This window comes from Apteryx rowi, unplaced genomic scaffold, assembly GCF_003343035.1.
Source record: "Apteryx rowi isolate R43461 unplaced genomic scaffold, aptRow1 scaffold_150, whole genome shotgun sequence".
NCBI classification, from domain to species: Eukaryota; Metazoa; Chordata; class Aves; order Apterygiformes; family Apterygidae; genus Apteryx; species Apteryx rowi.
Genome location: NW_020447753.1, coordinates 751,181 through 814,251, shown reverse-complemented (window position 1 = coordinate 814,251; position 63,071 = coordinate 751,181). Strand labels below are relative to the sequence as shown.

The 63,071-nt window shown below is 40.8% G+C and overlaps 2 protein-coding genes across 9 annotated transcripts in view; one reads left to right on the top strand and one right to left on the bottom strand.

Moving 5' to 3' along the window:
• The window catches only part of SUGT1 (SGT1 homolog, MIS12 kinetochore complex assembly cochaperone), a 29,625-nt gene extending 519 nt beyond the window's left edge, over positions 1-29,106 (top strand). Inside the window, exons 3-14 of one of the 8 annotated variants that reach the window (XM_026058958.1) lie at positions 101-147; positions 3,189-3,279; positions 3,979-4,048; positions 4,418-4,488; positions 9,337-9,390; positions 11,196-11,212; positions 12,212-12,246; positions 12,861-12,957; positions 13,986-14,093; positions 26,025-26,115; positions 27,729-27,910; positions 28,560-29,106. In XM_026058958.1, the coding sequence (XP_025914743.1) occupies positions 101-147; positions 3,189-3,279; positions 3,979-4,048; positions 4,418-4,488; positions 9,337-9,390; positions 11,196-11,212; positions 12,212-12,246; positions 12,861-12,957; positions 13,986-14,093; positions 26,025-26,115; positions 27,729-27,910; positions 28,560-28,661 (965 nt within the window). In that variant the 3' untranslated portion in view covers positions 28,662-29,106. The other 7 variants (XM_026058957.1, XR_003252366.1, XM_026058960.1 and 4 more) reach the window with 7 other exon arrangements.
• A 3,258-nt stretch (positions 29,107-32,364) lies between these two features.
• On the bottom strand, positions 32,365-49,003 carry CNMD (chondromodulin). Its single transcript, XM_026058967.1, has 6 exons — positions 48,587-49,003; positions 45,899-46,039; positions 43,332-43,445; positions 39,380-39,533; positions 37,969-38,177; positions 32,365-35,618 (listed from the first exon to the last, which is right to left on the bottom strand). The coding sequence occupies exons 1-6, from the start codon at positions 49,001-49,003 to the stop codon at positions 35,403-35,405; spliced, it is 1,251 nt and encodes a 416-aa protein (XP_025914752.1). The 3' UTR covers positions 32,365-35,402.
• Positions 49,004-63,071: the final 14,068 nt, after the last annotated feature.

The following is a 63,071-nucleotide window of genomic DNA, read 5'->3' as shown; positions in this document are numbered from 1 at the left end:
GCTGCTTCGGGGACTGCGGGGCTGGCGTGAGCTTGCTGTCCGGTTCCGCTGTCAGTCTTGAAGTACCAAAATAAACTGAACTTTGTACTTCGCCTGCGAGGGAGGGGGATGTTTCATGAATGGGGAAGCCTGAGTCCTGTGGGTGAGGTGAGTGACTCTTGCAGCGGCATGTCATGCTCCTGGTAGGAGTGAGGGGAGAGCTGAAGTTTCTTACAGTTGTCCTTTTTGCCGGCTGCTAGTTTGCAGTGTTTTCCCCAGAGGGCTGTGCTGCTTCCTGTGAGGTCTGAYTGAGGGTGGGTTCAGCACATTTCTGTCACAACGCTTGTACCACTGGTGTTGCAAAAAAACAGTAAAAATGAACTTTTTGTTCGTGTAGGCAGACCGTATGTAAATAAGCTTGGGTTTTTAAATGCAAAAATCATAACTGATCTAGTTATTGGAGAAATTTGCTTAATCTTTATTAGTTTTTATTCTGCTCTCATCTTTTTTCCCCCCTTTTTATATATTCTACCCATTAAGTTGGATCAATATGTTCCCAAATGTTCTTTTTATTTAAAAGGAAAGGTTAAAAAGAGGACAGCTGAAGGATGGATAGGTATTTCTGTTTAACATATTCTGGAAGGGGAGAGGATATAACTAGTTAGCTCTGCTTGAATGGAGTAAGTAGATGGAGCATAAGATGAAAATTGTCTTTCCATAATGAAATCGTGCAGCTGAATTTTACAGCTACTTGAGGTTTGCGCTGTAGCTTGCAAAAATTTTGGAAGGTAAATGACATCCCAAATGGGATTGGACATAATTTTTTAAATCTTAAATTCGTTTTTACTATGTCAAATGTATCTGGTTTCCAGTTGTAAACAAAATATCTTTGAAAGTGTTAACACATACTATCAGAACATGCCTTTAGTCTTTTTTTTTATGTTAGCATAGTTTCTTTACTTGCCTTGTTCATTTTTCTTTTACATTCAATGACTCTGAATAAGAAGCTTTTYTGCTAGTTTCAAAATAATATATAGCACATTATATAGACATTATGTAATATCTATTTACAGTGATACTAGCTGTCACTCGTGGGTTTTTTATTATTATTATTATTTTAAATACTCATGTTAGTAGGCAGACTGTATTTGATAATATCTGACCTGGTAAGTCCCATAATGAAGTGCAGCATCATGATGACTTAGAAGCTTGGATCTAGAAGTAGTGTACCATGTTTGCATGATCTTAGGTGTGGTTTTTAGCTCATGTACTTAGTGTTTATAATCTGGGGCACAGCACAATATGATGCTGTGTAATGCTTCCACACCCAACAGGACTTGTGTCCAGTCAGCCTGGCATTTCTGCCCTGTCTCCCCAGGGCTTTTGATTCCTTTAAAACCTGAAGAGCATGCTTGGGTTTTCTGCACCTGCTGGCTATAGCTGTGTCCTCAAAGGCACTAGCCTGGATCTGATGCAACTAAAATTTTAGGTCATCATCCATGTCTAAATGCTCTTTTAAAAGTCTGAATGATAAAGCTGTGAACTTCTTAATGGCTTTTTTGTCATGCTAAGTTGAAAAAGTAGTCTACCATATGGGATAAGAATGTCTTCTATTTGCTTTTTCATTTATAAAATGCTCTGCAATGTAAGTGGTGATGATTTAGGACAGAATCAGAACTGTAAGTTAAAATTTTAACTCCTGGAAGAAAACATTCATTCACTCTTTTGGTGAAGTGTTTTGCCATATGAGAAACAAGGATGATGAGCCTCTTGAATTCAGACACAAGTGATTCAGCAGACTAAACCGCCTTTAATTCATACAAACTCACTTTTGTCAGGCCTCACTTGGTTTTGAGGGGCAAACATCTATTTACATAATGTGGCCCCGTTCTAATACATGAGTTACCTTGTGCCTTTCCTGTCTGGAGTACCTGTAACCATATATATTTCTCATCATATAGTGATGACTGCTCTTGAATGGCTTCAGTTCTTAAGAGAGTATTGGTATAAGTAGATCAAGTAATGCTTTTTGTTATGACTTTCTACTGCCTGCCACTTCTTCAGAGACACCCAAGATTTTAGATCTATACACTATGACTGTATAGAGATATGAGTGTCTTACACTGATGTGAACTCACGCTGCTGACGAAAGAAGCTGCTTTGGTCACTTAATTCCTTGTTGGTGTAAGCATTTGTGTGACAGCAAGTGAACCGGAACAGGACACTGATCTGAAATAAAACTAAGCTAGGCTCTTCTGCTCTTCCTCCTTTCTGTAGCTTGGTGGAACTGTTTTGGCAGCTGTACTGAATTAACATTTATGCATGTTTAAAGCCTATATCTTTGCCTCCTTTGTGCTTGCTTGCTTCTGAGTAGAAATCCAGGCAACTTGAAAAGTAGAGTGACTGTACTGCAGTGATGTACAGTAGTGGCTTTGGAAGATTTACCACCTTCTAGCAACCCTCCCCAGTAAAGGGAGAACTGGAGCTGAACGCTCTTTCCAAGGGTGTGTGTTGAGCCATTGTAATTTCATTCTGTTGTGCAGAATGTAAGAAACTTTTCTCATGCAAAGTATGTTATAATTATTTCAATCCGTCACCCTGTCATTGCACTAACAAAGGACTACTTGATGCTTATTTCCATTATTCAGCAATATTTCCTGCAAGAGCTGTGCTGCATAGGTCTTTCATTCTCCTACTTTTCTTCCTCAGCATGCTTCAAAAAATCTCCCATGCTCAGCAATATCATACAATGTGTTCATCATGTGTTACAGTGCTTTGAGTACGTTATCACTGCACGAATGTTTTAATATTCTTCATGTTGATTTCCAAATCCCTAGCATTGCAGTGCTTCCTCATACCCTGCAGACCTGTGTACAGATGTGCTGAAAATTGTAGGCAGCTCTTTGGAATATAGAGGTTCAGCTACACACTAGACTTCATGGTTAAGGCATTTGAAAAACCTGTTTCCTTCTCAGTAAGGAAYGGGTTCCCTGAATCAGATATAATAGGCAGATTCCTTGTACTTTGTGAGCCCTGACATTTAAGCTTTGTGGATCAAAACTGCGCAATAGACAAACGTTTCTGCCAGTTCAGGATATTTTGTTCTGAAATGTCTTTATTTGACAGAGTTTGATATTGAACTTTTACAGGGACTTCTAAGATGCTGTTTTATGTGTGTTGTTTTTTTTTTTTTAAATCTGCCTTTGCAGGAGCTGACAACAGCCTTGGAAAAGAATCCAGATGATGCTGAATATTACTGTCAACGAGCTTACGCTTATATTCTTCTACAGAAYTATGCTGGTAACAACTTTAAACTGATAATCCCCTTACAAGTGTATTATGACATATTCTTTACAGAAGATGTCTTAGATCTGCAATTAATACAGTAATAACAGAAATTTGTTACCTATAACTTAATTGGCAGTTGTTACAGTTAGGGTATACTTTTGTGGTTTTCTTCATCTTTGTTTGCTTTGTATCTGCAAAACTATCAATGAATTGGTTACTCTGCAGTCCTAGATTTCCCTTTGATTTTTAGCACAGGACTATCTGTGCAGCTATTTTTTGGTAGGCTTCTCAGGTAGGTTTTAGACTTGGTGTTGTAAACGTTTTCCGGCCTTGTGTGGTCTCTTGGCTGAGACTGAATTCTGTCATGGTAGGAATGTGATAATTTAATATTTTTCCTAGGCATTATTCAGTTAATACTAAAGCTTTGGTCTAATCATTCTTTCCATTGTAAAAGTGACTTACAAATCAGATCGAAGTAGAGGATTTGAATAAATGAAAGTCATGCTTCGTCTTGCACGGAGCTCCATAGGTGAGTGAAGGGATCATCCATATCAGTTGTGGCTAAATTTAATTCAAGCAGTGTAATTTGTGTGTGAGCTAAGAAAACTAAYGTATTTCACCTCAAAAATTTTTGACTACAAAAAGACTCGGACAGTTTACTCCTTTTTWTAACTCATTAATGTTCCTCATCTGTAAACTAACTTTCCACAGATGCTGTTGCAGATGCAAAGAAGTCTTTAGAACTCAACCCCAATAACGCTATAGCTTTTCTCAGGAAAGGGTATGTATCTTATATTGTGCTTTGGGAATATTGTAATAATTTCTAGGGCAATACTTATATTTGAATTACAGCTCTATACAAGGTTTTTGCAACACAATGAATGACCAAATTTGATGCTATACTACTTGTAACACATCTGTAATGAAGCTGTGGTTTAAAAAAAAAAAAAAACATTATTAGGATTTTTACCTTGAGTTTGAGCTTGTTATCTTAACATCCCAGCAATTTCAAAAGCAGAGTTCTGTGGCAATTTATATTCTTAAGTTTGTAACTTTAACCAATATAGTACATAAACTGAGGATGTTATCTTCAGAATGTGGATTAGATTGAAAAGTAGTTACTGATTCTGTGTGGTTTTCTTTGTATCAGGTTAGGTGAATATCATATGAAAAACTACACATCTGCTTTAGAGTCTTTCAGAGAGGGACAGAAATTGGACAGTAAGTATTAAAAGTACTTATGTGCACAATACTCATTTACTAATAAGAGAAAAATTCCTRTTGCTTTAGCTGAAAGGGAGGACCAAGYTTTTTTGTGTTTTTGTTTGTTTGTTGTTTTTTTAATGAGGAATGAATGAATAGATGTCCTACTTGAGATATTTGGAACAGGTGTGGCTTTTGGGAAGTTTGGTGCAATTACTTTATGACAGTATAAAACAGTTTAAAAATGTGTATCAAAATTCTTAGCAACTAGTAAAAAGGTTTTTTTGCTTGATAATGATTTTGAAATCATTTTTTGCTTAATAAAATGAGGATCTTAAAAAATAAATGGTGACAGTGGTGTAGCAGTGTCACAGAAAAGTTACCAAACAGAGCAGGTTTGTAGCTGGAATTTCTTAGTTGTTACACCCTTTGGTGGACTGGTTTTTATAAAGAGCATGCAACTTGATATGCGTTTGAACTGACAAAGCGATTTCTTTCTTTTACTATTTACAAAATGGCTTTTTACCTTTTTTGTTAGATTATGCTTAATTACAGAAGCTTTTTATTTATTTTAAGTATTGTCCTTGTGCATGTTCTGGTTTGGGGAGTGTTAGAGCTTTTTGACAACCTGACTGAGAACTAAGAAAGAAATTGTTCAATACAGAAAGCTTTGATAGAAGGTACAGGGAAGCACAGAACGAAGCAATTGCGAGATGGTTATAAGTCTCCCTCTCTTCCTTCCTATCCACCACTAAAATAAAATCCTCACTTCCTTCCATCCTCTCCCTTCCCAACAGCGGAAAGAAATGGTRAGAAAAATACCTTGAAAGTTACACAGAACAAAGTGCACTGATCTGATAAGCATTGTCACAGTTAAGATCTTTCTAGTACATTATCTTATCTTTAACAATGTCTGGGACCTGAAACTACAGCCAAAAGGTAATTATCTTGCCTCTGCCAAATAAGCGATTGCTCCTCTGATCTAAAACTGTGGTTCCATGGGAGCATCAGATAATTTAAGTGCTTGCTGCCAAGTGATCTTGCCCCCTCTCTTTTGCTTGTTAATCCTTTTTTTCAGTGCATTAAGTCTGCAGAAAACTACTATTTTTTATATTTTCCCCTGGATTACTGTGCTGAAATTAGCCCCCTGAAGGGTCTGACTGCTGAAGCCAGCAGAAGTGAAGTGGTGGGACAGTGGTGAGATGGAGGTTGGAATTGCACCAACTGGTATTTGTGAGCTTAGGCTGCTGTGGAAGAAGCACTAGAGCGTAAGAAACTGTTTGAAGTCCTTCCAGTTTTGGTAATTTTGATAACTAGATAGTCTTTATCTCCAGTTGTTTGTATACTAGAAATATCRAATGCATCTTCGGAATCTAGCCAAATTCACTATTTAGCATCTTCCTGTGAAAGGAAGTGATGCCTTCCAGTGATTTCTGTAGCTTTCTTTGCTTGGTAGGTAACTTTTCATACATCTCAAAACTTGTTGCCCCTGAACTTAATTGAATGACTAATCACTTTGGTCTTACGTTAGTGGCTGACAAGGCCAAAAATTCTGTTTTTTATATTCTTGCCACCCCAAGCAACCACTGCTGATTTTGATTTTTTTTTTCTTTTTTTTTTCTCATGAGTGTGGATTTTGTCACCTTTCTAGTTTGTTRGTTGGAGTTTTTCTCCCAAAATGCACAAACTCCAGCCAGAGTGTTGCTTTGTTTTAATTTTGTTGAACCTCACATTATGTTTTAGACTGCAACAGCACACTGAGCTGTAGATGTCTTGGTAGATGAGTCAGTGGATACCAGGTTTCTCTGAGTGATATTTAGCTAATTTAGAATCACTAAAACAGAACCTTTTTATTTTATTTGCCTTTGTTTTGCCATTTACCCAGTTAAAGCATTTCTGAAGTTTCCCAGTCCTTCCTGATTATTTTACTGTCCAAAGCTTGTTTCTGCTGTGCTTCTTGCATCTCATTACAAAATCTTATGACCTACTGTGAGATTAGGAGTCTCCTGAAGGTTGTCTTTAAAATACAAATTGTTAGTTGAGTCTCATCCATGTATAATCTAATCAACTCACAAATTTATGCCAATACAGAATTTCCTTTTGCAGTTCTGTGGAATGTTTACTGGATCCCAGGTGAAAAGAATTGTGAGCGTAAGGATTTTTGGCAAAACAGTTAACTTCCAGTTAAATGCGGCTAGTGCAAAATGAACAAAGCACAGTGGGAAAATTAGCCACATTTCACTAAGCAGGTGATAAAAGGAGATGATTTTCACTGTTGCTGCCTGGTAGCGAGTTCCTGTGGTGGGGAATTCTTTGCTGGCAAGGCTGGTTTCTTTGCTTCACAAGGGGGCAGAAGTACACTGTGACTTGTTTCTGTTCCTTGCTGATACAAGGTCTGTTTTAAGCCTTAATCAGGAACACTAACAGAGATGAGCTTCCTGCTTGTGCTTGTTACTGGTAGGACTGACATGCCCAGGGTACTACAGCAAGCTTCCCATTACCCACCTACAGTGATGTTTAAATAGGACTTGACATGATGGATTATTGAGAGGACAATGTTTCTGTATTTCATCAAATAAAATTAGGAGATGAGATCTCTCTCAATCAACCATAAGACTAGGTACACATGGATTTTTGGAGTTCAGTAATTTGCCTTAGATTGACAAAGCAGTGTGATCTGTTATTCTTCAGCACGTTATATGGATTTTGGATAATTATACTGGAGAAACTGTCTTGCCTTTGCTGTGACCACCTAGTGAATTTTGTGAAGGTGGAAAGTATCAACTTTTTAAAGAAGCATCTTATTAGGTGTTTTTTTGTATTCTAAAAGTTAGTAGTTTTAGTAAGTGAAGATAGGCCAGACAGTTTCCAAACTGGAAAGCTACTAATAAGTTTAGTTATTTGGAGGAACAATGCAATTATAGAGTCAATTTTCCTTTCTCTCAAATTATAAAATATGCTGGGAGGCAGTGGTTGGTGGGGGTGATCTTTTAGGAGAATAGGGCAGATACCTGTAATAGAAAGGTTTGGTGTCTTGTTGTGAAACAGTCTTATCGTAGGCTATACTTTAAAGATGAAAATTCTTGCTGCTGAAAGTCTGAGGCTGGATCAATGTAGACTTGACTCAGTTTGTCTTTGCTTAGGTTCATGATCCTATTCCATTTCATTTCCCTTTTTATTTGATAAATTTTGCTTTCAGGTTCAACACTTTGGGAAGTTTTTTGGGGGATATGGGGAATAAGTTTTAAAATTATAAGAGTAATTTAGGTTGCAAGGCAGCTCTAGAGCTCATCTGGTCTTATGCCCTGGCCAAAAACAGTGTTAACTTTGAACTTGTGTGAGTTTGCTCAGGGCCTTCTAGAGTTGATTTCTAAATATTTCTGAGGATGAAGATTTCACGGCTTCTCTGGGCAACCTGCTCCAGTGTTTGAGTACTCTTTTCATAAACARTCTTTTCATTATCTAATCAGAATTTCCTTTGTTGCATCTTGTGTCCTCTTCCTCACTTCCTTTCCCTGTACACTTCTGAGAAGGGTCTGGTCCCGCTTCTATAACTACTACTTAAGTAGTAGTTATGAAGGCAACCATTAGATTCCCTCCTCCCTTCCCCCAACAACATTCTGACAGTTAATTTTGGAGAATTCTTTGTGAAAATAGTTATTGTCTTTTCAGAATTTACTAAGATGATGGAAAAAATTGTTACCAGTGACTGTATTGTAATGTCAAGACAACCATATTCTTACTTGCATTTTTATCTTTTACTAACAGCATTTGAGATATTACATAAAATTTATGTAACTTACAATATAGGGAACTTCTAGAATGATCATTACGGATGGCAAAAGATGAGGGAAGAGAGAAATAGTACTGAGGGGTGGGGTAGCAATTTTAAGACCTAAGGCATGCCTTAAAATTTATGAACACTTTATGTTTGAGGAGGTCAATGTTAATAGGTTGCAGGACCCCAGTGGAGCTGCATTTGGCATAATGGGCATGTCTGCAGGGCACTGTTTTTTTTCAAGGAYCGTGTTCAAGCCCTCTGCAGGGAGATTGGCTGTAATTTCCCTGTATTGTATAAAGACAAAGATTTAGCTATGGGTAAAAAAAGCCACAGTGTTACTGACCAGTTACTTTCTTGAGTATCAAAGCTTTTTCTGGGATTTTTGCTGACAGGATTAGATGATCACTCTTACGCTACTACCTTTTTAGTTATTTCATTTCATTCATTTTTATCTAGGAAGTTAGCTTGTTGCTTCTTGTGTATCAAGGTTTTACTAAACTTCTTTGTGATTTTTCACTCACAGTGTGAAGTTGGCACCTATGTATTTCTAACACCCCTGAAGCCTTAGATGTGCACATAAACTGTGCATGAAACCAACAGGAGAAAAAACTTGGTGCTTGTGAAAACTTTCACAGTTTTGGACTGTCCTTGGGACAGGCTAGCTGTTCTGATACTTTCCTAGATAGGAAGTACGTGGCTGAATGTTTGGGAAAAAAATAATTTGAACAATAATGGAAATACAACTGTAAAATAGTACTACTTGCTTTTGGAACAGTTATAGCGGTTAAGCAAACTAGAAACCAATAGGTAGATTTGGGTCAGTTTGGACATAATTTAATGTTCTACAAATTAGTTTAGCTTAATTAAATACAAGGGAGTTAAATAGACTTGTGTTAAAATACTTACAGCTTAACTGGAGTGATCAAGGTTACCAGAAGATATTAGGAAATAATACCATGATTTAATAAATTGGTGCAAATTTGGGATGAACTTGTTCCAGTTGGTAGTTGTGATGAATTGTCCTTTGTGCAATACATGTAGTGCTTGAAGAGTTTTAATGTTACTTTGCGTTTGGTCTCTTCTAGAAGTAGATCATACCTTTACTATTTGGATTAAAAGATGTGAGGAAACACTAAATGGTAAGAAAAACAAGCAATTTACTTCATATGGGGTTTGATATGCCCTGTGCTTTGAAACTCTTTCATGTTTTGAAAGATTTATGGCTTACCTCTTATTTAGAACAAAGGCAGTTAAAAAAGTTCATTCTTCTGTTTAACTTTTGTTTCTCTCACAGTATGCATCCTGAGCTCTTCTACACTTTACTTTGAAGGAAATTCATATTTTGTTTTTAATATAATTAGCCATGACAGAAAAGTACATATTTGAAGTTCAGGCCATCAGAATTAATTTTAATTTGCTTTCATATATTAATGCTAGCTAATTTTTATATATATATATATATTTTTATATATATATATATAAAAAACACTGGAAGCATGTTTGTTTTCTAAAAGCTGGAGTTCTCAACATCAAAATGAGTTTTTCAGGTCTCATAAAATGTAAAGTTGGAAAGAGCAGTTGAAATTTGGGGATTTTACTTCAATTCTATTCAGAGATTGCCTTAGGTGCTAATTGCTGCTCTGGTGCAGTGTCTTGGTAGTCAGTATGTACCTATTATGGTTAATTGTCCTTTCATGAGTATTACTACCGGTTGACATCCCTGGCAGTGAACTCACCGTGCTTCAACTGTCTGTGAATTTTAATGAGGTGTAGCAGAATAGCAGGTTTATTTCTTCCCTCTGCCTCTTGTGACTGCCTCACACCCCTGCCCCCCCCCCCCATATTATGCACTGGAGAATATGACAGTAGAAATATTACATGTTCATGTCAACTTATTGACTAAAAACCAAGCAGAGAAGAGTCCTTCTGTTTGTGTTATGTAGGAATATATAAACTCATGATACTTTTCACCAGAGTTCTTTGTTTGGAAAAGTAAGATAAGTGATTGGCAGGTACAATCTTATTTTGCAACAAGTTATCTTGGTTGAGAACTTTCCCTGTCATCTCAAGGAAAGAGGATATAATGCATCTGTTTTGCTAATGCTGCAGTCACTTTTTGTAGTGTTTTGTCTGGTTCAACTAAACTGTCCTGTTCTGTCCTGAATATTCATTCCTCTATTTTCAAGAGATTTTCTTAATTCTCCTTTGGATATTCCAGCAAAAAAATCAAAACCTCTGGTTTCTTCATTACAACTTCAAATTCTTCTTTCATATAGTTTTTGTCACTTGTTAGCAGAAATATCTTAGAAAAAATGTTTAAAAGAAGAAATACTGAGCTATAGTTTGAATTTTAGTATTACAGTGTATTTAAGGTCATATGAATGACTTTAACTCTGCCTAAATTCCATCTCATTCCCCTACCGTGTTTGCCTAGCATGAGACACAAAATTGATGAGAACTCTGTCCTAGTAGTATGAATGGATGATAAACTTAATAGACTTGCAGGAAACCATTTTTTTAAAAACCTTTTCATGTTTAATGTGGCCTTACTTTCATTTAAACAAAACAAACAAACAAAGAAACCCACCCGGCCCCCCTCCCCTTCCTTCTATATAGGTTTCTGGTAAGCAAAAGAAAGTGTAATGGAAAGTTTTTTCCTTCTGTTAATCAGAACATGCTTTGTATTATAGTTGTTTATTTGCACAAGTTGCTGGTTGAAATGGATAGCATGAAGAAAGTCTGATTAAAGTTAGAGGGTCATAAAAGCAAAAGGCTGGAGGTACAACTGGCTAGCTGTTACAGAACAGGTTAAATGTTAACTCTTTTACTGTTGAGGCTGGGGTAAATGCAAAATATTTGGAGTAATAGAATAAAGCTAGAATAAATATGTCATGTAAGTTTAATATGTTTTTCTGAAAGTGTAACTCTTCTATTCTTGCAGCAGTATCGCAGACTGAAGTGGTAAGCTGTTTCCTTAATATGTTCTGCTTCAATTATTTTTTTTGTTGTTAAGCTAKAGCATGCTTTTAGACTTCAGTGGCTTTTTACAACTTCCAGGCTTTAAAATATTTTTTTTCTACTGCATAGATTTCTTAAGATTTAATTTTTCTCTAAATACCTGTTTTTTGAACCAAGAATTTGAACCCTGAAGACTCAGGAATAGCATAGAAATCTGGAAATTACTGTACAGGTATTTTATTAAAGCCAATTTTAACTTTTTCTTGCTGTCTGCAGCCTAACTCAAAAAACTAAACAGCTCATCTTGTCAATAAATGTCACAATTTTCTTGTGACTGCTAGGAAGTAACTTTTTTTTTTTCAGTGTATGCAAGTAGTATGTGCAGACTTGTTTTCTACTGTAACTGGTTCAGCTTTCAGTTTTCTTACTCTTTGAAGCCTTCAGGAGTGTCAGAATTGATTTGTTTTTTAGACAAAATGGGAAACTTATGTTGGGTGTTCTCCTCTTCTCAGAATTCCAATTTTAAATCTTAAAAATAGAAACGACGGAGGAAACTGTACAGAAAAGGTGATAGGTATAGGCAAAGACAAATAGTACAATTAAAAGGTTTTTAACATAAAAATTTTACAAAGGAAACCTGTGACAGATTTGAGACTTTTAGATGAGCAATATAGCTACTGTGTCTTTCAGGTATACTTCTTACCTAGGAAGAAAATGAGTTGAAACTGAACTCTACCAAAATGTCTGACCTGTATATTGTAAAATGTGTTAAATAAGTGCTTTGTCAGTCATTGACACTTTTTTTTTAAATCTCATCTGGAATAAATGGCTAGGAGAATAGTGAAGAACTTTATCTTTGTTTGTAAGTTAATACACATATGTAAATCAAGAAAAGGGCAACAGACAAAAAGAAAATGTTCTGTGTCTTTGAAATGTACTTCATGATATTTTTTCRCTTAACGCTGATGTAACTTTCTTTCCAATGTATTATGCTTCAACCAGAATATACAACAGCAGCCTCTACCATCAAAGATCAAGTAAGTTGACTTTARCTTTATTGTGAGAATTAAGATAATATATAACTCTTCTTTCCTGACTCAGGCATTGGAGAGGCAAAATAGGCAACTGCCACTTTCTGAAGTTACCAAAAAAAAAAAAGTGCTACAGTTACTAAGTGAAATGTTTCTTAAACAGTGTCATTGCTTTCATTCAGATTGATTTGTACTTTCAAGAGAATGCTCCACTGGGAGAATAGGGAATGGAGTAAGCATTCTGGCTTCTGTTTCTAATTCTCATGCTGAGCTTAATTCAAAGACTTGCCTGTATACTTAGTATATGTAATGTTTTGAGATGCTTTTAAGATCCTTAACTAAAAAGTGCTGTTTATTATTTACAGAAGGCAAACAATATTATGAATTGGATGAGAAAATAACCTAGTTCTGATATGCTTCTTGATTAAAAAATGATTCTTTGTTCTTTAACTACTTACCTTGTCAAGTCTGCAAGTGCTTTGTTAGAGGAAGGGGAAGAAATCTAATTTTATRTGTCATCTTTCCCCTCTAAATTACACAATGTAATATTCCAGCTTCTGGTTTTTTTGGTTTTTTTTTTTTACATCTTCTTGCAGTCAGTTTTTCTCTCTCTTTTTAAGGTATGACTGGTACCAAACAGAATCTCAAGTAATTGTGACTATCATGATCAAGAATGCACAGAAGGATGCTGTCAGTGTACAGTTCTCAGAGAGAGAGGTGATTTGTGTTGATTCATTGATATGCATCCCTGGATTCCATAGGATGTAGTTATTAAAACAATGAGCAGTCTGCTGGAATAGCATGAAAAAATAGTACAAGTGATCTTCCATCTGAGTATTTGTTTGTATGCATGTATGTTGCCACAGCAGAGTCCATAGGATACAGACAAGCTATAACTTGWATATAAATCCTGGTGTGCATGCTGCAAAAGGAGCATCTGTTTTCGAGCTGCCTGGGTGTTTGGAAGGGTTTGGGGAAGGACGTGATCTGAACTTAAAATGTTTGAGTATACATGCACCCAGAGTATGAATGGGCAGAGACAAGGTATTTTAAAGAACAGTTATGCATAATGTATCTTGCTTTAGGACAATTATAGAAGAAGAATTAATGTTGGTGGGTGGGTTTTTCTTCCTTTTGGTATCACTAAAATTAATAGTGGCAGCCAAGTATATATTTCAAAGAAACATTGTAATCTCTTTATTGTAATACCATATGCAATATCAGTGACGCTCATGTTTAATTTAGCTGCGAGTACTGAGGAGCTGAGCTCTTATTCTCAACTAAATTGGTACTTAGTAACAGCCAGATACTTCTATAATTCTGTCTGCTTTAAATTGTTAAAATTGTGTGAGCACTTGCCACATAGTTTGCATGTATTAAAAGGGAAGTTGCAAATTGTTTTCATATTCCATTATTAATGTGTTGACACTTTATTTGCCTTAGAATTCTTTCTCTAAAGAATGCAGATCAAGCTGACAAGATAATAGGTTTTTTGAGTACTTGCTGGCTAAGAATTGAAATCTATTCATTTTGTAGCGCACTTTAGAAACACCTTCTTGAATAATGCAGTAAAAAGTGGTTTCATTTTAAATTCTCTGATGCCTGATGCTTGATTTTTAAAAGTGTCCTAGTGAAGGATCATTAATTTCATCACTTAATCTTGGTGCCAAATTACAATCCTTTACCTCAAAATGGAAAACTCTGCTCTCTAAGATGACCAGAGACATGTTTTCGACTGTTAACAGATGAATGCATCAGTGAGACTTCCTTCAGGTGAAGACTACAACTTAAAGCTTGTTCTTCTTCATTCTGTAGTGCCAGAGCAAAGTACCTTTAAAGTGCTTTCAACAAAGGTAAGCTTTTAAAGTGTAAATTATTTCTTTGACTGTTTCTGATGTTGAAAACGTTTCTGCTCTATTGTCTTGTCTCATGGCGACAGTCATAATATCTTGCTTTTCATATAGAATTGCTTTTCCTTTCTTAGCTTTTTTCCTTTTCCTTAGCTTGTATTATACTTTTGATATGTCTTGAAATTACCATTGCTTCTGTGAAGCATCTTGCATGCTCCTGAGCACTGTTGAAATAAACTTGACTTTGTTGTTCTRCAGTGCCATCTTTAGTCTGGGTTAGTTGGTTTGGAGCTGAGTAATCTCTAACTGTCTGGAGCCTGGTTTAGACTGAGATTCTTAGTGGTGTGAAAGCTTTTTGTGTTTAAGCAGGATCTGAATTGTAAGTATTTTGCATCTGCTTCCAAATTTTATTGTATCCAGATAACTTTGAGGGAGAGTTTTTGAGACAAAACAGGATAAGAATTTCTTTCAGAAGTCAATGCTTTAAACCTCTTTTTTCTACAGAAAAGAATAGTGTAAGGGCATCTGCCTGAATTGGTGCAGGAATACAGTTTAAATCATCCCCATCTAATTCCAGTTCTGACCAGCAGATGGAGTATGGCTGAAGTACTGTAGTCTCTTCCAAAGCAGGTCTTATTAAGGACACTTAAACATGCAGAGACTTTTTTAAAGGTTTAAAATATTTTACTTTGCAAAGCATTAAGTACTTTAAAGGAATGGTGTGGCCTCAGTGTTTGTCTGATTACTTGAAAAGCAGGTTTTTGTTTAACACTCATGCATGTATTGTATTCGCATGAGTGCTATAGAAAATATGTAGTTACTACTTTGAGTAAGTCACCTTAATACTTAGAACTGTTATTGAGAGCCTGATGCCCACAGTGTGCATTCAGGGATGGAGTTGTGTAGCTGAGGGATTTCTTCAGACTTGCTCTACTCTGATTCTGTTGGCTGAGCTCTTGTTAGCAGTTGGAGCAGGTTAAGCGTGCTCCTGGAGCATGTCTTCTGCTTTACTTTTATCTGAGAGGAATCYTGTTCACACACTTCTAGATGATTTCTCAGTGCAAACCAAAACAGTAAATGAATATGATAGAGAGACTTCACTTCAAAAGTGTGCTCTTGATTGAAATGAAAGCCATCATCTCATTTTTGCAGTTCCTTTGGAATACCACTCCCATCTCCACTCTTCCCCCTTCCAAAAGAAAAAAAAAAAAAAAAAGCACCCGAAACACTAGTTAGTCACCAAACTGGGGAAAGGGGAGGGAAAAGTCCTAATAATATCTGTTTTAAAACAGTGGTATAGATTGATTAATAGTAAATCTTAACTCATTAAAATTTAAATTCTAACTGCTAGAGTGCGAGTATGACAGTACATGCATGTCACAGCTGGATGTGATCTGAAAGACTCTAGCAGAGGCATCTGTATGGAAGACTGTTTGCAAGGAAGAAACATGAACCTGGTCTCTTGTCTTTGACAGTAATCTGTCAAACAGTTAAACATCTTGCTGTCTATTTGAGGACTGTTTAACTGAAGGCTGGAGGGAGGAAGAGGCTGTTCTTTGAGCTGCTGGTAGGAGTGCCTGGGACACGGGTGCTCTAACCAAGAGGTGAAGTACAAATAGAGAGCAGGAGACTGTTGCTGCTGGAAATCATTGAGCCTCACATTCACAGCCTTTGGCATGAGCTTGCTGGCTTCCAGCAGCAGCAGCTTTGTATTCCTGTAACTGTTAGGAGCCATTCAGTCCAACCTGGGTCTCCCTGCTCAGATAGGTTGAGTGACTTCCAGTGGTCGCTAGCTTCACTTTTTCACTGAACTTAGCCCTGCCGAAGCTTTCTGCTTTATATCAGAAGGTATCCTGAGYACTTGGAATAGATCATGGCTCCTTCTCTGCCTAGCTGATCTCCCAGTCTGGGTTTCTGTAGGACAGGGACTGTGGGATGCGCCACAGTGGACTTGTGCTGTTATTTTTCTGTAACTGTAGCATATGAGATGCCAGGTAAGTCCCTTGACTGCGAAACCTCCTAAAGAAATTGTATTTTTGTCAGATAGGAAGAAATGTAATCATGTCAAGTAATAAGATACAAATAACTACATGTGTTTGCACTGCTTTATTTTGTATTACTGCTTTGAATATGTGAGCCATCTTGCCATTAGCATCTTGCAGCCTTCACTGGGGAATGAAGGATCTGGTCTTCTTCCCAGTTATGTGAGGAAAGGAAGCAGGTTACATGGGCAGGTTTTGCTGTGGATAGAGTTAAGATTTCACATGAAGCTTTTACTTACAACTAATAAATGATGTGGATAGAGAATGAAGCAATAGAATTTGCAAATACAACAATCTTGCATGTTTTTGTAACTAAGAAGTTGCAGAGAGATTTCTCAATACTGGTTGAAATTCAGCATCACTTGATAAATGCAAAGCGATAAAGGTAAAGATGCAAGTCCAGGAGCAGAAACTGGCCTTATATTACAGAATTATAGATTCTAAAATAACTGCAAATAACTAGACAGAACTTGCAGACTCTGGGATTGGTTCTTTTAGAAAATGTTAGCAGTGGTGAAAAATGCAACTGATAACTTAAGAATTTTCTAGCAATAAAGCAGGAATTATACCTTTCAGTAAACCCATGCTTTGTCTAGTCCTGAAATACAAAGTCCCCATTTTGTAAAGAACAGAGCAAAACTAGCAAATATACAGAGGTAGCAAAGACAGATTTCTGGAGGTGTTCAAATGGTTTCTGTATGAGCAGGGAGTAAGTATTGTTCATCTACAGACCTTTGACTTTGAACTGTGAACTAGAAGTGGTGAAACTCTTGCCATGCTTACCAAAGAATGGCATAATACCTAAGTGAACTCTGTTTTTTAGATGAAGATCTTAAGCTATGTGTTTGAACATCCTGACATGGTATATTCTCTGATTGGCAACAGTTTTACAGGTGACTTTCCTTTTTGCATTTTTAACAGTGGCTGTGTGTGTTATTGCCATGCTTGGAGCCGTCTGTAAACTCATTCAGAAGCTTACATGCCATTGAATAGAGATCACTACTTGCAAATTCAGCTTAGAGTTGACTGTGCATCAACCTGTCCTATTCACGTTTCCTCGTGAGTTATTTAGTACTGCCCAGTATTGTTCAGCATATAATTCTTATGATCTAAGGCCTACACTTAGTGTTTGTTTGAAAAAACGCTAATAAAACTGAATAGAGAGTCCCTCTCTTGAGGAAGTTACTGATTCATAATACCTACTTTTTTGGAACAGAATGGCATGCTTTTAATCTCTGTTACCAACCAGTCTTTATGTATGTGAACAGCAGAGCTGATATAACTAGTGTAACTAGATCAACTGAAATTATAAGTTGTACTCCTATTCTGCCAAAGGTGCCTGCCTGTTTTGAGGAACTTCACCACAGTAACCTGATCAAGCAAAAAATAACTGCAGCCTGGGAATGTTGAGAAGCAGCTCCAAAAATACTGTATAGATTTAAAAAGGTTGTCTTAAAAATGGCAGCTGATCTGACCTTTGTGTAGTATGACTTCATGCACAATATGTAGGTAGGCTTTTGTGTATTTTGGCAATCATTGCTGCATTTGGGGTGTCAAGTGGAGAAACTCTACATGTTGTGCTCTGCAATTACAGAAGGCAGTTAACTATTAGTGGTGTCACTTGTTTTTGTACTTATTTCCAGCAGGGGGAGCCAAAATGTAATGGCTGGAACAAGTTGGCTCTTGGGAAGTTGTAGCTGTGTAGTTTTGTGTGTATATCATTGTGCTTCCTTCATAAAAGGAAGAAGGCTTAAAAGCATAATATGAATGTGTTAGCTTGTAACTAAAGATGTTTAAGACAAAATTGTTGGTTTTTTGTTTTGTTTTTCAACTTTCCTGCTGGACAGAGACAAATCAACCAGTTTGAGATAAGATTCTGAAACTGTTCTCAGTGCAAAATTGGCCTCACCTTATTTTCCCTCTTCTGTTTGATCTATAAAGTAGCATATTTGGGACTCCAGTGGAATATTGTGCTGTAGTCTGTTGGAAACTTKTGTAACCTCAGCAGTTTCTCTAGGTATTCTGTTGTGTTCTAAATGATGCTCTGCTCAGGGATTTCCTATCCTTAGACCTAGGAGATGGAGGGGTTATTTCAGTGAGTGAGGATGAATGTGATTTAGCGTGTGTCCTTATGATCTTGAAGGAAACGTAAGCTAGTGTCTGTCTCTTTCTTTCCCTCTGCTCTTGCATCTGCAATTAGTCCAGGGATGATTACTGTGAGCTTTCACTATTTAGTGGTTTGAGCTTTTTGCAAACAATAATGACTTACAACAGTTTAGAGCCATTTGAAAAAGTTGTTAACAGTGGTTTCTTGACCAAAGATAGCTTTTCCTTTAATTAAAGATCAAAGATGTCCTGCAAACAGGAGAGGGTTTTAGAAATTCCCAGTCTTACAGCTGACATTTGTTACTTAATAGAGACCTCTGAGATAGAAGCACATTCTCACCAGCTTCATGCCAAGCATATGATAATGTGCATCAGTGGAATGTTTCTTTTCCCCAAACCAGCATTCTGCATTACAGGCCCTGAAATATCCTCTGCAGCTTACTGGAAAAGCCTGCTGCTACTGGTTGGTGAATGTAAAGGAAAAATCAAAGAATGAAACTGTTTCACACTCTCTTGGACTGTAGTCAGAGCCTCTATTGAGGGATACATGTACACAAATAGATAAACAGAGTTACAAGTTTATTTTAACTGAGTTTGCATAATTCTTACAGTTGCAGTCCAATCCTTAAATGAGACTTTCTCATTTTGGATTTCTTCATCAAATTTTTTGCTGTTACTAGAATGCAGACTTCCCTGGTCTCATGCAGTTGTTTTCTGTGGGAGGCTTTTATTCAGATTCATGTCTCCCCTATACATTCTTGACTATTTCCTGTAAATTATAAGCTGATACTTAAGATAAGAGTTGGATATTTTCCCAAAATGCTTCCATCTCTTAGGTAGGGCTAGATGGAACAGTTTCCAGACTAGACCATAAAGAAGCCTTCCCAGTGATTGGCATCATATTTACTTGGTTCTAAATAGTCTTGACCCCCCCCCCTTTTGTGAATGCAGATGGATGTGGGGCAGATATAAACTTGTTAATGCGCTGAGAACTGTATTTTAGACAAGCATATAAGTCAGTGCCAATGCTTTGTATAAATACATGAAGGAAAATGATGTATAAGGGTTCTTTCTGTCTTGAGAGAAAGTGGATGTGAGAATAACTAAACATTGAGGATGAAAAGACATCTATGGATACATCAGTATCAGTGTAGGAAGATCTTTTGGTAAAATTAAAAATTCTAACAGGTGGCTGCTATGTAATATCAGTGAGGGAGGACACTTTGACCATTGTATACTCAGTTGACCTCCATAGGACATAGCTGGCGAAGAAGTTGAAAGTTGCACATGAAGTCCCTTCTGTTGCAGTATCTTCTCTATAAAGTAAATTTCTTAATTTTTATTAATTTGAGATTACACTACAGAATTATTTTCATCTCAGTGTAGCTTGTTTAAAGGTAAGGACTAAAGATCTTTAAATTTAGAGTATAAACAGTTTATGAAAGGTCTTTGAATAATGGGGCTATCCAGACTGTATGTACATATGATCTTAGAGGTAAGTTTGAATAGCTCATATCTTTTTAGAAGATAGTGGTATTTTGTTCTCCTTCTAAATTTAAGTAGCAAAATACTTGTTATGATCACAAAGCGCAAACTCTCAACACTTACCTTGTCAGACAAAGCAGTCAGTCTTCTAGTTCAGTAAATTATAAAGGAGTTAATTGGAAAACCCTGAATTCTCGTATTTCATATGTTTAGTATAGCAAATCATCATTGAAAAAGATAGGTTTTTTGATACATCTTGAAATTAATGGCTGAACTACTGCTCTAACTTTGCCAGTTTTGGTTTCCCTCGTCCATCTGATCAGAGCTTGACACAGATTTRCCAATGGTAAGAAAACATACCATTAGCATGAATTGTAAAATGTAAAATACAACAGAAATTAGAAAAAATGCCTGATAACTTGTCACAGTGTTCACCAGAATCTTCTTTTAGAGAGGAGGGCAAAAATTCTTTTCCCTCTTAATGTTTCTTGGTTAAACTGGAAATGTCTGTCCCAGAACATAAGTTCAAGTGAAACCTAGTTTCGGGGGCTTATGTTTTTTTTAGCAATAAGCTCTGCCTAGGAACTTAATGCTGGCTAATTAGTGTTGTGTTTATCTGTATCTCAGGGGAGAAAGCCCTTCTTAAAACTAGATGAAATGATCTTTTGTTCCAGCCTCCTTTCTAAAGTCAGACTTTTTTTTTCTTTGTACTATTAATGAAATATTTTAGATGAGCTTCTGAGAATAACTCTGGCATCTCTTTTTGTAGCTAGGGTTTGGATTCAACTGCAAACATATTTGRCTTAATCTCTGCTACTTTTTAAAAAGGAACTTGTTATTTTTATGAGAAGAAACTCCTACACACTATTGATGTGATTTCTTCTAGATTATGAATCCCCAGTTTGACTCTCTTCTGCTCTTATTCAGAGGTAGATTTCTCTCACAATATTTCAAACTACTATTGTATGAATTTCTCCGTCAAAATTTCAGGCTTTTCCTTTTTGCTTTGCTCACTTTGGGCCCAAAGTATTGGAAATCTAAATTAAGAAAATACAACAGAAAGTGGATTACTTTTGCATTTGAACTTTTCACACATCTGGAGTGCAATGTCCAGTTTTGGGCTTCCCAGTACAAGAAAGATGCTGATACAGCAKAGCAGGTCTAGTGGAGGGCTGTGAAGATGGTCACGGGCTGGAGCCCGTGTGTTACGATGAGAGGCTGAGGAACTGGGTTTGTTCAGCCTTAAGAAGAAAAGGCTGAGGAGAAATCTTATTCCTGTGCACAGCTACCTAATGGGAGGATATAGAGAGGGTGGAGCCAGGTTTCTCTCAGATAAATGGGCACCAGTTGCAACATGTGAAATTCTGACTTGATATAAGGAAAAATTTTTGTAGTGGGAGTGGGACACTACAGCAGGGGCACAGAGAGGTGAGAAGCTTTTTCCTTGGAGATGTTCAAAAAAACTCAACTGAACACAGCCCTGAGTAGCCTGCTCTAACTGGACCTGTGTTAAGCAGGGTGTTGGACTCTATCTCCAGTGGTCTCTTCCAACCTACATGATTCTTTGAGGGAAACAGTTGTCTTTATTTTATGAAGTGACTGACTTCAGCTAGCAAGTCTTCCCTACAGATGTCTGTCTTAGCTCAATATTAATAATTAGTTGTTATGCAAGTATGCAATAAGTAGTATGTGGGGGGGCGGAAAATGAAGAATCTGGAAAGCAAATGGGCATGACACTGAGTGAGATGGGAAAAGTAGTGTGTTCACAACATCTGCATAAAGGGAAGGAGTAAGGAGGGGAGTACAGGTTTGTTTCCCTGAAGGAGTAGGGAGAAGCAATCAGAGAGCTCCTGAAATAGGAGGCTGGGAGAGGGTCCCATTTAGAGCTTGTAGGAATAAAAGAGAAATTGAGATACTCCTCTTTGCTGTATGCAGTAAGCTTGGAATATATGCTGCAAATCTTGCGTATAAGATAGCATTCTTGTAGTAATTACATTGTCCTTTACTTCATATTTCTGATGAATGCCAGTTTGAGCGCTTCTTCCTGCGTTGCACTTCTGCATTCTCTGGCTARCTTTTTCAGGAAGGAGTGAGGCATAGCTATGAGAGATTGGGTTGGATAGTTACACTGAGCACCTGTTGCATGTTTAATGTACAGCATTCTTGAAGTTCTAGAATAATCAGGATGTACATTTTATTTAAGCTTTATGTGCTTGAACACTTTGAACATTAAAAAAAGGCGGGGGGAAGGGGATACTTGGTTACAAATGAGAGTTCTTAAGGTAGCATTTGATTAAAACAGTTAAGAGCCTGAGACAGCTTCTTTAAGTGGCATGCAAAACATGTAATTTGCAATGAATTTTTTCCTATCCATTATTCCAAAGTTGGCATGAGGCACACAAGCAGGCATTTTATGAAATATAAATATTAAATCAAAGTAGTTGGCAAAAAGTTGTGAGATGTATTTCTTCTTGTCTGGGTACTGACATTTTTTTTCAAAGGAGGGAAGAAAGCTAACTAGTTGTGTGTTAGATGTAGCATAAATGTCCATACTGATGTGTTGCTTGTGTGTATGATAGCTATCAGTTTCTGCTTTAAAAAGTTCATTAAAATGCATTTATTGCTATTTGTGCACATAATTGGGACTTGCAAAATCATTTCCCTTTGGATCAAGTAAAGCTCTCAAGAAATATGCTTCTTCACAAACAGAATTTCATAGCTTTATATTTTTAGAAAGTGTGGTTGTATAATGGTATACAGCTAATGATTTCCCTAGTTTTGCTACTGCCTGCCACTTTGCCTAATGAGTAACTTCAATTAAAGTAGACGGAATAGAGGTTTAATCATGGCATAAATACATTCTGTCTCATTTTTCCAGCTGTCTAGAATTCTAGTTTGGTGGTGTTGAAATGATTTAGATTTAAGAAAACCACTGGGAATTAGTTTGTAATGTTGCCCTTTCCTTGGGGATGTTTATCATGTAGCAACTGGCTTAGGACCAGTTTTAGAGAGGAAAGTGTAAGAACTAGTAAATTRAAAGAAGGAGGATGAAGGATTATTGGAGCAGCAAAAGTGAAGTGGTGTGTGTGTGGGGGGGGCAGAGTACTGCCATGAATAGCCAAAGGCCTTTATAAGGGATCTTTGAGGAGGGTTGTATTCTGAGTAGAGAAAGTTCATGCTTAGTAGCTCACACTAAGCGTTATCTCTCTTTAAGGACCATTCTTTCCTTCTTGGTGTGGATGAAACTGGCTGTACCTAAGATCCTGAAGCATGGTGGTGGACAGCCTGTAGCAAAAGAGTAAGGGGAGATGGTGAAGGGATTTGGAGAAGTAGGAGTAAGACTGGAAGCTAAATAAGGGGACAAACAAACAAGAGTTGAAGTGGAATAGGCTTGAGCAATCTCAGTATCAAGACCTCACTCTGACTTCTTACAGATTGTGTAGGGGGATGCACTATAAAGCAGAGTATAAAATAATCTTGAAATTAAGGCCTCCTCAATTTAAATGTGCAACTGAGTTGGTAATTTAGTTTCCTTAGCATGTGAAATCTTCCCTTAATGAAGACATTCTGATCTTATGAAAGCTTAGAAAATAAGCAGCGCTGGAAATTGCTTTGAGTGTTTATTGCACTTCTAAGCCAATTCTTGGATGGTGCAACTTGACCCGTGTAGCAGCTGATCATTTCTGTAGGAAACAAAGTTAAAATAGTACTAAATGACTACTAGTTTAACATACCAATTGGATGATTTCAGAAAAATCTGACAGAAGGATGAAAGTTTTAGGTTGATAAAAGGCTTCTGAAAACAAATAGGACAGTCAGTAAATTGTTGTGAACCAGTTGYGAAAATGCTGGAGGAAGAGTTCTTATTTTGTTAGATAACAGAGGCTGACCCTTAGCTGGCAGAAAGTCTTTCAAATTTTGTACTTTATTACAGCAGGGATTTCATGCAGGAAGGAAAACTCGTTTGGGGAGAAGCATCTTTCAGGACTTTCATGTATCAGGACTTTCATCAGTAGTGACAGCTGTCATATCTTCCAGGTCCTCAGTCTTCCAGTTCCTTGTCCCACATCTTAAGTTATGCTATCAGCTGCTTGACTTCTGAACTCTGTTACATTCCTCATCTGTTCCTGACTTTAAGCATATCTTAACCATCATGTCCGGCTTGTACATTCACTTTAACTCTGGCTTGACTGGACTAGATTCACTGGGTTAGACCAGTCATATCCTTGTTGTTTCCCTGATAGCAGACTGTGTGTTACTGCTGAAATACTCTGCTTGAAGAGTTACATAGGGGAAGTGGAGGGAAGGCAGGTGGTTTTAAATTACTTCTGTTTCATTTGTAGCTAATTAGTGCCTTTGTAAGTGACAAATTAATTAACTTAAATGTTCGACTCATGAGATCCAAATCCATAGGAAAAAAACTGTTGGTTTTGACACTGATGGAACTACTTGTTTGTCTTATAGGTACATAAATACTTTAGCTTCCTTAAGCTAATTGCACAGCGTTAGACTTATAATTGTGGTGTTCAGAAATGAACTTTGGGATTGTAATTTCCAGAGTGTTTTTAGGAGAGTCCAGTGAAGGAAGTTTTGCTAATTACTTCAGACTCTCTGTAGACTAGTTACTGGCACAGTGTTTGAATGCTTCCTCTGTGTAGTTTCAACAGAAAGTTGTGTTTTTTCCTTACGGATTACAATACTAAACTTTGGAATGTAGGCTTTCTTTAGGGATGGTAGGTTGAACAACTAGAGTAATACAGTATTTGATTAGTATTTGATTATTTTTGGTTCTGAGACAGATCCTTTCACTTTTTTAAAAAGTGATATCCTGATGCTTAATTTGTGACTTGTAAAGTTGCTAAAAACACTGGATATCTAACGGACAGGGAGTAGGAAGTCAAATACCTGTAGGTGTAGGACTTGCAAACTTCCAAACTCTTCCCTGCTTTGAAGGGCTTTCCACACCTCATGTCTTAAACTTTCTACCACTCACTTGACTAACTGAGAACAAAAAATGTAAGTATGCAAACTTGTCTGGGGACGTGTAATGGTGTACTGCTATCCCTGAAAAAATGGAGAGATTGAATATTCTGATTCTTAAAATACAGCATGGTTGTTCATATAAAAGCCTTGAAACTTAAGTTAGCTCATTTCTTTATTTTTATAATGCATCTTAGACTGTTGCTTACCTGCAACCGATTTGAGGAATGGATTAAATAAAGTTCAAATTTCAGATCAACGTGATGCTGTGAAAGGAGCTTGTTGCTAGGATCTCTAGGGTTAGCTTTTACAGAGGTGGCTTTGTTCTTGGGTCTGCAGGGATCCCCAGGTTATAGTGGCTTTAGGTAGAACTAAGAACTCACTTCTGCCGAGCTATTAATGCAAATAAGCAACTTCTGAAGTTCAGCAAGCACTAGTTCAAGCTCACTATACCATCGTGCAAACTTTGTGGCAGTTTAAGTGAGTTTGTCACCTGGAGTGACATTGGACAGTCCTTGTTTTGCAGACTGCTCTGCAATTTTGTAATCTGGTAGCCAAAGGATAAGGTTAATCATGGAAAAAAACACTTCAATATGGTTATCCACAGGGGATTATGTGTAGCTGTGAATAGGAGTGTGACATTACACTTAACTTTTACTCCTACAATAATTGCAACTTTTATCCACTTCTAATTGCAGATATTGTCAATGTGTACTAGGCAGTTTTCCCTCTAGCAATCTTAAAGTATGTGTCCGTTGAACCAAATAAATACTGATTCTAAATTTCTGCAAGAGGAAGATCTTTATAGTCCTGGGCTGTTTTTCTGGTTTATATACTACGCATTGGATATGAAATTTTTTGGTAGATGAAATTTAAACCTGGATAAACTTATATTTTGCAGTCCTTCAAAATACCTATTGAATTATTAGAGTTGACTGGCAAGAAAGGGATGCTGAAAAGGTAATATTTAAGAATCCTGGTGCCTGGCATTGTAGGAGATGGGGACAAATAGTTAACCTTTGGGATAGCATAATTTACAAAAAGTGAATAATAAACAAAAGGAAGTGGTACTAAAAAAGAAAGGGTAAAAGTCTGATGCAAGAGCTATACAGCCACATACAAGTCTAGTTGATATGTGGCTTGAGGTCAGATAATGTTGTAAAGTAGGTATATTGTTTTACAATGCAGGCTTTGTATTAGTGACTGTTTCTCAAATAAACGTATTTATTTTTTCACTAGTGCAAAATCCAACTAATTTGAAACTATTTGTCTGAACTGTTTGGCGTCTGGATTAACTTGTCCTTTGTCTTGTGTTGTGTAGGTTGAGATAAAAATGAAGAAGCCAGAAGCCGTAAGATGGGAGAAGCTAGAGGGACAGGGAGATTCTCCTAAGTTAAAGCAATTTACACCAGGTTTGTTCTCTGAACTATTACGTATTTCAGATTTAACATTTTTAAGTTTCTTACAGTTATTTAGAACATTTGGTGTGTTAAATATTGGTAATATTACAGCTTCATATTTACAACTCAAAGCCTAATGGCATTTTTACTGCCAGCAATTGACGGGAGTAGTTTATAGGGCTTTGCTAAAATTCAGTTATTAAAGTTAGACATTGCTTCCATTAACCTGATGGATTGTTCAGGACATGTGCTTGTCACCAGTTTCATTGGGGCTTATTTCTTTGGCTATCTGTTTTGATCACTGTTCTGCAGTGCTTTGCACTGTTGTTCTTATTGTTGCTTAAATAATATTTATTACCTTCCACCGATTCTCATTCAGGTATTTCACCTCTCTTGCAAAGTAGCACTTCTGCATTTTTTTGAAGTCAGATTAACAATTTATTTTTGAGACAGTCTGAATCTCATAATTTACTGATTTCATATATTTTTGAAATTTAGCTCAAATTTTCCTGTAAGCCTAGAATGTTGTGKTTTTTTTGTGTGCACTGTGGGTGTTTTGTGGGGATTGGGAGGAGGGGAGGGTTTGGCCAAAATCTCCTCTGCCTCACTTTGGCCTTATTTGTGTTATTGCTCTCCGCCATTTCATTGTTGAATGGCTAAGTTATGTTAACACTCTGTTTACTTAAAAGTAAACTTCTGCAGCTGATGAATCTGTTCTCTGGCGTCTTCTTGACTGCCTTTATTGTTGTTACTGCAATGCTTATCTGTAAGGAGGAACTGATTTGCATTTTCAGATTCATATGTCATTGGTTATAAGCTCCGTAATTCATAGGATATGTTGGTGTGTGTATACTTATGTATGTATGAAAGTTGTGTTTTTGCTGTCATATTTACTGACACTTTACAACTCAATTGTTCAGAATTTTTTTCCACATTAGTACCTTCCAAACTTCCTCCTACTGTGTGGTGTGTGGTTCTTGTTATTTATTTATTTTTTTTATAATATTCAGAAGGTGCTTTCCCCTTCTCCCCATTTTTCTCGCTATGCCTTCCATTTCTAAGGGCTGCTTTTTGTATTAGCTTCATTCTGTGCCATATCTCCTTAGAATATATGAGCAGATTACTGTATCAGAGGTTAAGCTAGATATTAAGGCTATGATGTAGGGTTGGTGGAATGGAAAGACTTTCATTGACTGCAGTTGCCTTTGGATTGAGTCGTAATGCTTAAGAACAACTTTATCAAACATTTATCATTGCTGAAGAGACAATCTTTTTTTCTCTTCAGCCACTTCCTGATTTGTAGTTATGGCCTGTTTTAAAGCCATAGCCAAGCTTTTTAAAAACTGATACAGTGGATACTTCATTGTCTGTTTTGCATTCCCCTGATAATTTTGAAAGCTTCTTAGCATTTAGACAATTTCATCTTGCACGGATCTTCTTAAAATATAAAAACTCTTGAAATYTTTTTGTTCATTGCTGGTTTACATGTGTGTGCTCATTTTGTGTTTTAGGTTAACATTTCCCAAGGAATTTCCAGTTGCAGCCTTCCTTCCAGTTGTATGCCCTGCTCCATTTCTGTTCATAATCCAAATACTAGAATTAGTTAACTAAGCTTCTGTTTTCAGATACCCAGCACTTATATCCATCATCCTCTCACTATACAAGGAACTGGGATAAACTGGTGGTTGAGATCAAGGAAGAAGAGAAGAATGAAAAGTTAGAAGGAGATGCTGCTTTAAATAAACTCTTTCAGCAAATCTATTCAGATGGCACAGATGAAGTGAAACGTGCTATGAACAAATCATTTGTAAGTCCTTAATCTTTGTTTCTATAAATAAATTTGTAGCTTTTGCACATTGACGCATTTTACTAAGCTTCGCATGAATTGACAAGCCTCTAATCATCAAAATCTTGGGCCTACAATAAGTAGCAGCAGTTCAGTTGGAGATGTTGGTATAACAAGTCATGCTACAACATATGCGCTAGTGAATGTGTTTCAAATCCAAATGTGTGCCTCAGTGGAGCTTGTGCTTTATCATTGGTCTCTTTGTTTCAGTCAATGTTACCAAAGGGAGTATAATTTTTGGCTCATCTAGAGCTTGAAGAGTTGCCCAGGATGAAAGGAAGAAATTTCTCTTAATTGCTGATACCAGCTTCCTTTCATTTGTAGTCCTCCTATGCAAGAACATGACTGGGCCTCTAAAAGCTACTTGTTAATGAACTAACTTCTCAGTACATCCAGTAGAGTTAAATAGCACGCTTGGGCTGAAGTTTAGCGAATGATGGCTTTGTCAAATGTTATTCAATATATATACACAAATGCTGTGTAACTTGCTTCTAAATGAAGTTTGACAAATTCTGATGAAACTAAAGAATTCAATCTGCTGTAAGAAGCACGACTTGTAAATCACTAAAATTCCTTTAACAAATTAAACAAATATTTTCTCATATTGCAGATGGAATCTGGAGGCACAGTTCTGAGCACTAACTGGTCTGATGTTGGTAAAAGGAAGGTAGAAGTAAATCCTCCTGATGACATGGAATGGAAAAAATTCTAATCTTCGATTTTTGTCTTTTACCATCTATGTATTGGCATAGTCATGTACTGACCACTGTGTATGGACATAGCATTCTTGGATTCAAAGCACTGAATGTTCCCTTGGAAACAGGAATTATCATCTTTACATTTTGCGTGCTTTAGAAATTCCTTCATCTGCAGATGTTAAAGATAATCAACAATGGAAGTCTGTTTTCATCACTTCCGTCTAAGGGTTTTTGAAAATTGACTCAGTCACAGTATAAATTTTCTACCAGCTTTATCAACTCTATTCTTTGGGGATGGGGTGATTCTTAATGGGCTGTTCAGGATTATTGCCTTACATTTCTGTTCAATAACTTATTAGAACTTGGCAACTTTGGGTAAAAACACTTTTCAACAACAGTGTTAAAATTGTTTGCTCTTTAACTCTGCTAAATAAAACTGTAAATATAACTTTTTCTATACGGGAGCTGCTTCATTTCACTTCTAGCAATAAAAATTTGGTTTTTGATGGGGAATCATTTAAGGGTATATTGCTAAGAAAGTGAATATACTGCTTTTAAAAAAAAAAGGCATGTGTAGGTGCAAAGCTGCCATTCTGCAGAGAGGATGAGGTTGCTATTCTTGATACAGATGCAGAATTTCCAGTTGTGAATTCCTTCCATCTTGGTGACAGGTGGAACTGTAGCCATATGTGATAGAGGGAGAAACTCTATCATGACTGGAAATTTCTACAGAAAAGTGAGTCTGCCTTCTGTCTTCAAAAAGAAGGAACTATTGTAAATTTTCTGAAATCAAAGATGAGAAACAATCACTATAAATTCTGTTATTTCAAAATACTGGAAACTATATTTGAGAACAGCCCATGTATCCTTCACTGTTTTCATCAGTTCATCTTGATAAAATTTTAAATAAGAGTATTTACAGAAAAGGAACTGAAAAGTTTAAGAAATACTGTCCATGCCTGTACTTTGTGGTTATAGGCCTGCAGGGGGATATGAACTTAAGAAGTTGACACAAACATGGTTAGTAGCTGCCACTGTCTGTTGGGAATTCGAGGAAAAAAAAATCCAGAACACTCCATTAATTGAATATATTGTCAACCAACTGAAAATCACTTCCTTGTTAGCCATTGGACACTGGTATAAATTTACTGCTACTTTTCCTTGCTTTCTTAATTAACTAGGCTTGGCTAGATTGTTTGCCATTTTTGCCTGTTTTCTGTGTATTTGGTATATTATTTTACTACAGTGAGAATTAGATGAACTTGTTGAAAGTAGAAGGGCTATTAAGGCTATTAAAGTTCTAGTAGGAAGAGAGTTGCGAGTCTGCAGCTGATAAAGCAATAAATGTGCACAAAAGATCATCTGAAACTAATTTTGGTAGGAGGAGGAAGAAAGGATGTGTTTTCCTCCTGAGGAGAACTAGGAATTTAGGTTTTGCTATGATGCTGCAAAAATGTGGTAGTGTGTGGTTTTTTTTTCTTTTTTTYCCCCATGGTACTGTTACTATGCCTGTGTAGTAGTACTGAGATCTGAAAATCTCACAAAACTCTGAAGAGAGCTTGTGTTAGGATGTTTACTATAGCAATGGCTTGAGATTGTCTTACTTGGCAGCTGTAGACTATAACTGCAGTCCTGACAAAACTGCAGTTTCTTGATACACTCACATCATGATTATCCTACAGTGCAAGCTTGACAGTGATTTCTTTTTAAATCGCTTCTAGCTTCAAGATTTCCTGAAGTTTGAATCTGATGACCTTCAGAACTGAGTGTTATCCTGGTCTTTGAATATGATGAAGGGAGATGGATTGAATTTGTAAGGCCTTATCTCTGACTCTTACTGAGAAATGCCTGCTTCTTGGAAGAGTTTCTCAAGGGTATGTTTGTGCCATATCTGAGTGAAGACTTCTTAGCCTTAGTTGGGAATTTCTTGCCCTTCGGGGAATCCTGAGTAGCTAGTAGCTCAGTATCTAGAACATTTTCCATCTTTATGGGATGCTAGCATCCAAGTGGACTTGATTTGGAACAAGGACTTCCATTCGAATGTAGAACAAAGAGAAATGCCTGAGCTTAACTTTTTCATGAAATTCGGTTCTTGTCTCTTGGCCAGCCCTGCTTTATAAATGTCATTCAGAGCACTTAATGGTGCTTAGAAGAGACTTGCTATGGGAAAAGCCTAGATAAGTCTCTTAAATGGAAATGAAAAAGTAATTTGGGGATGTTTTCTGCCAGTCAAATTCTTTTTACTTAATGTAAAGAACATAGTAGGGGTTCCTCTACCTACTTTCACTTACAGAAAGTCTATGGGAATATTTTGTCAAATAAGTACAATATATTTTTCTTTTAAGTGGGTACTGTTTCACTGCTTTGGGATTCAATTCACTTAGCTTAAGGCAAAAAGCAAAATAAAATGCATTGGTATTTATGTACTCTTGAGGCATATGTAATGCAAATATAATGCTCTAGCTTCAGGCTAAAACTTGTAGTGATCAAGTGGTAGACTGCCCTGTCCATCTCAATCCTGTGAGCTAAGTATGTGGGTCTAAACACAATACCAGCATGTTTCTGAGCACAGTTAGGGAATCTGTGTGTGTGTGTGTATTCCACCTTAAAAAATAAGCAAACCAGTAAGGGCAGCTCTTCTATTACAGTTATAACTTAATTTTTTTATGAAACCGACAGGTAAGACTTTCCTGTAAAGTTGGGAAAAGTAGCTTCATGAACAGTATCTGTTCTGTCCTTGACAAAATTTGTAACACACGATGCTTCCAGAAGCTGTAGATTATAAAGGTCAAGAGAAGGATAGCAGGGAGCTCAGAGGTTGAATAGAGACCGTGAGAGACTGGGCTGGGGAAAAAGGGAGCTTCCTCAGCACTAGAGAGGAGGGGGGAATTTGTTACAACGCAGTCCCTGRGTTGGCTGGAAGCAGAGAGCCTCCTGTAAGGACCAAGTGGACAGAGAGAAAGCTAGTATACTTTACTGTCTTGTCTTTGTTTTCTTTTAAACATAGAAAACCATGTTTTACTTGTATTTAAATTTTTTTGAGTTTTATGAATGCCTTTTGGTCATCTATGGGTAATACTTGCTAGAAGACCAATGTATTGTCTTTTCATGTATTTTCACCTCAAAGCTTTGATTTGAGGTCCTGTTGCAAATACGGGAACAAGAAGATGGATCTGCTATCTAACAGGTAATGTTATACCACCAACAGACTTACTCTCTCTCCTGCTGTTTTGGTTGTCATAGAAAATGCCTGACAGTCGTAGTGTAAGGTTGCCTCTCATCTTTGGTATATGTACAGTGCTTTTAAAAGATCAGTTGAGCCTCTCAGAACCAAAAGATAGTGGTGTAACTGGTTCAGTCTAACTTTTGCCCTTTCTGAGCAGTGTTTCCATCTACCCCAATGTGCAAATCTGGAAAGTTTATTCCCTCAACAATCCATTGCTTGCCAGCTGCAGTAGTTTTATGCTTCTTTACATCTTTGAAGTGTATGGAACAAGTGATTAGTTTGTTCTCCGCTGCAACCCAGATTTCCTTTGAATTTATGCATGTTGTAGCAGGGCTGAAGTATTATATGGGGGACAGAGAAGACAGACCTCCCCCCCGCACCTTCTGAGCATCTCTTTTACTTCCTTAATGCAGRTATAGTTGGAGAATGATTCTCATGTTAAAAAGGAGGAATGGAGAAACTCAGGTTCCTTTTGGTGAGTGGAGAGAGGAATGCATTATAGATACAGAAAACAGGTTCCCTCTGCTTTCCAATCACTTGCTTTGTGGGTTCCTCCTGCCCCCCTGCCACCAGTTTTGTGGCTTTGCTGCCTGTTTTCCTTCTCTTTCCACCAGCCTGAATTTACTCAGTCTTTTTCCCTCTAATCTGCTCTGCCATCCTAATCCTCTTAGTACACATTCAAGTGGGTAATTTAGCTTTAAGAATAGTTGAATTACAGTGCTCTAACACCTACCCACCTTTGGTAAGGAAACACTTTTGGTAAAAGCATATTCCTTTTTCTTTCCCTCTCCCCTAAACTGTGGCCAAAGAAAGGATTTGATTTTGTGTCTGCTAGTGCAGGGTCAGATTCAAGGAGCCTCCCCCATGAATACTGACAGGTCAGAAATCCTGGTGGTTCTTTCCACATGTACATGTGAACTGCTTAGTATGCAAGGTTTATTTTTGTGGTGTAGGGGGAAATTATTTTCAACATTGGTCTTCTAAAGGAAGTAAATACTATCCAATAACAAATAGGATTGATGTGGATACCGAACTGTAGTCTGAGCTTCCACTGTGGGGAAAACTGCTATATCTTTCATCCATACAAAATAAATAATGAAGTTCTTTGCCCATCTCCCAATCTGCTTTTGGATCATTGGTCATATTCATTGCCTCAGAGCTTTTTCTTACACATTAGATGTTGCACTTAAACAGAACTCTACAACCTCGGCCTCAGCAAGAGAGCATTCTGTTTAGCTTTTTGTATTTGAACGCTATGTATAGGTAAAAATAAATTTGCTTATCTGAAGTATGAGGTGGGGAAGGTATCTTGGTGCATATCTTCTGGAAATTGATAAAATGTGCACTCTGTACTACTCATGCAATAGTGTAGTTCCCATGATTTTTATACTGCTTACATGGTTTGTGACTAGTATCTGCTTCTCTTATGATCACCATGGCTTTCCTAGTATTGTGCATGTATGTCTTGAAAGTTGTATTTTATGTACTGTATGTTTTAATTTTTTTAAGCATCCATGAATAGGGGGAGCTTTTAATACTTACACAGTTTGCGTGACTGCCTTATAGGGAAAAGCTGGTACAAGCTTTTTCTTAGGAAGGGTTAATTCTGTTAAGAATGTATAGACATGGAAATGACCTGTAAGATCCTTGTTTCTGTCTTCTAAAGGAGAATGTGTTTTACTGAGGGGTYGGGGAGGAGCATGTCACGTGCTCCTGCAAGATGGCATAATGTGTGAAAGACAGCGTCAGTTTAGTTCATTATGCRCACACACGCACACACACTTCCCCTCACCTTGAGTGTTTCATTTACTAATCTCCTTGTTTTCCTCTCCAGACAGTTCTTGAACATGTACTTAAAGGTACTGCTACACTTGCTATGTTTGAAAAAGCACAGAGAGCAAWTGCAGTTTTTTTAATGTATTTGTTTAATCTGCAGTAAAAAAAAAAACCTGTCTTTTCTAAGCATATGAATGATGTGCTTCTAAAACAACATAATAATCAAGGTCACTTTCATTTTAAAAAGCAAAAACTCAACAGGCCTTGAAATCCCACTTTAAGATGTTTTCAATTTAAATCTTTCAAAGCAAGTCTGTTCTTCAGACTAAGGGAAGGTGAAGCTTATATTAAAGGTGATCATGACAGAACAAAATACCAAATTCTATGCTCATCCTATTCTCATTTAACACTTTGCTTTTTAGATATGCTGTTTAGCATTCCACATAAGGCTTTTTCTTTTAAAGCACGATTATGTCAAATTAATTCCTCTTCTGTGTGTGTCACACAGTGTTAATAACATTACTAGGCTTGCAACATCTCAAGAGCTGTTTAGTCACAAAACAAATGCTCCAAAAAGCTAACTTTGGGGAAAAATTAGGCCACTGTTTATGAAGTTCATGTAGATGGCTCCAGCAATATAATGGTACAGTTCAAGATGTATGGTATGGAAGAAGGCAGTATAATACCTTTATTTTTGTTTTCCAAGACTAGAAGTCCTAAGTTTTCCCCCTTCATGAGTGTTTCAGCTCAGCACCTTCTTTAGAATTAATACTTAACAGGATCAATTCCAGTAATTGCAGAGTTTGCCTAAGCAACAGGGGTGAGGTTAGAAACCTTTTTTTCTTGCTGGTGAGCAGTTTCTCTTGTGGGGAACTGAGGTTAACTTCAGACTAATGGAGCTAGCATGAATGACTGCTATCCATGTGGAATAAAGAGGGGTTGTAATCTTGTGTCAAAAGTGTCTAGTTCAAGGATTTATAAATACATTGGCTGTTGTAGATTCTGAAGTGTCTTGAAGCTTTTTGGTCTACAACTGTATGTAAATACTCTTGCCATAGTTGCTGGATAGCAGATGCTTGTTAGACACGACAGTGGTATCATGGATACAAGATTCTTGATGCTGGGGTGGCTTTGATGTTCGGATGTGCAAAGCGTTTTGCTTCTGTGGCCACACACATTCTGCTCCACAGGCCCCTCTTCGTGCCATGTGTTAGAATCAAAAATAAAATGTGCACTTTCTCCTGTCCCCTGGAGCAGCTTTGTGGGAAAGGTATGCTGTAATTGGTTTATAGCTGTTCATAATGACCTGGCAACTGTATGAATAACAACAGAGAGCAACTTAACCTGTGATTTATTTAAGTAAGCTACACGGATGAAAGGTGCTCCCAAGTGTACAAATTTAGCTAGTTGCCTAATTGGACGTAAATTTTCACATTTAGCTCAGTTTTGTTATGAAAGACTGAATTTGGGTTTATGAGCAAGCTTCTAGACTGCTAAACCAGTTTGTGAGCAAAGCTGGTATCACCTGTTCTGGGACATCTTACTTTTTGCATTCAGTTCTAGTGTACACTTGTCATTTGTAAAGCTAATTTAAGATTTTATTTACAGTTGAAATAACTGACCTCACTTTTGGTGCATTAACACACACAGATTTGAAATCCAGGATTGGTAATGCTACTTCGGTTGTAGGTCCCTCATCAGTTTGTCATCATTGTACTCCTGCTTATTTTGTCACGGATCTGCATGCTTTTTCTCACACAACACCCATGATACGAGCAACCCACCAGCTGCAGGGCATAATGATTCGGCAGGCGGTGCGACAGCCTTGGTAGTTGTAGGGCCAAGGGTAGTAGCCCATGAGAGGCTCGCAGATTCTCTGACACTGCGTATAGCTTCGTCGGCATTCAATACAGCACACGCCTAGATGGTCCAGCATGGGATCAAAAGCCATCCCTTCACCTTCCAGTTGCTGAAATGTAAAAATATTAACTGTTATCCCTGTGCTCTCTGAGAATGTAGAATATACCTGTGCTCCTGTTAACGCTACAAAGGGTAAAAAATGAAATTCTGGTCCTGTTCAACTTGCTCCATTTGGTAGACATGGAATTGCTGGAATCACCTATGTACAACAGAAAGAAACATCAGGGAGCTCAAACTTACTTCTTGATTCTTCTTCTCTTGCCTCCTTGCAAAAGATTCAGCAGCAGTAAACTCCAAGATACAGATATTAGTGATGGAAAAAATATAAAGACAGATATCTGGGGCTTTTATGCAGATGGCTGTGTTGACGCTTATGCTGTATTTTTAATCTTTCTTTAAAAAAAAATTGTATTTTTAATGCTTTTACTGTGTTCCTGGCTAACTATTCTGTAAGCTATTAGCCTGCGTTTTTCTGAAATTGAAAATATTTTGCCCTTGTCCTTCAGTTACCTTTTCTCCTTCCTCCCCTCCTAACCACCCCCCCCCCACACACACACATTTAGGTGCATTGTGGACAGTGATCGTTCTGGCTATTCTGCATTAGACAGTAAGGAGCTGCATATAGAACAAGGCATTTATAGAATGCATAAAGGCAGGCTCCTACTACTACTGCCCTATTCCTTCAAAATTCTTTTACTATTTTCTGGGTAAAAAATGAATATTCTGCTTTTTGAAACCAATTTGTTCTTTTTCCATTGGTGCTATTTCAGGAGTAGCAGCAGCAAAGAGCAAATGTCAGAGTAATATCTAGCTCTTTCCTTTCAGAGAACTAGCAGCGCATTGAAAACATGAGGCACAGGGGGGTGCAGTTTATTTTCCAAGCTCGTAGTGGATGCTAGTGACAACTGCTTAGTTCAGGCCTTTAGCAACCCACTGCCAGTGCTGATAGCATGGAGGGTGTTGTTTTGCTTGGGGTGGGATTCATCTTCCTTGAACTCGGATATTGGCAGTGTGAGCATCCAAGTTCATTGTCTGGACTCCCTTTATAGTGGGTGAAGAGAAACAAGTAGTTCTAGGGATGATTGATTTCATCCTGAAGGAAAGGCCTACAGTATAATTTAATGTACTTTTAAATTGAATGAATCAGCCTCTAAGAAAGCTTAGATATGGACATCTATGCAATAACAAAAGTTAATGGAAGTGAATCCTACTCTGCAGCCTAAAGGAAGTCTAGGGAGTGTATCCGACTCAAAGTACTTGATTTGCCGCAGGAGCCTTCTGGCTGGACAAACGGACCTGCAGCAGCTACCACTGCTCTCCAGAGGAAAAAGGTGACTTGGACACCATGGACTTAAAGGTAATAGATGTGAATAGAAGTTCAATCCCAGTGCTGCTGCTATTTTACTGAGTTCATGAGAGAGTCAGTTTAGATCCACTTTATTTGAAGTGCTTAATTTAAGTTTAATTAAGGGATGTCAACTCAGTAGAATGCTGTCACAGGATAATGATCTCCTGCTGTTGCATAAATGTCAAGTCAAAGCTGGGACTTATTTCCAAAGCAGGAGCCATTTATCTTGTGACAATGTTCTATTAAAATGCCTTATTCCTGCTGCACCGAGTGGTGGATGTAAATTGTCTGGCATTGGTGCAGTAGACTGGAAGTTGCTTATTGTACAGTTAGTTTTCTGCAGCCCTGCAAAGGTGTTGGGACGCAGGGGAGCTCCTCTGCTCTTTCTGTGGACTGCTTCATGTCAGAGTAAGGACAAATTTTGTAATAGTCACCCCTGCACCTACTATTGGTTTCTAAACAGCTTCTGCTCTGTGAATTGCTTGTCAAAGGGTCTTTTACCCTGATAGTTATGGCTCGGAGAACAGATTTATTTGGCCTAATCCTCATCTCTGACACCAGACAGTAACCACCACTTTTTCTCTGTAGTTGTCACTCCGGATACTAATTTACATTTGAGTGTATAATATGTTTCTAACTACTAGACTTGTCTTGTCAGTAAAAGATCAGGTTCAGCTGTCTGATCAGGACAAACTTTGGTTTATTTTCAGACTATATCTCTGTAAAATGACTCTAGTACTTCTTCTGTATGGAACTCTTAAAGCATCTTTTTGTCAAGTTGTCTTAAGCTTGCCACCTCCAGTGCATATTCTTGTTTCAGACTGAGGCTTAATAAAAACTAGGGGTGAGGGACAGAGAGGAGGACTGGGGATAAACTTTTATTTGAATGTCTTGGAAGTAGAGGTGCTTTACAAGTCTGTACTTTTGGAAGAAAGCTAAAAGAGCAAAAATGTGCAAATTTAAAATATATTAAAAAAACCCTACTACTTCAGTATTATCTGTCTACAACAGTCTTGTGCTCTGAAAGACAGTTATAGTACAAATAACTTACATTATACGGATTGTCTGGATTAAGTGTTTGATCAGTTTCTTGTCCCATTGGCTGGGTTTCATTAGATTGGTGATCAAGCTCCTGCATCAGTTGTGTGGTGGGAGACCTGGTATTTACTTCTTCAGTAGCAGCTTCCAGTTCCTCCACATCAAAGTTTGACTCTGATTGGCCTATTTTCCTCTTTATTTCTCTCCTTTCCCTTTGGTTGTCTGAAGAAATAATCACCAGAAGATCATCATAGTTTGAACATGCCCCTGTATATATTCAAAGACTGTCTAACATTTTATTAAAAGAAAAAAAAGGCATAGTGAAAAACTTGACAGGCATCCCAATGGGAGCTGCTTGCTTTTCTGTATTTTATACATGGCCCAATATCATGCCAAAGAGGTGTGYGATTACCTTTTTTTTCTCCTTCTCCCCTTGAAGCAGAACAGACTTGGAAGGCAAATGTGAGGAGGTGCTTTTTGACTCGCCACATGGTCAATGATGTTAACTCAGCAGCAGTTGCCAGCGCTAGCAAGAGTAGTCATATGCATCTCATGTTTTAAAGAGCAGCTGTGACAGACTAGTGCCCTGCTCCCAAGCAGGCAGCTGGGGAACCTTGTGGAAACTTCTGGACTGCTTTGACCGTGCTCTTTTGCCCAAAGGGATGTGCAAGATCATGGAAAAACTAAAATACTGGCAGTTTGTATCCCCAGGTGCTCTAATGATACCAACTTTTTTTTTTTTTGATTGTTTTAATATTAACTAGACCAAGGAGCAGTAAATCTTCTCTTCAAGCCCTCTTCTCTTCCTCCAGGCCTGGAAGTCACCTGGATAAGTTGCCATCTTCATGGTAACTCCAATGAACACCTCCACGAGCTTGGCTCTGGACAACAGTGATGTTTCCGTCCTGGGGCTGCTCCCAGGACCTCATGAACTTCATCTGCTGGTTGCCTATAGCTAAAGCATCTCATCCTTCCACTCCACTGAAACCCTCTAGAGGAGCAGGGTGGGAAACACGACAGCTATGGCCCCAGCTCTGGAGCTTGCTGTTCCCCAGCTCTTGGCCAGGTGTGGGATTTCTGCTAGCTGACGTCAGCTGCCTGAAAAYTTAGGGGACTAGTTTAAGCTATTGTCTTGTCCCTGCTGACCTTTGGGAATGATTCATCCCATGGTAAGTCACCCATGTGGGTGGTATAGATCATCTGAGGAAGTGTAGGTATCGAAGACCAAATGTCTAGACACATGTGAGCTGAGTTCCAGCCTGCAATCATGGCACCAACCCATGAGGGCTCTGGCAGAGGGGCTGGGCAAGAGGGAAAAGGATACTGCTTTCCAAGATGTGCAGATCTCGGGGGTAAACCTTATTTGGGGCTGATGGTTAGGTGAAGGGAGGGATGATATACTTCTCAAATGCAGGGTGTCTTACCTTTGGGATACGTTGGTCGAAGCCAGAAAATCGGAAGATCTTCACAAAGCTCTAAAATTTTGGGGCTTAGAAAACTGTTATCCTTGATAGGCTCATCTGCAGCCACCCAGATAAGGGAGTTTTCATCAAATTTAACAGGCATGATTTCATCTTCCTGCAAAYAGAAGAGCATAAATCCTTTGCTAGTTCAGTGAACAGTCATGTGCCTGCTTGCTCTTAGTTATTGAGCACCAAAATGTATAATCATCAGCTGCAACTAATACCAAACATGCTTTTTCTTGTATGTGAACTGCTAGTAGAGAGCCAAGTTTTGGGTGACTGCTCCCACCTCTGAAATGAATGGCAAAACTACTGTCAGCTTTGTTGGGGCTGAGATTTCACCAGAGTTTCTTCTGGAAAGCTTTCGCCTGATTTACCAGGACTGGTATTGCCTGTGGTTGTAGGGACTGGATGAGGTGACAGAGCTCATCCAGCCCAGAGCACCAGAATCTCAGCTGGCAGAAACCATGATGATTCACTGTCTTCAGCAAAACTGCAATGCAAAACACTAGCTAAAAAACAAGACTTGAACCTTTTGTCAAGTTCTGTTCTCATTTCATGTACTTCTAAAATATTTTTCTATTGTGAACATATAAATATCTTCTTCACAGGTTATAGAAGAGAAGGTTATAGTTTGAGAACTATAGCTTCCAGTTTTAAGTCAACACGATTGGTCTGATTAAAGGTCTTGTTCAGTAAAAGCAATTCAATTGACCAAAAGCTTGAAGTGCAAGTTAAAGGAGCCTTCATTTTTGAAGTGTACCCTGCAGGTTTTTGGTTCATCTCTTCAAAGTAATGTGGGAAAATGCCAGTGATTGATTCTTTAAAGTTGTTAGTTCAAAGTATTATTTTACATAAAACGTGTAACTATTCTTTAGCAACAGTGAAATACTAGAAAAACCCCAACTAGCGAATCGTGAAAACCAGTACTTCAAAGTTGAAATTCTAAATTGCTTCCAAAAAAGTCATCAAGATTTGTTAATAACTGACTTGATCAATTTATTCTGTCAGGTTGTTGTTTGTTTAATGTGTTTATTGATTTCTTTGAGGGCCTTAAGTCATTTAAGTTCACTATCCAATCTGTCTAGTGAGAACTTTATTAATTTTCTTCCACTTAAGCTTTTATCAGCATGAGAAATAATTGAAACTAGTTTTCAAAAATATCCTTTGTTTCTGTTTTTAAATCATACTAACTTCTGAGCAGACAGACCTTTGGCTATCTATAAACTTTATTTTAATCAACCATTTTATAGGCAATGTTGGTCATGATTAAATATGTATTGTAAGAGAACAGCATACACATACTTTCTCATAAATGCATATGTATCAGAGAACTTTCTGTAACTAGAAAAGTAAAGACTACTTTGCCATTCCAGTTGTACATTTAATCAGAGAAGTCAAGCAACAGAGAGGTTAATGTTACAACAGTAGCATTAAATTGTACTGCCTGTTTTGTCTTTGCATACAATTTATTGTAGCACTTTAAGTGGTGCATCTTAAGTGAAAATACACAGAAAACAAGAGAGGAAATATGTTTACTGTAGCCAGGTAGAAGATTAGAAACAACTTTCTACTGTTTTAAGATGACATCTTCAGGATTGCAACTTTATTCTTATTAAAAGATAAAAAAAAATTTGAAACACCGAGCTTAGGCAATAATGCTAGGTCAAAATGTCTAGATGTCCCAAAAACTGAAGTAAGGTAGAAGAGATCTGGGTCTCTGCCTAGAATTTGGGCATTGCTGTCACAGGGAAAATGCCACCAATTTCAGCAGGCTTTGCAACGGACTCCTGCTGCTTTGCTGATTGGTTTTAGAGATTTGGGGCTTTTTTGTTTTGCTGTTGTTGTTGTTTTCCTTTAAGCAGATGTTTAGTAATTACAACACACTTTGCAGGGAGATGCAGCAAGACTACTGAGTGGACGGCACTGAGGAAGGAGGTCAGGGAACTTCTCCCTTGTCCTGGCACTTAGTGTGTGTCACTGCAAGGCGCTGCTTGCGGTGTCAAGCAGGGGCCAAGCAGCGAGTTCATTTGTGTTAGATTGCAAAAATCTCTTGGCCCTGTAGCTTGGCCATGGCCCCACGGCAACAACAGCAGTTTCTGTTCCTGCCTTGCCTGTCCAGTCAGAGAGCTGTAGCCCCTCAAGCTTACTAAGCCCAGGCTGAGCTAGGGTGGCACATACCACCGGAAGTGATGTGGCTGCTATCGTATTTGACTCAAAGGACCCCAAAGAGTATTTGACCCCAAATACTCTTTAAAGCTGGATTATCTGGGACTGCCTTCAGTACAAACCTAGAGGAATTTGTGCATCTGGATATCCATACAGGATATTTTAACTTTTCTGTCACTGCTGTGAAGTCAGAGGATTTATCAATCTATATTAAAATTGCTGTCATGGCAAAGCCTGCTCTGGAGCCATGCTGCTAACCACACTCTTTATTTTAAAATAATAACTTCTGCTTCTCTTATTGGGCAAGGCCACTGCTGCAGAATCAGAGTGCTGGCAGCATCAGCTGTGAGCACCCACGCTTATACGAAAGTCACGTTCCTGCCCCATTCGCCAGCTGCAGAGCTGGGGACCGCCGTGAGGTAGGTAGGACCACGATAGCTGGGTTAGTTATGTTGGGCTGGGCGGAGCTGTGTTAGAAATGCCAAAAGGCAGAGGCGGTGAGCTGGCAGATGGGAGCATCCCTGACTCCTGAGCTAGTGGGAACTCAACTCTGCAGTGCTTGGCCTGGAGTTAAATCCTCTCCCGTTGCCCGAGGGAGCAACATGTACAAAGGGAGTCCAGGGCCACCATGACCCCTGTGTAGCTGCGTTTTGTCCGTATTATTCCCAAACTCCTACAGTCATCGCGAGATGGCAAAATTTGGCTCACATTGTCAATTCAGACTACGCAGGAGGGAAGATGATCTTTTTTTATCACAAGAAAACAATTTAATCCTCTACTGTGAACTCCAAGAACACAGGCATGATTTTTTTTCTACTTTTGCCTTAACTGTGCCTCTCTTCCAGCTAAATGTTTTCCAACTTTTATTCTGGAGCAAAGCCAGAGAAAGGAGTTGTAGATCTGTCTACTGTATTCTCCTTTTGATGGCTGGAGCCCTGTGCCAGGGTCTGCACCGCAAAGTGTTCAGCTGCACTGAAGCCACTGGCGCTGCTCCTGCATGAATGATGGGTTTAGGGGACTGACCTTTGGGAAACTTGGGCTTTGCACACCTATAACAATAGGTTTTCTGCAAATGTGAGATAGGGAGAGTTTTTGGTGAGGTCTGGCTGAGAATTACAGCTGCAGGGCACAAGTCCATGATGCAGCTTTCATGAAATTTTGAGTTAACATGATGCCCTAAAATGAAGTCTGATGCAAGAAGGTGAAGACTGAGGCTTTTTAACGTTATTTCTTCCGAGTTAGCTGAACCTTTCCAATATTTTCTGTGCCTCCCCTTTATTTCCTATTTCAGAGGACTGGGGGGTGGGGAGGAGTCCCTGCTTCTGCTCACGAGTTTTGATTTAAATGTGTTGGGACCCCATCACTGGCACTTTTTGGAGTGGATGGACTGGAGCAGCCGTTCTCTCCATGTTCTCCCTTTACAGCCTGATGGTCAGCCCGATCTCAGCTGGATGCTTTTATCCCCAGAGCTCCTAATGATCAATGAGAGATTGGTCTGCAGCTTCCCCCTAGTCCCTCATCTGCAGACTTCCACTCTGCCCCTGGACACAGTGTAATAAAATATACCTACTGACACCAGTCTTGCTTTTCCTACCTTTTGGGAACCCTTTAGAATTAGTTCATGAACCCTCAGCCATCTACAGCTGACTTGTTCGGTGGTTTTCATCTATCATTTCTGTTTGTATTTAAATAACCTTTAAAATCCCTCTTTATATAAAGATTTTTTTTTTTAATTACCCCTTACCAGATCAGATGAGAGGCTCTCTTTAGTCATAGCATCAACTTCAGGGACGTGAGCTTTTGGTTGAGCTTTGATGTAACACTTTTCTCCTTCAGCAAAACGGATTCCAGTTATGCCCTACAAAAATAGAAAGCCTGTGGTTACGTGCAGCTCTCTATCTCCCGACTGCTTCAAATAAAGCACTCAAGCTGTGTTAGTTGCCACTGAATTTTTAGATTGAAGGTTGAATCTTATTTAAAAACAAACAGATGCAATAAAACATTCCTCTATCATAATTTTAGCTTTATAATTTTGGACAAATGGGCTTAGATGTTTTCACTTATTTCTGCAAAATGGGAGGTGTTTTATATATGTGTCTCCAAGCCAGCTTTAGGCTACTTGGAGTAGCTCTGCTAAGGAATTAGTTAACATGATTTGAACTGTAACTTAGCACCAAMTGTAGGCAGCCTTAAAATTGTGTTAGCTGGCTGTGCAGTACCCTTGGCACTTTTACACAGATTTTCAGAAGCATGTGGGCAGCTTGGTCCAATTTATACACTTAAATCCCTGTGACTGCAAGGGGAAGCTCATGACTGGGACTTTGGTGCGTGAATCTATATGTATATTGAGACTTTCTTCATCTGGGCTATGAGGGTGAGAAGCAGTTGCCTAAACGCAGATGTCTAGTTTTAGGCAACCTGGAGGGTATCTCAGCTGCCCCAGAGGGGTGCAGGTCTCTTGCGAGTCTTGTGTCACATCTGCCAGCCTTGTGCAGGCATCCCAAGCAGTCTGGGACATCTGTGCACCTATATTTAGGCAGTGCAATCTCACCTGTTTCTTCTATGTTCCTGCTGTGACTTTCTGGGTGCATGTAAAAGAGTGCTCTCTTTTTACAGCATGAATTTAGACACCTGATTGTAGACAGCAAAACTTGCATGTCTTTCATAGGGTTGCATAGCTCCATTCCGCCACCTAAATATAAATATCTAGTGGCATTTGATGTGCTAGAGCCTTCTGCCTAGCCTCCCGCTGCCAGGCCAGAGGGTCATGTGTCTCCTGTACGTCCTGTGCCACCTGCCTTGTGCAGACCTCATGGGTACCTTTGGCATCTAGCACGGTTTGGCATGCACAGTACCAAGGCAACTGTATCTAGTCATATAGCTCTTGTACGGTTGGACACAGACCCCTGCCAAAATGAAGTAATTCTAAGCCAGCAAGAGAGGTGGGCCCTGTACGGGGATGCGTGCTCGAGGGAGGGGGATGCAGGGACTTCATGGCACACTGAGAGTGCCGGCAGCAATCCAGTGTGGCCAAATCCAAGTCTTTACTGACCATGCAATCACCTGAGCTGCGTTCATGCACACCAGTCAATCCCAAGTTGCTAATGTAAAGACTTGGCCTCCGAAAGTGCATCTCATCTTTTTCTTTCTCGTTTATGCTCATTTTTGGCTCAAAATTGGACTGGCAGCATCGCTTTGCTCTCGCTTAGCCTGATCTCGGCCCTCTGCAACTACAAGCAGGCACCGGCTCTGAGAGGTCTCRGGAGCTGGTTTCTGACCCAGCTGCAACTGGCATTAGCCAGGTTACTGGCTGCACTCATCAGTAGCACAGATCAAGGCAAGAGGCATTCAGCAGCTCTCCAGTGAACTGGTGCTTTTGTGCAGATGTGGAACAGGGAAGGCAAACGATAAGAGCTCATTRTCAGTGCTGTTATTCAGCCGCTAATAACGTTGCTATGGTGATGTTAGCGAGAATTTCATAAAGGCCTGAACCACAGSTGTCAGGCAATTTGGGGTCCTGGGTCTCCAGGCGTGAATTTGCTTGTACCTGTGGAGAAGCCAAGAAGCTGATTTTCCTCTCCTCTACAGATTCAACATGGGGAGAGTGGCTGCCCCAGAAGGCAAGTCTTCCCAGTAGCTGATGGTGCCCTTTATTTTACGTGCTGCTTTGACTTACAGAAGGTTTTCTCTTAACTCCTCTGAAGTTGAGTGTTCTGCTCCTGACAACATTAATTGCAGGATCTGGGTCCTTGGTCTCTGCCTCRAGATCAAGGACACAAGCTGCTCCACACTACTTTGCCTGGCAGAGACCAAGGATGTGCCCGTGCTGTATAGCAGTTTGTCCTYGGTCTCTACTTAGCTTAACACGCTGACCCTATGCTCCTAAAATGATGACATTTGGGGGAGGGGGGTTGTTTTTTCAGTTCAAATCATATGAAATAGTGTAAGGGCTGTGTCACAGCCTGCCAGGATGTTTTTCTAGCGTGATCTCAAGGGTATGTGTTGCAGCTCTATTTAGTGGTTTAAAAGTGCAAAGTGTTACACAGAGCCAAAGCTCATGCAGTCTAATCCATACTGCTTCCTGGAGTGGTCCCTGGGATGAACTACCCCCAAAAAGCACTTAGATTTTGTTTTAGAGGAAACTACTTGGCTCACTGTGAAAGAAAGCTAGGAGCGCATGGATGTCTATGTGGATAGTTGTGGGACTGGAGCCTGAGAGTGAACTGGGGAGATAAGTTGAGACAGTGCAGTGTGTCTGTGGAGTCCAACGCTGGAGCGTATTATATGAAAGACCAGGTTGGCTGTACTTACAATCTGGAAATCATGAACTTCAACAGCCTCTTCGCTCCCACTTCCTGTTTTGAATGTCTCTAAGTTGTTTCCAGCATCTATTTCCATCGATCCGTCTTGTACTTTTCCATTGATACTCATAGTATAGTGAACATTGTAAACCTGGAATCAGTAAAAGAGCAGTAGCACGCTTTAATTGTGTATTGCCTTCCTCTTAGAGCAGGTGATATGTCAATCTGACTGTGATATCCCTATTCAGCTCCTTTTATTCAAATCTCTGTAGGTATTTGATAATCCTCCAGTAATCAACACCACACTAATATAACCAGCCTCGCCATTGGGACAGTCTGGCAGTGGAGCAGGTTGCCCAGAGAGGTTGTGCAGTCACCATCCTTGGAGGTTTTCAAGACCTGGCTGGATAAAGTCCTGAACAACCTGGTCTGACCTTGCTTTGAGCAGAAGGTTGGACTAGAGACCTCCTGAGGTCCTTCTCAACCTGATCTATCCTATGATCCTTTGATCTCAGGGGCTGCACACAGATCTTATTTTTCCTTTAGTTTTAGTACCACAAAAGCACTGTGGGATGCTTCCACATCCAGGCTAACTCTGACATAAGAACCTTCAAGGCTGTATTTTGGGAATCACTCCTTACACAGACACGATTCCCAAAGGAGAGTGGGAGTGAATACCCCACTCTGAAGGAGGCCAACCCCCATTTATTTCTTAGGATGTTCTGGTGAGGCGCTGGAAAATGTGTTCCTCTTGAATGCTAACATGCTTCCCAGCTTGTAATGAAAGTGAACCTTGTTTAAATTGGATATAGACTTCTTGTGTTCTTTTTGTCAGAGTATTTGCTCTTACCCTATGTTCAGTGAGGAAAGTACAGCATGGTCTGTAACTGCTAGACGACCATGAGCCATGGAGGGTTTTTTCCAATTTTCTTGTGCAGTTCTGCTAAAAGTACTACACAAGCRGTTTACTTTTGGTCTTAAAAAAAAAGCCTTACAACATTTTAATGAAAAATTTATAGTAACAGCTAGAGACAAATTCTTTCTTCTGCTCTCACCTTTGCTCGGGAAAGTCTAAGGTGCTAAAGATTTATGGTTCCTCAATTATACAGATTCACTCCCATATTCTTCACTACCTTAGACTCCCGTGAATGTGGTACACCAAACGAGTCCCATGTACGCAGTGTTTCATCATTCCCCTGCTAGGGGCTGAGCTAGAGATAAGACTTTGTTAGCCCTGCCAATTACAGGATTCCTAATCATTTACAAGTCAATTATAGCTCCTTGAATCTGAAGGCAGCCTGGAAAAATAACTCTGAGCTTTCCCCCTGTCTTTACGTGGAGATCAACTTTGAGGCTTAATGACAACTTACAACATTGACATCATGAAAAGATGTTATGAAAAAAGAGATTTTTGAGAAAAAAGCATTATCACTAGCTTTCTGAGAGGGGAGAAGAGCCTACAGTGCAGGAAAAAGCAACTTACCTCCTGGCAAGATGTAGAAAATGCATCTCATTTTATAAAAGGCATGTGGGGCAACGAATATGACTCACATGGCAGAACAAAATTTAGATGACTGGAGGAATAAACAAAGGGGAACTTTGCCCTGTACTCCACGAATGTACCAAGCTGTCCGTGGTGAGCGAGCTGAGCCCACCCCCTGCCCCAGGTACCTGTTCGCCTCCCTCTCCCTTTCCAAAAACCAAGAGACACAGATGGCTCTGATGGCACATCCTGGAAGTCAGCGTCTTGTCTCATCTTTTTGGTGTAAAACTTTGTACTTTCTTCGTGATTATCTGAGTTATTCCTACATGCACGTGTGTTTTCTTCACATTGAAACTTCTGCTGTGATTTGCACAAGGCTCTCCTTGATGTTAACTGGAGTGTGGCTGGAGACATTATAGAGCTTGTTCAGCTTGTTCCAAAATAAATTYGGTGATATTAATTACACTTATGAGCAAGTTAAATTCAAGCGTGCACAATCTTGTTTACAAAGCCAAATCTTTTGTAAACATAAAGAGAAGTTGATGGAAACATAGCCTAATGCTTACAACATCTCTGAAGTTTGATTTTTGAGCTGCGGCTTCTCAGTTTTGTTCTTTACATACAAAATTTTTCATGCACCCCAGAAAATGCAAACACTGAAACTTATCACAACTTTAAACAGTGTTCTGCAGCTGTTAACCATAAATGTGTATGCACAGCCATACAAACCACTAAAGAGTAAAATAATCATACCTATTAATGGGTTAAATATAGAATTGCATATTTAAGAGTCCAAGTAGGATCTGGACCAAGAATGCAGATGATGTGAAAAAGGAATTTATGYATTTCAATGCTTTTTTTGTCCTGACAGCTGGAGTTTGCCAGGATGTGAATCCCTGGAGAGTGGTTGGGGTTTTGAGTTCTTTACGAATTTGTGAGCAAAAATCAATGTAGCGTCTGTCTGTGCTCTCAGAGATACATTTTCCTTGCACTAATATGTGTGCTTCCAGGACGCACCTTCTAAACAGCCAAATGGGAGACATGGAAAAAAAATAAATCTGCTTAAAGAACTCTTTATCGTCCTCCCTAGAAAAGTTTCCAGAGTCTMTGGAGGAGACTGTGACTCTGCTTATGCTCAAGCAGCCCATGAAAAGCTGACTCGATGGGGCAACGTGCTTCCCTGGTCTGTGTGTGCCCGGCCCCGGCCCCGCTCACCTGCCGCTCGGTGGCTTTCCAGAAGTAGAAGGCGCCGATGGCCCCGGCCAGGAGCAGGAGGGCCCCGGCGATGAGCACCGCCGCCCCCGCCTTCAGCAGCCGCCCCGGCCCGGGGGGCCCCGCCGCCGTGTACGCCTGCAGGGGGCAACGCTGGGAGCCGGCCCGCGCCCCGCGCCCCGCTCGCCGCTCCCCGGCCCCGGACCCGCCGCGACGCCAGTTCGAGCCCCCGACCCGACTCGTCCCCGCCCGGCCCGGCCCGACCGTCCCACCCTGACCCAGCCCGGCCCGATCTGACCCGGCCCATACTGTCCCGACCTGACTTATCCCGGCCCGTCCTGGTCCAACCCGAGCCCCCGACCCGACTCCTCCCCACAGGACCCCTCCCGTCCCGTCCCGTCCCCACCCGTCCTGCACCATCCCGGCCCGGCTCTTCCCTTCCCGGCCCGGCCCGATCCGACCGTCCCGTCCCGTCCCGTCCCGCCCCGTCCCGGCGGCCGGCAGCACTCACGGGGGGCAGGCATTGCTCCACGTCGTCGGGCCCCGCTCGGGCGATGGGCACCTTCTCGGAGCCCTCCGCCATGGCTGCCGCGGGACGGAGAGCTGCCCCGGGCTCCGCCGCCGCGCCGCTCCCGGCCCCGACGGTGGGGGGGCCCGCGGGGGCAGGACCGCCCCGGCCCGGCCCCGGCCCCGGCCCCGGCCCCGGCCCCGACGGGGGGCAGGACCGCCCCGCTCCAGCCCCGGCCCCAGCCCCGACGGGGGGCAGGATGGCCCCGCTCCCGGCCCCGGCCCCGGCGGAGGGGGCAGGGCCGCCCCGGCCCCCCGCCCCCCCCCCGGTACAATGAGCTCCTTGAGCTGCCCCCGCAGCCGTCAGGTTGGAAGGGACAAATGTCTGTAATCTATTTGCTCATGCTAATATTCTACATAGGAAGCTTAAATTCAGGGCTACAACTGATTGTGCCCTCTGTGTGTGTGTGTGTGTGCGCGCACGCACGCACGCACACTGTATGTTTGTGTTTGTGCTGTTCCCTGCGTGCATGGTGTGGATGTCCTGTGTGTGCACGCGTGTGGCCATGTGTGCGTGTGTATTCTTTGAAGGTGGGAAATAAATAGTACAGGGCGCCYTTAGTGCTAATATTGTCAAACACAGAACAAAGTGTCCTTTGTGAGGCTGGAAGCAGGTTAAAAAAATATCAGGAGAAACTAACTTTCAAAAGAGCCTGAAACTGGGCAGTTTGGGCTGTGCTTTGCGTTCTCTTGCCCTTCTTGCTCAGTGGCCCAGCTTCGGTGACACCAGCAGGCAACGGCACTGAAGGGGCAGGCTGTTAAAGTGGGGAGATGTGAGGGACCAGCGCTGGTGCACTGCTGCATGTGGGGCCCCATTTCATTCCTGAGCAGGGCCTGAGTTAACTGGCTCTGCAAGTATGCATCTTGGTTTGTGTTTCTCTGTCCCACTCTTCTCCTTTCTGCTTATCTAACAGGTCTATGTCTGTGGTGTTGTGTGAAGTGATGCACATCTGCAGTAGCCTCTCTTCCTGTGTTCCTAAGGGTAGGATTGTACCTCCTGAAATGTTTGAAAAAGCTTTCAAAATACATTACACACCATATTATGTGAGTCCAGATCTGGAAATTCAAGCTGGCCACACAGGTCCTTCTGACACCCCAAGGCCGAGAGGAAGTTGTTGATGTTTGTTGAGGTTTTGGTGTTTTGCACCATGTTTGTACCCAAATCATCTGCTTTGGTGCTTCTGGTCGATGGCTCAATCAGGAGGAATTTAATTTCCATGCAGGCATAACTTTCCCCTGGCTTTATTGTTCTTATTTGCCCATCTTGCTCTGGCCACACAAAAGACAGGAAGATGGATAAAGTATGTGCTGTTGTTGCCGGTGGTATTAAAAGACCTGTGAGGAGCTTGCTTAGTTCATCCTTCTTGCTTTCTTGTGGTTAAACCCATCTCTATATTTGAGGCTAGAGCAGAGGTTTCTCCCTGGTGGGACTGGGAGCTCTCACTAACACATTCGCTGCTGCCGGAGGGACCTTGGTAGCACAAGACTGCAGCAGTATTGATGAACCTGCCTGGGGCTGATCTCTGCCACTGAGGCCAGCCAGCAGCTGGGCTGCCCATGTCCACACTATTAAATTCCTCACTGTCTGACACAGGGGACTGCACACCCTCTAATGCAATGTCTTAAACTTTCTGGGCTCTTGACAGCAGAGGCCGGGCATGAATCCAGGACTGCTCTTCCCATGGAGGCTCATAGGAGCTCTGTGTGACCCAAGAGGCAGATCTGGCCCCTGCAGTTGGTGTCCTACACTTAGCTCTCCTCTGCACCCTGCTCCAAAAATGCAAAAATCTTTGTCATTTCTTATTTTGTCAAAGCCTGTCACTGACATGACCAGTAGATTATAAAACGTTATCGAACAACGCAAAATCAAAGAAAACTCAGGTCCTGATGGCCACCTTGCTGCCATATGGTTAGTGAACAAATCCTAGAGACACAAATTTTCTTTTCTTAAACCCAAATTCATCCTTCCTGTCAATTCCTGTCATTAACAATCAGATCTTAAACAAAAATTAACGGGCATAGATGCCACTGAAAATAACCAAAATCACAGCTCATTAAATCAAAAGTGAAGCATACTGTGCAACTTTCTAAACTAGGGCATATTCTAGCCTTCTCTTGAATGACATCCTGTTGTAGGTTGGGTTTAATAATAAGATTATGATCCTCTTCATTAGCAGAGTATTTTGTTACACCGAAGTCTTGTGAATGGATATGTCTATCTTGGCAAAATGTGAGAAACCCAGCCTTTCATCTCAAACCTTCATTTAGCATCTCTGCTTTAAAAAGACAAGATTTATTTTAAGGCCCCTATGTTCATCTCCCACGTAATAACATGTTGGGGAGGGGGCACTTTCCCCAGGAAGTGCTGCAGTTCACTGGGATTAGGTTCATAGGCCTCATCTGAGGCCGATTCCCAGTGTTCGGGGTGGCAGGAGCAGCTGTGCGCATTTCTGCCATCCGCATGAAGGCAGGATGACTCCTTCAGGAGGGGATGCAAAGTTCGTGGGACGGCAAAGTGAACGGGGCATCTCTGTTATGCACAGGGAGATGGAGAAGAGCTTGCATTATGTGGGCTAGCGAGATGAAGGCTGAGAGCAGACATGAGTGCAGTGTCAAGGAGGAGAATTATTAAAGATAATATCAGTACAAGCACATTCGGGTGCAATAAATACACYTGTGCTGGATATTAGAGGAGGTATCTTTGCTCTAGGTGCCGTGAGGGCAGCATTTGCTAAAAAGGAGCCTGGCCTGCCATATAACCACTTGAGAAAGCAGAAGATGAGATCGGATGGCTTTGTCTGTACTCATAAACCGCTCAGGCAAGCGCTGGCCCCTGGTGTTCCCGGTAGGCTTTTGGCTTCGGCAGAGTCGTGCGCCCCCAAGCAATGGCCAGCTGTGGTTTGGGAGCTGGCGCATCCACGGGGGCGTTGAGCTGCATGCGGGTGAGCGGTGCTGTGCCAGTTGGCCTCAGAGAGTGGTCCCATTTTAGTTACTGGTACAGCTGTGGCTGACAGCTGGGTGCTTTCTCCCCACTGCTGGCTCCTCTGGTCCCTCTGCATACTGAGGGCTGTGGGGGGAACCGSTCCTTCACGTACTGCCAAAACTCAGCATTTCCTCCTCCATTCTAGGTGCAAATCCCCTGAATAATCCTCTGACCATATTTTTCTCATACAAGGGACAAATCAAGATTTTTCTGCTGCTCAGAGCAACATTGACTCTTTTTATTTCATCCCACAGGCATAGACAGAGGAAGAGCAGCGTGAAATTTCAGGCAGCCAGAAGAAAAAAAATATTCCTGTAGCACAGTTTGCAGCTTACTACCTCTAGTTAAACCCTGTGTTCATGCTTTACCTTATGCGTGTGCATATATATTTTTTCCTTGAAGGGTGTGGGGAGCACATGTTTTGCCATTTGATTGATTAGGTGACAACAGAGAGAGCAGGGGTTTAGACGGATGCAAATCAGTACAAATAGCTCCCCATTCAGCAGCTCCAGACACTCGCTGCAGAGCGAAAGGACGAGTGTAACAGCCAGTGTTTGCAGGGCTTCGGACAAAAACGTGACTTGCCTTTCACCGAGTGAATTCTTCATTTGCAATAAAGATGATGATAATACTAGTGTCTGAACTCAGTCTTCTCTCTAAATAGCATGTGTGTGCTCAGCTGGATTAAGCCAACTTCTGAGACTGGAAATCATAACAACAGTCTTTTACAGGACAGTCTTTCTGGTCGTCTAATACTATTATCCTCYGGGCTGAAAAGCATTCCAGAGTACTTAGAGTGCTACAATGAATGTGAGGTTGCTTAGCTGATAGTACTGGCTTGTCTCAAGGAAGCACATTTTCTCATTATTTTCAGACCTCTGAAAAAGTTTGGAAGAAGAAATGGAAATATTAAAAAGGAGAACTATTTGGTGATGCTGTGTGCTGAATGCATCCTGCCTTTCAGTAAGTCTGTTGTGGTTCCTTATACATTTTATCTTTATTTTCTAAGTGTCCCAAATAGTTATTTGAACTCCACAAYGGCCTGAACAGAAATATCTGAGAGATACTGAGACTGTTCAGAACCTATTCACTGCACCACTCTTCCATGGTTTGCACTAGCATGACTGTAACCTAGTGCTAATTTGGGTCCCACTCTTCAAAATAAGTGATGTCTTCTAGGGAAAAGAGGAAATATAGAAAAACAGAAAGAAAATCTTGGCTTGTATATTTAACCCTGAGGATTTTGAGAAAATTTAAGGATTCTTGCTTGCAGTGAGACCAAATGATGGAACAACAGGTATGTACAAGACCGTACCTCTCATCTCTCCTTTACATTACGGTGCCTCTCAGAGGCTTGCGTTTCCTCCTCTCCACCCTGCCCTGCGTGTGGGGTGTGCCAATGCCATGCTCCCTTCTTTATCCAGGCTGCTGGGGGCAACACAAGGAAATTTCCAACATCGAAACCTGTTTTTACTGGTCAGTTGGGAAATTTTCCCTGGAAGGTGCTGCCACGTCCTTTGCTGTGATACCACTCTCTGGAGAAGAAGTGCTGCTCTGTTTGCTCTCCTTGGGGTGCATCCCCAGCAGACCCACACCACACAGCTGAGCTGACCCTGCTTTAAAGGATGGCCTGAAAATGCGCTTGGTGCAGGACCTCTCCCAGCCTGAACCCTTCCTCTTCTCTGCTGTGTTAGGATAAGGACATATGGCCCATCATGGTTTGCTCTTCCTCACCCCAAGACACTAAAGGCTGATTTGTTTTTACCCAGGGCTGAATCAYGTCTATCCATATGTCTTCACCGTATTCTTCCAAATTTAGCTCATAGCTGTGCCTTCTGTTTTCCTTAAATTAAAGAAGTAAAATAAAATAACTAGCTGTCATCACATGCTTTCATTCCTGCCTTTAACAGTGTGGTCTCTTTTGTAGCTATTCTGTGTAAATTGCTCATAGGCTACCTTCTTTCTTAACCTCAAACCATGGCTTTGTGCTTTGGAAGTAGTTATTATCTCAAACAACTTAGTAGCATCAATCTGTTTCTTTCCCACAGGCTTTTTTACACTTTGATGAGAAATCTGCTAAGTTTCTTTTTGTTTTGTAGCATAGGCTAAGCCTGGCTCTTTTTCTCACCCAAAAGCACCCATGAATCAACTATATTTCTTTTTTCGATCTATGTACTGTTCAACTAATAATTTCATGACCTGACTTAAAAGAATATTTCAGATGAGATTGTCCTGGAGGCGTTTGCAGCACCACAGTGTTTTTCACAAATACAATCTCCTGAAATGTATATTTTACTCACCATTCTGAAAACACTTTAAACATTTTTTTTTGCTTTCATTACCTTTGTGAGCCATTTGTGCGGGTTGACTCCATCAAGTTTAATCCCTGTTCACCTATGCTCTGTTCTTTCATTCAGCCTCTTATATTGGGATTTTTTGATCTAATCTATAATACTTTTCCCCTGCCTATTTCAAATTCCTGTTTAAAGTTTCTTCCAAAAGACCCTCCCTCATGCCAGATATTAAGAAACTAAACCTGGGAGGGAAAAAGGACCAATCAAGAACATGGTACAACCATGACCCCTACTATATTTTAGTGCTCAGCTGAATTTTTTTGCCACTTTACATCACCTCTGTTGAGACTTCTTGCTCTCAGAAATGACCATGACAGTCCTTTGGAGGACACAACATGTCCATTTATCTGGTCCTGGGCACCTATGTTCCCCACTGACAGCTGTGAGAGCTATATTCCCTCTGAGGACTTCTCAAAATTGCACCCTTTGCATGTGAAATTGGACAGCAAAAATTCAGTCATTCAAAATTAGAGACAACTTTTTGGCAAATTTTAATCCTGTTGCCAAAGCAGCTCTTGTGTATATGAGAGCAGGGCTACACCTTCACACTGTCTGAGAAGACTTGCCACCCCATGGATGCTGTCTATGCTCCCTGCTGTGTGGGAGCCCTCGTCCCAACTCTGGACTGAATTGTACCGTACAACCACAGAAGAGACAGTCCCTCTTCCAAAGGTTTGTCAGCCGACAAACCTGGCCTGAAGTGAGAGACACAGAGAGAGGTGACTACTCTTGGACAGGAGGGGAGCTTATCCGCTTTATCAGAGTTGTATTTCTTGCATGCCATATAGCCAAGGAGCTACAGAAACGTCTGAAGGGAGATGATGAGGTACCTTTGCAGATACTTGCAAGGAAATTTGTGCTTACAGGGGGACACCATGGAGAAAATGGGGACATTCTTGCTGGAAAATGTGGCAGACAATGCCATAGCTCAACTGGAAATGGGAGTCAACACTTGGATAAATATTTGACCTAGAGGTAAAGGCTAGGGTAGGGATAGACCAAGTACAAGCATTAATGCCAGGCACTCCCTGCCTCCCTCCATGGCTTTCTGTACAAAATCAAGCTTTATCAGGCTTTGTTACTAGAAACCTAGAGATTATGCCTTTTCTCCTGATGGCCATAAGGTGAGAAGGAAGTGTTGGGAGGGTGCTGGTGGGTAGGGGGAAAGAGCATTATAATTCTTGCTTGTTGTTGCTTCTCTAATTGTGAAAACTCAGCTATTAGCAATGCATTGGCTTAGTGTAACAAGAATTGTTGTTATTTTTACTATCATTGTTATTATTTTGGCCTTGTTAGGGCCAAATCTTCTTTGCTAGAGACCTTCTTTGCTAAATGGATTTGACAAGCCAGGAGCAGTCGGGTTCTCATGCTTGACCAGCGTGGACAGCTATGGGGAGAAAATATCTGAGAAATAACACGAAAAAAAAACTAGGGACCTTCTGCCAGATGATGGCATGGGATAGAAAGGGTTAGAGAAAGAAATGGCAGCCTGTAAAGTCAGTTGTCGGGTAAGGCTGGAGTAGGGACACTGCCAGCACTGATGGAGCTGCTGGGAAGAGTTGGCTGCCATGGGTCCTCACAGCCCTCAGCTGCCGTGGAGGTCTCCCATACAGCCCTATTTCCTGGGGCTTTTTTCTTGGCTCCATAATTAGTAATTTCCATGACATTTCTTAATCATTAAAGGGAGACCGTCAAATAATTTAAGCTTCACATTTTATAGCCTGGCTATTTGGGGCCACGGCACTGCATGGGGGAGAGCTGAGGAGCGGAAAACATGACCACATGAAACCAGACTAATTGGRGAAGGGGCAGTGGTGGCCTCTGTGCATGACTTTGCCCTTCACAGGGGCCCTGTGAGCTCAAGGGAGAACACCAGTGATGCCTCCAGGGTGGGGAACATGGGGTGAGAGCTGAGGCTGGGCTTGGCCTTTCTGCTGTCCTTGTAGGCAAGAAGGTTTTCTTCTTGCTGACATAAATTGCAGTTGCTGTCTTAAGAGGTTCATGCCCCCTTGCACAGTCTGACAGAGGCATAAGGGCTTGTCTCCAGGCAGTTCTGGAGCTGTTTTTTTTTTTTTTTGGGGGGGGGGAAATCTGGAGAAACTCTTGCCTAGATAAATTATCTGCAGTATTATGCTAGGTGGAGAAAACTGCCTCACAACTCCTCTATCTTCCTCTATTCAAAGGTATTAATGACACATGGCCTTGGCAGCTGAGAGCAGTTGCTCAAGGTTGCTGACTTCTTCTCACTGCCCACAGAAGGCCAAACTCGTGCCTGGTTGTGACCAAGTGTGCCTCCCTTCTCCTACAAGGAGGAGGCTRTGGTGGCCCCCGGAGCCGTGTTGCCTGAAGTGAAGTCTGCCCTTTCTGACAGAGAGCAGAAAGTGGCTCTGTTGGAATGAAGCGCTCCATGCAAGCTTGGTCTGATGAAAAGAGCTTTGTTCCCCCCACTGCCTGTGCTTGTTTGCTCTGAAGAAACCTGGCCCCCAGCTGTGGCAATACTGGTTTTAAAGATAGAGGTGACTGGCATAGCCTTTGCTCTATGGTTAAGATGCAGCTGGGTGGTTGCTCATGTGATGAATTAGTTAATGTGTGAAGAGATCAGAGGAAGGTGTAAAGTGCTGAGCATTTCTCTTGACTCCTTAGGATAATGCATTTTAAAGATCAGCTTTGGTTTGCTTGCAATGTGATTTAATTATTTCAGCCTGGGTTTGCTTGCAATGTGATTTGTTTAATTATTTAAAGCCGGTTAGCATATTTTCCTCAAGGGAAGGAAAATCCTCAGCAGAAGGATCCTTACAACAGACCAGAGATCTCTGTTGTACTGAAGGTCTGGGCTCACACACAGCCATCAGCACTGATCCTGTCCCACTGTAACGTGGAAACACCATGCAAATACCAGAAGATACCTCATACCAACCTCTCCTCCAGACCTATGAGCTGCTGGTTACTAAAGGCCACTTTGTAGGGCAGCTGGGGTTATAACTGATAGGTACCTGGTATGGAGAAGGCTTTATAGGACAGTTCTCAACCATGGCCCTTTCCGAGGCAGTGCTTGGTTAGGTATGTCTGCATGGTGGAATGCAGGATCATGCAGAGATACCCAGAGTATTGCTGGGACTGTTGCCCACACCCAAGCCAGAGCTGTCTRGTTCAGGTGTCTCATCTTTGCATGGCTTCATGGTGAAAGACTTTTTGACACGATGCAGGGATGTTATGGGAGGGAGTGGCCCTGCCATTGCAGGGAAATGGAATGGATCCCACCTGTTCTTCTTGCTCTGTTTGAAAACAGTCTTTTTTTCTATTTTATTAAGCTTTCTGTGATGAACAGCACTTACAAGGCTGACCCCACACCACTGAAATTCAAAGGCATGGTGCCTCTTCCTTCTTCACTGCTTCTCTCTTCTTCACCCATGAGGCACCAACCCTGCAGCTCTGGTGTGCTGGCTCATTTATACCAGTTCACAATCTGGTTTGCAATGTCCTATTTTAAAGGGAAAAATGTCCTGGTTGTCCTAAACTTTGAAAGAAACCACAGTCTGTCATGTGAGAAGAAAAGTAAGTTTGTGTGTGTTGGGCAGGGGTTAGAGAGCTAAGGCAGGGCTTGTCTTAAGCATYCCCATCACATCTAGAAGGTGTTAGACAACAAACAAGGTGTACCAGGCAGAGGCTCCTCCTTACACCATCTTATATGTGTTATTGAGCAAAGAGTATCACTACATGGTGCAAGTGCAAGCAGCTGCTGCAGCTAATCATGGACCCGAGCTGCTAGCAGGGAGTGCTCATGTTCCTTGAGCAGACGCGTTCTTTAGCACACACAGCCCTCCTGGCCACAGGACAGCTTGGCCATTTTCTGGACTTTGTCTAAGCAGACTGTAAGAGAGCGCTGGGGAGGTTTAAAAACTTCGCTGCTAACTGGCCCTCTGTTAAGAGGTTTGACCCAGTGTCTTCATGGCTGCAACGTGGCAAAGGGTTGGAACAAGGGGTTCCAGGAGTGCAGAAGTGCCACTTTGCTGCTCGTCCTGAGGAAAGCCACAGTCCAGTCCACTCTGCCTCATACTCAAAGGTGGAGGCCTCAACTACAGGAGTGAAAGCTTCAGTTTGGCCTGGAGGCAAAGCAACATGCGGTTGAAAAAGACATTGGGTTCCCATCTTCAGTGCAAATTTGGCAACTTGACCCAATATGGCTTATCATTTTAAGAAAGGTTTGGAGGAAGAGTGGGCTCTCAAATGAGTTAGAGATTGCACAGGAACTTTCCTGTTCTTGCCATGGTCAGGCTGGGTTTCTCCACGTAAAGCCTTCTGGGAGACGGCACCAGCTGCAGACTGTCCCACTGTTCAGAGATATACCACTCAGAGAGTAAATGGGTCCCCATGCATTCCAGCTCTTGGAGCCAAATACTAGCAGAGGAACCGTGTCCCCAAGCAGATGGKACTCGTGCCACCCAGGTGCCACCTGGCATTGCTTGGTGCTGTGGGTGCTGATGTGCCCAGGTTCTAGTGCAAGGAGACAGGTAACTATGTTGCCTTGTCTGTGCAGTTGTCTGTGACATCTTTTTAACTGCAATATAAATCACAGCGACATCTCTTAGTTTTACTCTGACATTGTAACAGGGGACCCCAGAGACYGATGCTGTTTCTACTGGCAAAGCCTGACATCCTAGTGACATTAGAGCTGGGTTGCTGCAGATTCAAATAGCTGTTGATTTTTATTTTGTATTTACCCATGAAACCTGGACTTGATGCTCCACTTGAGCGCAGCAGCTTGTTTCCACAAGGTCCACCCTTTAGCCAGTTTTACAGCTGAGTTGGCTGAGGTGCAAAGAGGTCAAGAGCCCTAAGTCAAACACACTGAACAGGAGGCTCATTAAGGGTTGAACTCAAGACCTCTGTTCCCAGTCCTTTGCTCTAATCACCAGGCGAGGCATGGGAGAGCCTCATGGGGCTGATGCTGATGAAAGAAGAGTCAACAGTGTTATTTTGCAGCTTTATTAGGAAAATCAAGTAAGGCCAACATGCTAGACTCTATTGTTGAATCAGTAATCTCTGGTTACTTATACCCAGAGCTTCCTGGCAATTCAACTAGAAGGCTGAACAATAAAATATGTTAGGTCCAAAATGGCTAAGCAGAGGCAAAGCAGGAGGTAAGCTGCCTAATTGGAGAACTTTCAGCAGGAATCTCACCCCAGGGGTCTGTCCCTTGGGATTAATGGTTTGCTGACATCTGGGTTGCGTGGCGCTGCTGCGTTGCCCTGGGTTCCACAAAAGCTGATGCCAGAGAGCCAGAGAAAAATCCTAAAACTTGTTCCAGAGGGAAGATGAGTTTTTTCTGCTGTCAAGACTGAGGCCTTTGGGAGAAAGAAACCGGCAGCTTCTACCCAGAGATGTACAGTTGTGACTTCTTTTGACTTGCAGAATCACAGAAAAGGAAAAGCTGGGACAGGAAAAGAACGTCTCTTCTCCTGCCACCATGGGACAGTCCTGACAAAGATATTCCCCAATGTCTTGTTCCATCCAGTTTTAAAGGTCTGAGGGACATAACACCCTCTAATCAAGATGGCTCCTCCATGGCAAACACACAAATGCCTTTTGCACAGGTGCATACTTCACTATTTTGGCAAAGTGGTCTCAGGTCCGTCTCTTAGTCTGGACGTACATTTGTGGTGTGCTGGGGTCTCAGGGGAGGGTTCCTATTTCTGCCTATGTCCTTTCCTGGCTGCAAGAAGCATGGAGCCCTTGGTTACTACTGGAGACAGCCTGGTATAGATTCATTTTCCCTGAACAAGGTGTCTGAAAATGGGATATCCAAGTCTGAACTAGTCAATGGAAAGAGGCAGCAGCTAGAAGTCTGAGGAATTGCCATTTGGAGACACCTATTTCTTTCCCTCATCCTGTAAACTAGACAGTGCTGGTTACTAGTTCAGATGAGGAAACATAACTTTTGGGGGTTACCTGGGTGAGCTGCATCCCACTACCAGTCTGTTATCATGAATTTGCACTTGCTTCTCCCACTGGTAGTCTGTCAAGATGGAAACAAGTCACCCCTTTCCTCCTGCTTCTTCTTCCCCCTGTGATTAAAGCTTCTTGTGATGTGCTATTTCCATATCTAACTGTTGTCCCCATGCTGATAATGGTGGTGCACATGGTCAGGACACACTCTCAGTGTGAAGGGGGGGTAGCYCACCAAGAAAATCCAAGGATACGGGTATCAGCTAATGTGCACCCACATTTACTTCCAGCCATGTTGTGTGCTTGGCAAGCCTCTCTGCAAGGACTGTCTCATCCTCATCAGGTGCTTGAACGCCATCACCTTGAAATTCATTGCCTGCCACATGAGTCCTTGCTGCCTGTAGGTCTGCAGGAACTTCAGTGACTTTCTTGCACAGTAGTTTTTCACTATTTCATCAACAGAGCCCAAGCCACCCTGCTGGAGTATGTAAGTACCATCACAGCTATTTGCCGATGCAGATGAAAAACTGACACATGGAGCAGTAAATAATGATGTGCTAATGCCAAGGGATTGAGTTACACTCACAAAATACATGGGCTGAGGGCATCTTGGAATGGATACCACCCCAGGACAGTTGCTCAACAGCAATGTATAGAGTCTCATAGACTCAGAGCCTGCCTTAAATATCACTAAAGTACTCAGCCTGTTTTCGAATCCACCCACAGCCTTACTTTTTACAAACTTGGTAAGAAAATGGCAAATTAATCCTTTTTTAAAAAGGATGAGTTGGTTTCTTGTCATCTTCTGCACAGCTCAGGATATGATAGTTCCTTCTGCATAAACACAGATTGTTTCTTTTCACAACTTTCCTTTCATCCAACTGCTAGGAAGGCATGGAGGTTGTTAAAAATGTGAAAGAAACTTGCTTCCCAATTAAGGTCAATCTCTTTTATCAGAGTCTTTGCATATAAACTGCACTTTCAGAAGGATTTTTATAAACTCCATCACTGTCTCTGACAAATTGGGAGATACCCAAATCTCAGAAGGAGCCACAGAAGCGGCTGACTTCTTTCCCGGCTCACAGCACAAAGCAGGGATCTGATCTGTCATAATGACTGAGAACATGTCACAACAATCTGTTTGCATTCTTCAGGAAATAAAAACATCTTTCTCTCCTGGAGCTGAAAGCTAATTTGGAGATTTTGGAAGCTGACAAGCAACCTGATTAAAATGACCTCAGGCCAACAATTCTTCTTAGGCAACTCCACAATTAAAGTCTAGACCTATCCATAGCCCAATTTTTTTCTTCAAATCCCTTTTAAGGAGAAAAGAGATCTGTGTTTTTATTTTTAAATCTACATATTTGGAATTTTTCTTTTACGCTTTGCTTCTACTGTACCAGAATGTGCTAAGGGGAACTATATTTTTTCACATTTTGAGCAGATGAAACTCATACACAGAAGTCCCAGTTTCTTGCCTGCTGGAAAAATATACTGAATATCCAACTGAGGAAATAATACATGAATAAACTTGAGGACTCTAAGAAATACTCAAGGCACTTTGTGGCCTACATAGGGCTGCCCTCAGAGGTTCCTAGGCAAAAATGCTGGGCCCTCAATTTTCCAAACCCAGTGAATATTTTTGTAATGACCATCTTACCTACTCAAATGACTTTTTTGCTTTTTGCAATTAGTTAAGCAGTGGGATCAGTTTATTAATCTGCTGAGTTCTTGTGAAAGCAGTGATCTGAAAAGCAGCAAACAGTGAAAAATAATGGGGACCTTCTGGCAGAATATTTGTCAGACCGTGAGCAACCCCTGAATTTAATTCAGTGGTTAGGGGAGATTCAGTAGCTTGTTTATGAATATTTTAGTGCTCATTTCTTCAAAAAAAATCACTGTTGTGATCATTCATCCTAGGTAAATCCAGGAGAGATTTCTCTTCTTCTTCATTGCTGATTTGACTCAGGACTGGGAGTGCCGCAGCCTTCTGAGGGGACTGTTTTTGAAAACTGATCAGAGCTTGGCCAGCGCCTTTTGGACCCAAGGTGGGCTTGGGAGAGCTTATGACATGGGGAAAGGCCACCTCGCTCTGCCTCCTGGTCCAGCCCATGCAGCAGCCACGTCCGCAACGGGCCCTGCCTTCACGCTGGGCGTTTTATGGCGACGCTGCCCCAAAAGGCACCTTTGGGACAGGCTGGTGGGACAGCTTTGCACCTGGGCTTGGCTGAGACCACTTCCGTTTGGGTCAGACCTGGGGGCTGCTTTCTCCAAGGGTAAATCGTACTGCCTGCGGCTACTTTTTGGGAAGAAGCAGCTGAACTTTGTTGTAGTGGCTGCACTGAGCCTCATTTCTCATGCCAATGACATGATCAGCCCTGGCCAGAAACCTCGTAAAAATAAGGCGCTACATTAACCGGAGAGTATCTAAATCTCGCAAGACACCCTGATTTTCACAAAGCCCCCCCTCCGTGCCTCTACTTTCCAGCTTTCATGCCGGAGCTTTTTAAGGTTTCTCGGCTGCACTGCTTCAACATGTTATTGCTGTTCCTTGGAGCTAAAAATCCCCCCCAGTTTTGGGCCCCAGGCTGGCTGTTTCGGCTGGTCCTGCATCCCCACCTAGCGGTGGCCCCAGCGG

Excerpts from the sequence above, each read along its gene's own strand:
- CNMD (XM_026058967.1), bottom strand. The coding sequence starts at position 49,003 with ATGGTGCAGGACGGGTGGGGACGGGACGGGACGGGAGGGGTCCTGTGG. Across the intron at positions 46,040-48,586 it reads GGAAAGCCACCGAGCGGCAG|GTTTACAATGTTCACTATAC; the intron begins GTGAGCGGGGCC and ends TACTGATTCCAG. Across the intron at positions 38,178-39,379 it reads TCGACCAACGTATCCCAAAG|ACAACCAAAGGGAAAGGAGA; the intron begins GTAAGACACCCT and ends TTATTTCTTCAG.